Source organism: Bidens hawaiensis, unplaced genomic scaffold (genome assembly GCF_021521415.1).
Source record: "Bidens hawaiensis isolate Kalapana, Puna unplaced genomic scaffold, B.hawaiensis_p1.1 tig00010251_1, whole genome shotgun sequence".
Lineage (NCBI taxonomy): Eukaryota > Viridiplantae > Streptophyta > Magnoliopsida > Asterales > Asteraceae > Bidens > Bidens hawaiensis.
The window spans coordinates 339,879-411,967 of record NW_027491776.1 but is presented as its reverse complement, the minus strand read 5'-3'; the positions used below and the strand labels follow the sequence as shown (position 1 = coordinate 411,967).

At 37.5% G+C, this 72,089-nt stretch overlaps 2 protein-coding genes and 1 pseudogene across 3 annotated transcripts; all 3 read right to left on the bottom strand.

The window, feature by feature from the left end:
• Positions 1–1,330: 1,330 nt before the first annotated feature.
• LOC143534582 (agamous-like MADS-box protein FUL-L) lies at positions 1,331–11,149 on the bottom strand. The gene is made up of 8 exons (XM_077029040.1): positions 10,955–11,149; positions 6,578–6,656; positions 5,440–5,504; positions 2,662–2,761; positions 2,535–2,576; positions 2,010–2,051; positions 1,554–1,663; positions 1,331–1,474 (listed from the first exon to the last, which is right to left on the bottom strand). Exons 1-8 carry the CDS (start codon positions 11,137–11,139, stop codon positions 1,360–1,362), a joined length of 738 nt encoding a protein of 245 aa, XP_076885155.1. The 5' UTR covers positions 11,140–11,149; the 3' UTR covers positions 1,331–1,359.
• A 28,005-nt stretch (positions 11,150–39,154) lies between these two features.
• LOC143534627 (MYB-like transcription factor EOBII pseudogene) lies at positions 39,155–39,975 on the bottom strand (annotated as a pseudogene). The gene is made up of 3 exons (XR_013135580.1): positions 39,806–39,975; positions 39,599–39,728; positions 39,155–39,515 (listed from the first exon to the last, which is right to left on the bottom strand). The product of XR_013135580.1 is annotated as an MYB-like transcription factor EOBII pseudogene (transcript).
• Positions 39,976–42,841: 2,866 nt separating this feature from the next.
• Positions 42,842–47,269, bottom strand: LOC143534581 (cytochrome P450 85A1-like). The gene is made up of 9 exons (XM_077029039.1): positions 47,056–47,269; positions 46,066–46,387; positions 45,374–45,523; positions 45,035–45,280; positions 44,454–44,540; positions 44,243–44,321; positions 43,375–43,481; positions 43,154–43,278; positions 42,842–43,061 (listed from the first exon to the last, which is right to left on the bottom strand). Exons 1-9 carry the CDS (start codon positions 47,244–47,246, stop codon positions 42,968–42,970), a joined length of 1,401 nt encoding a protein of 466 aa, XP_076885154.1. The 5' UTR covers positions 47,247–47,269; the 3' UTR covers positions 42,842–42,967.
• Positions 47,270–72,089: the final 24,820 nt, after the last annotated feature.

Here is a 72,089-nt window from a genome sequence, read left to right as displayed (position 1 = left end):
ACTTGTTAAATATGTATAAAAGAAACCTTTAAATTTTCAATTAGATAGAAAGTTAATTGTAAAAATAATTTAAAAAAAAAACATGATCTAATTGGAACACTCATGAGTCATGAATTTAGTACCATTTTCCTTAAAAACAAAATAATAGAAAACGAAACATAACCAGCAGGTCCAGTACCTTTTTTTGAGCCAAATTGGAGGATTGTTTCATTGTATTGCTACTGGGCCATGGATTACTTTCATGTTTTTAGCCCAATTACTCTGTCTTGGTTTGAGTACAAGGCTCACCATATTGGTTAGAGCCTTAGAGGTGTACAAAACCGGTTTTTAACCCGAACCGGGTTAGTCAACGACTGGTCAAAACCGGTTTGACTCAAACCGGTTTAGAAGCAAGATAGACCGCCCAGGTCCAGGTCGGTTCGGTATGATTTAAACCGGTTTTTCTCAAGCCGGTTCGGTTTTAAAACCAATTTGATAGATCTTAAAGGGAACTGGTCCTGGAACTGACAGTTTGGATCGGTCTGGGAACTGGTTTGAGAGAAACCGGTTTTGTGCACCTCTAATATTGACCTCCACCATTACAAGATGAATATAAACTTTCGACTTATTTTTTTAAAGTTTATTATTTTTAAGTTTTGTTATTTAAGCCTTGTTCGTTGTTTAATTCCCAAAATTGAGGGAGAATAAATGGTATGCATGTATTGGTATCATAGTCCGCAAGGGACCACTTAGAGTTCGAATATTCAAATCCTTTTAAACACTCATATAAGAAGTTTACTTATAGGAGTAGCGTTAAAAATTTGTATAAAGATAACATCTTGGGTTGGCGTCCCACAAATCAGGGAGAATCTAACATATGCTGAGGGGGAGCCCGCTTTACCCTCAGCTTTCTTGACGAAGTACGCTTTAGGTTTGTTTTATGTATCAGCTATCCCTAAACAAAGGTTTTTAGTCTACGTTACCCCTTAACTTTTCTTTTAGATCCGCAACTACTATTTTTTTTAACCAGCACATCATTTATTTTTGTCCAAGTGGCTCGTTTTAGTGTTTGGGGTCAAGCCAAACGAGCGATCAACAAGCGAGCTTACCTTTGCTCTTGCTCGTCTCGTTTACAAACTAATCCGACCCGATCAACTCATTTACATTCAAGCCAAAATCAAACGAGCATTTTCCAAGCTTTTTTTTTTTATCAAATATCAAGCGAGCTTCGAGTAATAATTAATAGAAACTCATTGATAACCAATTAACCATGTATATGTAGCAGTGATCAATGAAGATACAATATTATAACAGGAATCCAAAGTACATAACTGATTACTCATTTATGCCACTTTATAAACACACTTGAATGCCCTCATCTTATTGATTAATGTGGCGATACAGCCATGGCGGCATCATCGCAGCAGATACGTTATGCATTCGACTCGAATGATCACCATCATCGCTTACAACTGTTGCTCCTTGAAATGATCCACTACAATTATTCAAACCCCATCAAGTCCTGCTTAATATGCATGAGAAACAAAAAGAAAAGAGAGTGTATGTGTATCTACCTCCCGAGTGCAAGAGGAGCTGAGCGCGGTGGTTGAGTTGGTGGCGGTGGTGGCTGAGTTAACAGAAGTCCTACATTTTGTTGTTCTGTGGTCTTTTCATTCTCCTTCAACTATTTCCACATTTAAAAAATACGTTTTTACATTTGCAACAAGACCATGCGTTTTAGGGCATTATACAGACGGATAAAACCCTTACACCACCCCTGGGGCATTATAGGGAGCGAAGGGGTATGGGCATTTCTACAATAACGTCCATATGTGTCTTGAAAAGACAATTATTAAAAGGGAGCATTAAGGGGCATTATCCATTACATGTATTGTTTTACACAAATGAGTGACAGAAAACGCCCCTTAAGAGCCATTAACAACACATAAAAAAAAACCCTTAATGATCAAAGTTAAAAGGATGGAACAATATTAATTTACTGCAGACAAACTAAGATTTGTGAGGTATACCTTCTTGTTGAGTGCATTGTTTTGTTCTAGAAGGGCTCTCTCCTGCCACAAAAATATTTAAAAAAGAAAAAAGTAAGTAGATTCATCAACTGGAGACTTGCTTTCTACATAACATAAATTTTGCAACTAAAAAGGGTTTCTTTAGAAAAATAAGCTAAAAGTTTATGATGTTTTTCCGTCTCTTATTGATCATGTAAAGAAATGAAAAGCTCATAAGAATGTTGGGTTCGAGGCCTTTTGAGCCGATTGGTTGAGAAATGAAAGTAGTAGGGTGCAAGGCAACATTACTCTCTCTCTCTCTATATATATATATATCGTATGCTCTTGTAATTAAAATTATCACTCAAACAAAGAACGTCTAGTTGTCATCATTGGACATAGGTCAGTTTAAACTGAACCACATAAATCCCTCTCCCTGTGTTATTTTATTGCTTTCGTGTTCACACGATGTGTGTTTAATCTTAACATATAAGGTATCTTATATTGTTTAAGATCGATAAACTATGCATTTATAGGATTACGTACCTTTTTATGAAGTTCCGAGATGGACTCATGCATGACTTGGTTCTGCATATAAAATGAGGGTTTATTGACTAACACGAGACCGGGAAAAAGCTAAGAAACAAACATATATAAACGATGAAGTGAATACCTTTCTTGTTCGTATTCGTTTGAGAGTGGTATCAAGTTGTTGTTCAACGCTTTGAAGCTCTCTAAGGCTCAAAGGCTCAAGGTCTTCCCCACCATAGTGCCTAAAATGAACATATTTATAAAATCTAAGACGACCCCAAAACTGTTTTTATAAAAAAATAATTGATGCATAAACTTTTAAGGAAAATTCATGGTAACCCTAAGGGTATGTTTGGTTGGAGATAATGGAATGAAAGGGGAATGGAATGGAAGAAGGCATGGAATGGACAAAGGAATGAAATGGATCATTTCATTCCTTTGTCTTGTTTGGTTAACCTATGAGAATGAAATGAATTATTACTTTATGTTATTTGGTATCCTAAAATATTGTATAATTGAAATAGAAATAATAAAAACATTCATAACTCAAAATAATTTTTTTTACAAAAAAAAACCCCACAATGGCAACGGTAGTGGTGATAGCTCTGGCGACGAAAATGGTGGTGGCAGTGGCGACGGTGTTGGTGGGGGTGGCGGTGGTCAAGCGATAGTAGCATTGGTAGTCATGATGGCGATGGTTGGGTGGTGGTGATGGTCAGGCGGCGGCGATGACAATGTTTTCGGTGGTTACAGCGACGATGGTGGCGACGGCAGTGGCGGTGGTTGCGCCGGTGGTAAGGTGGTGGTGGCGGTGGTGGTGATGGTGGCGGTGATGGCGATGATAGTGGTAGTTGTTGTTAGGTGGTGATGGTGTTGCTAAGAAAGTAGGGTGGAGGAGGAATGAAATGAAAAAAAAAACAGAGAAAGGGGTAGGAAGGAATGGTCTTGATGGAATGAGATTCCATATGTAATGGATGATTCCATTCCATTGAGCAACCAAACATCACTTTTTTCATTCATACGCATTAAATCATTCTATTCTCCTATCATTTATGCATACCAAACGCTACCTAAAGTTAAACTATATTAAGCAGTTTTCTTTATGAAACTTGGTTTAAAATCGTATCTAAAACAACAAAATATATAACAAAAGGTAAAAAACAATGATAATAATACACACAGAAAACACTATTTCTGAAAATTTTAATTAATATGATTGATGGGTGATTGATTGATAGGGAGGATAAATTAGGGGTGAGCGGAAAACCGAATTAACCGAAAAAAATTGTATCGAAAAAACCGAACCGAAGCATTAATCGATGGTTAATTTTTGTTTTTTTTTTTTGAAAAAATGAAATTTCGGTTTAGATTCGGTTATCCATTTTTAAAAAACCGAAACAAACCAAACCGATTGATGATGATAAATATTATCAAGATGATGAGGAATGGACTAAACTTTTAAAATAAATAAGACAATGAATGAAGATCGGGACTAAACTTTTAATACTTTTTAATTTTTAAACTCTATTTAGCAATTTTGTATTCGTATAGTTTCACATAACACGTATCAATTTTTGTTTTTTGAATTCAATACATATGTGGACTGTGGTACTTTAACACGTTCTTATGCAAGCTTAAAATATGCATTTTCATTTTTTAATTTTCTTTTTTTGCAATGTCAACGCATAATTGAAAAAAACCGAAAACAACCGAACCAAAACCGAAATTAACCGAAAACCAAAAAATAGAAAACCAAAAACCGAACGGTTTGCATATTCAAATAACCGATTAATTCGGTTTCGGTTTGGCTTTCGTCTGATAATCGAACCGAACCGTGCTCAGCCATAGGATAAACCAAATAAATAAATAAATTAAATTGTGGTATATTTTGAATTTTCTCTCAGATCATTCACATCCTATCCACTATAATTTATGAGGTTTTTTTTATAATGTAGGAAGTGGTTTAGGATGTTGTGAGTAGAATAAAGAGAAAATGCAGTGATTTTTTTGTATATTTGAAAAATTACTGTTCACCTCTTATAATTTTTTAATAGTTTTTGAAAGTATTTATGAATGAAGGAAAGAGAAAACGTAAGGATAAAAATATAAAAAAAATTATTTAAAAGAAAGAAAGATTGTATCTATTTTTAGTGTAATTTAAATCCAATGCAACACATAACGCATTCATGTTGGATAGTTGGAGTCCTTACTTTGTTTTCTATCTTTAAATTTTAAAAATTTTATTTTATTCTTTTATCTATCTTCGTCTTTATTTTATTTTCAAAATTTTAGAAATTTTTACTATAATACATTGAATCTTTAAACATAGATATTCGTTATTGACATATTTAAAATTTACAGATTATAGATTATGTATTTCAGTATGTGTCGATCTCAAGCATCTTGATCTGTATTTTAAGCAACAAAGAAAATAAATAATATAATATATAGATAAAGACAGAAATTGAAATATGCTATATAACTATTTAGAGAAAAATTTAAATAAATGCGAGTTTTTAGATAGATAGAGATTTCAGTGGAAATGCTCTCACATACCTCTAAAATTTTTATGATTAATATATATAATCTCTAACATAATAAACGTACAGATAACTAGCTAGTTATTATTATTACATCGGTTTGTGTATTTCGGACTAGATCGAGTAATTACACTACAAAAGAGTATATTAATAATAATAATTACCCAAGTTAAAACAAAAATGTATAATAGTTACTTTGTTACTATAGTTATTTGCATGTTTCTTATGCTAAAAACTATTTGTATATGATCCAAACCCCAATTACATAGCCTTCTAAACATTATATTATTTCTTGAGATTGCATATATCCCATATCTAAAATCATATTTCAATAAAGTATTTGAATCCATAACGAAATGAGTTAAAAAAAGATTATGTACCTTATGTTCTTTTCTAGCACATCAATCTTTGTTCTCAGCTTGGAGGACTCAAGTGTCCAGCTTCCCTGCTCACAAAACCCAAAAATCAAGACCAATAAAAACAGACTTGCCACCTTTACAACAGTAGTCAACAGCCATAATTAAAGATTAAAAGGTATGCAATATTTTCTTTAAGTTTCTTATTGACAAACCTCAAGTCTTGAGTTTTGCAAATTACGTTGTTGAGTTTATATTAATACGTACGACTTTTAAAGATACACAGTTGGCTTTCTAAACTAGCGGTGTGCATGTTATAGAAATCAAACTGAAAAAAACTGAACTGAAAAACAAACCGATTGTTTGATTTATGCTTTTGTAAGAACCAAAGTTAAGGTTCGTTTTTCATTTTGTATGTAATAAAAATCAAAAAACCGAACCGAAATTTATAGGATTTTTTTTTTCATTTACTTTTTATTCTAAGTATTTTATAAGAACTTATATGTTACTTCGATATTTTAGCTGAATATATAATAATTAGTTAGTTATTAATTATCAAAATGATTTATGTCTAAACTCATTATTTTTGGTCAACTTTTTTGTTTGACTCAAATTTTAAGCTTAAATAGCAAAATCGAAAAACCCAAACCGAATGGTTTCAAAATCTAGAAACCGAAGTTTCGATTTTTAGTTCCGTTTTAGCCCAAACCCAAACCAAATCGAACCTTGCATATCCCTATTCTAGAATCTAGATAGTCGCATTCCAATGTCATATTCCAAGTAGAATCAAAATAATGTCATTATGAATTTGGATTATATTGTCCAAAAATTGTTTGTAATCTAGTATAGGTACCTTTTGACATTTGAACATGAAAAGATAGTTAAAAAAATGCTATTGGATTTAAATACTCTTAACTTTCACTCGTTGGCCGGAAACACTCTTAACTAACATGAAACATAGTAATTTTTTTTTTACGATGTATCATTTTTTTAAATGACTCAGGAGTGCCACAAAATAAGAAGAAAATTGAGAGTGGTAGTAAACATTTTGTTAGTTGGGACTTAGGAGTGTTCCCGGCCAACGGATAAAAGTTGAGAGTATTTAAATCCATTAACCCTTAAAAAAAAGTTAAATATGTAAGTATGTCTTGTATATATATACCTGTGTTTCTGCTTCAGGTCCAGTAAGCAGCTTTTCAGCATAGGAGTATCGTTCATACCTTTCAAGAATTGCCTCCATACTGTTACAAACAAACGAATGTCACTGTATTTCAATAAAGGATTATTAAACATTAAGGTATGTATTTCTTAAAAAATAAAATTATAAATGCTACATAATTAGTTAGGAAAATATGCAGTGCTAATCCTTGTATTTCAATACTTATTTTGTTGACATTTCATATATACATAATGTCTATAAATCAACAAAAAAATTTAGAACAAAATTACAAATAATTTATATCAACAAAGTAAGTATAAAATATCAGGAAAGACTAAACAATACTAGAAATATATCACTTTTTATTTGTAAGCTAGAAACTACAAAACAACTTTGACAAAATGCAACATTTATTTATTTTTTTTAAAAACATGAAGTTGCATCCTAATGTAACATTTTTGTTACATAATGCAACATTTTTCAAGATATAACTCTTTGGAAAGAGTCGCGTTAGGTAACAAAAATGTTATCAGATCTAATGCAACTTCATCTGATGTATCTGTTTTTGTAAAATAAAGGTTGTGGTAGGTTAATTTTTAGCAGTTAAATGATTATTTTGATAGGTATGTTTATTTTCTTTGTGATATGTTGAGTACCCGTAACATCACAACACACAACGTGGTACACACATGTATTCTTTTAGCTGTTTGATTTTTGGGAAAGGTGAGAAGCAGCCTTATCATTAACCAAATTCCCCGGACCCTCTTAATTAGGATCATAGAAGAGATTAAGATTCTTGGGGTTTCTTTTTGGATCCGGAATCGTGGGAAACTAGCTTTAATTACTTGACTGGGACGACTGGTGACGATTTAACCTCCTTTTTTTTTTTGTAACTTTGGTTTTCCGGTGGTGTATCCTGTTTGTTTATCTTTTGGTGCTTTTGGGTGTTCTACCTTGAGTTGTAAATATATATTTTGTTGGTCATTCAAATAGAAAAACTCATAAAAGGTTAAGGTTATTTTTAGGTAGACCATAACGTGTTGACGCCGACGCACAAAAACGACCTCTTAAGTCATAGTTTTTATATAGCTTTTATTAAAAACAAAAATCCCTTTTAAAAAATAAAAGAAAATTAAGCTCAATCTAACAAAATCTTGAAAATGTATTAACTGCTCTTTTTATCTACATTAACTCTAGTGGGATTGTTTAGACTAGCCAGTAACTAGTTTGTGAGTACTAGGTTCTTTGATGCATGCGTACGGAAAAATTCAGCTTTTGTACAGCATTTATATATATATATATATATAATATATATCGTTACACACATGATTTATTAATAACAAGAAAATAACTAGGAAACGTCAGAAAGTTCAACAAAATCTGGCTCTCTTCTGGTTCAACATCCACCATTATACAAGTTTTACAGCTAATGCTATTAAATGTAACTATTATCATTATTAGATTTATTATTCATATTAAGATATGAATTAGATTTCTGTATCTTAAATATTAACTAAAGTTTATCATTAGTTGGTTAAGTTTATTATTAAACCTTTCAATAAAATCTAACATCTAGTTTTATCTAATACATCAAAAGACTGTTTGGTAGTCTCTTAACAGTCATTAAGAGGTTGTCTCTTAATGGTTTATAGGTAGCCTCTTAATTGTTAAGAGACTATCTCTTAATGACTACCTCTTAACCATTCAGACTTAAAAGCTACCTCTAAACCATTAACCATTAGGAGGTTATAAAGTATTTAGAGGTAGCCTCTTAAAGACTGTTAAGAGGCTACCATACTTTTGATTTTTTTTATCACTATAGTTACTTGAGTAAAAAAGAGAGACTATTTTAAGGTTGGCTCACAATTAGGGGTGATTATTATTCAGGATCAAATTAGAGATCTTGGTTGGTAATAACAAAAGAAAAAAATTTAAAATCTTGTTGAAAACTTGAAATCATCCACATCTCTTAGGCTGAGGGGTGTGGGGGGCGCGAGAGGGGGCGCGAGTGGGGGCGCCATCCAATAATATTGTGACGTGTGGCAGAGAGAGAAGCTTGATAAGATGGGTGTTGGTAGTGGTGATAGCGCCCCGGGGCATGGTGTGGAGGGGCGCGAGAGGGGGCGCGAGCGGTTTATTTTTTTATTTTTTTATAAATGTATTAAAAAAACGTATTATTAAAAAAACAATAAATTATTTAAAAAAACACACATTTTTTTGAAAATTCATAATAAAAAAAACATACTAAAAATTAAACAAACAATAATATTTAATAATAACACTAATCTAATACAAGATCATCTGGTCTCCTCGCCCACAAATGTTCAACCAACTCATGTCGAAGCTCCCCGTGTATCTCACGGCTCTTGATATTTGCTATGTTATGAAGTTTTTGTTGATCACTGATTGTGGACGGTTGTGGCGGAATGTCACCTTGGTAGTTTTGGCATATAGCTTTGCCCTCGTCTTCTAACGTCATGTTGTGTAGGATAAGACACGTGTAGACGACGTCCATTATCCTCTCCCGAGTCCAATAACGTATCGGGTTCGCCAGAACATAATATTGTTTTTTTATAGCTCCAAAAGCTCTTTCGATATCTTTTCTAGCAGACTCTTGCTTCTTCGTAAAATACTTCCGTTTGTCGGCGATTGGATCTGTAAAAGCTTGAACTAACACAGCCCATTCGTTGTAAATACCATCGACCAGATAGTACCCGTACTTGAAGAGTTCTCCATTTGCAACAAAAGATTGAGGTGGTTCAACCCCGTCGATAAGGTCGTTGATCAAATGTGACTGATCGATAACATTAAGGTCGTTATTTGACCCAGCAACACCAAAAAAAGCATGCCAGAACCAAAGATCCTGTGACACCGCCGCCTCAAGTATGAGGGTCGGCCCTTCATGATCACCACGGTGGAACTGACCTCGCCAGGCCGTTGGACACATAGCCCATCCAACATGCGTACAATCGATGCTACCTAGCATCCCAGGAAAACCATGTTTTTCTGCGTGCACCTCATATATGCGTTGGATGTCATACGTTGTAGGTTTACGCAGATATCTCCGAGCGTAAGTCGATATGACTCCTACGTACAATATATATTAGAAAATGTAATAAATATTTAGTAAAAAGTAAAATTAATGTTTTTTACCTTGGCAGAAAAAATGAAGGGATTCACGTGCAACCCTTTTCGACATCTGTAAATACTCATCCAAAGCGTCCGACGAGATGCCGTACGCTAATTGACGGATAGCAGCCGTGCATTTTTGAAGAGGTGTAAAACCGGGAAGACCCCTAGCATCCTCCCTTTGTTGAAAAAAGGGATACCGTGCCTCTAAATCACTCGCTATACGCGTGAACAATTGCCTGCTCATTCGAAAACGAGTTCGAAAATCCGACTCCGCGTATACCGGTTGAGGGCTAAAATAATGCCTCATCAAAGTTTCGTTAGCACCCGATCGATCACGATCACGAGGTGGTGCTCTAACCCTCGGGAGTCGGGGTTGATGGGCTTGATTTTGCAAGAGATTGACCACGGCTGCGGTCAAAACTCCCCCTACTTGAAGAAGCAAATCATCCTCTTCTGAGGAGTCGGAATCAGACGAGTACGACGACATTATTTTTAAAGGTTTCGAAGATAGGGTGATTTTGGGTTTTGTGTGTGGTATGTGATATTGGTTTTGGTTGTAGTATGTGAGAATGGTTGGAGTTTGATATGTGAGAATGGTTGGTGTTTGATATGTATTGTGATATATATAGATGATTTTATTAAAAAAAAAATATTTTTTTATTAATTATTTAAGCCTCCCAACGGCTCTTTCCTTTTCCCACAGCCCATAACGAGCGCTACCTCCCTTGCGCCTGCCTCGTTTTCCGCTCTCGCGCCCCTCTCGCGCCCCACTCGCGCCCCGGTGGTGTGGCTCTCGCGCCCCGGGGCGCTATCGAACGCCTTCTCGCGCCCCTCCTAGCGCTCCGCACCCCTCGGCCTTATAGAATATAAAGACTTTGGTAGTACAATGCTACTAGTTTGTAGTATTAGATCTTGTTAGTGATGCTTTTCATGTCAATACTGATGGTACCTTCATAAGAAATCAGGTACATATGGAAAGAAAACACCCCCAAAAACAAGATTGATGGAACAGAAAGTTGGACTTTATTAAAATAGATAAGATTTGAACTATAAGTATAAATTGAAGCATGCAAAAGAAAGATTTAAAAAAAGCAAATTTATAAACTTGTGTTGTACTTAAAGAACCACACACACACACACACACCCTAAAGTAGTGATTTTGAGGTGAGGTTTCTGACTTTGAGTAAAATTGTTTTTAAGTAGTAAACAAACAAGAATCAAAAAGTTTTATTACATAAAAGATGTGACCTTGAGTGAGTGGAGTACTCAAAGAGTTTTCCTTTTGTAGAGAAAACAATAAGAGCGACATCAGCCTCACATAACACAGAGATCTCATGAGCTTTCTTCAAGAAGCCTGTTCTTCTCTTGGAAAATGTCACTTGTCTGCTAATCTTGTTCTCAATCCTCTTCAACTGCACCCTCCCTCTTCCCATCTTCTTATTCAAAACCCTAAAAGCAAGAACAAGATATACATGATGATACTTATATATATATATACACACACACATATATATGGTTAGTTTCATTACAGAACTCCTAAAACTTAAGAACTTTGAGAACTCTTAACAGTGAACAATTTTTTTGAAATTTTGTATATTTATAAAACCTTTTGTAAATAATTAAGAGTTCTATAATATATATATATATATATATATGACCCTAAAAGAACAAACAAGATTTGATCATTTGAAGGCTAACTTACCTTTTGGAGGTCACTTGTTCTTGATCTGTTAACTAGTTGTTGTTGTTTTGTTCTTGGGTTTAGTACTACAGAAAACCCTAAAGAGAAAGAACAAGAATAGAAAAAGAGCAGAAGAATGTTTTAGTTTCTATTTTGGTGTATATCCATAATTTGATGAAGAAATCTGTTATTTGTGTTTGGAGGAAGATTGCATAATTTGGGTGAGAGAAAGAGAGATAAAGTAGAGTGTGTGGTTGGTACACTATCTTCAAAACCGGAGTGGTTTTGAAAGGATGAAGAATGCATAATAAATAGAGAGAGAGAGAGAGAGAGAGAGTGGAGTGTGTGGTCAGTATGCAATCTTACAAAACAAGGTTTGGTTATCTTAAAACTAGAGTGGTTTTTTAAGGATGTGTTGTCAAGTTGTGATTGGTTTCTTGCCTTCTTGCCATTGTTGTCTGCCATTGGGAAGCATGTATTTAGGTTCTTTCCTTGAGTATTCTGATTTTTAAGGATGGGTTTCAATAACTAACATCCAAATCCAAGGTATCAGGATATGTAATATTTTTTTTTGTTTTTGAACAACAAAAACTACCTTATTAACCAACAAACGTTATAGCGAGAAGCTAACTAACTGGGAATAAAACTTCCCAGGAGGAACAGACGAAAAAAAAAAAAAGCACAAGAAAAACAATCCCAAAGAAAGCATTCCCGCCTAGACATCAAACGCACACCATTTCTCCCAGGGGCGGACCTAGCCCTTCATTAGGGGTAGCCTCCACTACCCCTCAACTTTTCGTCGATAGCGTAAAAAATTATTTTTTTGGTACGTTTTCGTATTTCGCTACCCCTGAAAAAATATGACGTTACCCCTATTTGTTTGAAGTTTAACCAATTTAAAAGTTCAACCAAAGAAAAGCCCAAACCAATTAAAACTTATTAACCATTTTCAAAAATAATACTCGTTGTTTGGAAATTGGAAACTAGCTAGACATCAAATAATGTTGCACCAAACACCACCACTCGATACCATTTTGAGGTTGAAGTTTTTAATATGGTTTTGGATATGCAAATTCAATAACATGAAAATAAATTCAGTGAGGTCTCAACTAGTTTGTTAAAAAATATGTCTAGTTTAAATCCTTGCAATTCATTTTTTATGTTTGATATATCTAAGATAGTGTCATTTTATGAGATGCTTCTGAATGATTTTAGTAATAAAGAAAGATGGTGTATTTCGGGTGATGATCTTATGACCTTTTATCACACTTTAAAGGAAGATGCTAAATTTGTAAAAATTGGTGTAATGTGTGACCTTGCTCGTGTAATTGTGGAAACAGTAAAGCACACCACTTTTCTTTGGTTTATTGAATATTGAAGATAGCGTTGGTTTTACCGGTTGCAACCGCAACCGTTGAAAGATGTTTTTCTAAAATGAAGCTTATCAAGACGGATTTGTGCAACCGAATGGATGATGAGTATTTAAGCAATGCTTTAATTTGTGCGGTCGAAAGAGAAACATTTGATAAAGTAAAAGAAAAAGATGTAATGTCTCGATTTCAAGCTTTCAAAACCGAATATGAGAAATTTGAACCCTATGTGTTTAAATTTATTTATTATCATGTTTCTATTTTAGTTTTGTTTACATCAAGGGTGGCTATGAGGCAGGGCGGGTGGTTGACCGATTCCAGCCCGACACCCCGATAGGCTTGAATTTTTATTTTTTAAATATATATATATATATATATATATATTAAAAAATATGTATTTTTAATGTTTAACCCAATTACTCAACTAATTTAAGGGACAATTTTTTTTCGCCTTTGATCTAAAAAATTTTCACGATTCTCGGAGACGACCCTGATTTACATTGTGTGAAATACAGTAAAAAAATATTTTTTTTAACGTTACCCCTAAAATTGATGTCTAGATCCGCCACTGATTTCTCCCATTAGACCTCCCCCAAATTTGATCTATTTCGAGTCCACGATAAGCCCAAAGCTTTTATGTTGCTAATCGTGGCACTAAGATTCGTCGGCTTCCCATCGAACATCAATGCATTTCGTGTACTCCAAAGACACCACATTGTTGTCAAACAAACCGCATGAAAAGCTTTCGCCTTTTCTATATTAAATCCCGTAAACGCGAACATGTAATTTCCTTGCCAAAATATAATATAGATTATGTAAATTATTATATTGATTTATAAATACATGTGTTATAATTATTACTTTTACTGAAATCTAAGGTATTGAGATAACCGTAACAAATATCTTGCCACTAGTGGTCGCTCATTCAACATTTAAACGTTAGTGATCACTCATTTTATATGTTTTATTAAACGGGTAGTGATAAGCCATTTTAAACTTTTCAGTGTAAAGGTAATAATAAGATTTCTTCCCGCTAACTTGGATAGTGTTCAATGCTATCTTCAAATCTTAGTAGAATTCTACTTCATTATGAGTGAATGGAAATTTGTCATGTGCTCTTTTCAGATCTCTTGTATTTCGAAGACTAGGTTTTGTTTGATACAATCACTAAAGTATATGAACAGTATTTTGATTTTGAATGTTTAGCAGATAGTTCAAAGTATTAACATTTAAAACTCGACATTAATAACTAACGTTAATTCAAAGCACACAATTCAAACATAATTTATATAAAAGTAAATTAACACAGAAAAAATAAAATAAAAATAATTGTGCATGTGGATATGGGGTCCTTGCCCTATAACAAACCATAAAAAAAATATAATCAAAGAAAGAAAAGAGAAGAAGTAAAAGGAAGAACGGAAAATATAAAGAAAAATTTCATCCCACATTGGTGGAGGAAAAAAAATGGAAGGCTTTCACCATGGTATAAATAGGATTTCTAACTCTTGTCACACCTCGACCAAAGGCGGCGGAACATGCCGAGGTGTAACGATTGTCCATAAGCACATGACACTAATTAAAGTGACAGTATTTAATAAACTCATTTCATTTCACAACATCGAAAATGTCACATAACAATTATCCATAAAATAACCATAAACAAGATATCACAAAATATGGCAAATTGATATTGTTCATTTTTACTAATATCCTAAGGTCTTTGATGTCGTTTTCTTCACAATCATAAATCAACCAAGATGCAAACCTGCAACATTTCATAAAATAAAGTTTGTTAACACAAAGGTCGGTGAGCAATTCATAAGTTTAATCATATTAGTTTAAAATAAAGATAACCACAAAACTTGCATACGAAACGATAAATAAAAGTGGTAATTTTGATAAATAGATATCGCTAAACACATTAGCGATACCTAGCTATAAGGGGATGCCAAATAGTCTAGGATTTTATAGTTATCGTTAATTTCATTACGTTAACGACACCTTGCTATAAGGGGATGCCAAATAGTCTAGGATTTTATAGTTCCACCAACCAAAAGCGATAAACACATAGGCATATAAGCATAGAACACCAAATCGAGCAATTATTTAGGTAAAGTATACAACTACGTTTGTGGTTTAAGATTCAAATATAAAGCATTTTGTTGAATAAGTATGAAATGTCACCCCAAAATAAAAAGATGGAAAATGGGGTATGAAGTACTCACCTTTAAGTAGTAAACTTGAAAGATGATAATTTGGAGATTTGTCGGAACAACGAGTTTAACGCACAATGCCTAAAAAGAAAAGAAGTCTTGAATTTAGAAAGGTTGTCTTGAAGGTCTTTAAACAAAATAAATGTTGAGAAATGTAAATAATTAAAGTTCAAGGTTTAAAATATGACTATTTAAGAATTTATAATAATAACCCTTTAAAAATGTAAGTTTGCTCGAAACCGGGTTAAAGTATCTAACCTTAATATTTACTCAACCTATGTTAAGTAATAAGGTGGGTAAAATGCAAGAATGCAAATCCCTTTGGAATAAAGATACTAAAACGGGTTTTTTTTTATCGAGTGTTCGGGTTGTCGGTTCGGGTCTTGATAAATGGTCAAACCCAAAGTCAACTTTCCAAAATATTAAATGTTATGAGATAACTCAATAAAATTTAATAAGACTTAACCAAGTATGTAGTTCCATTGTTTTAGAACTAACAACGCACGTTAAGCGAGTGTTCGGTTTTGTCGGTCCAAACTTTGTTATGAGATCAAGTTGGATCCAACATTTCCAAGTACTTAAGAAAATATTTAAAAATCAATTTGTAACTATTTTTAAAGAAATATACAAGTCTTGATGGCTAAAAAAACACACTTGTGTGTCTTAAGCGAGCAAGAATCGGTTTGGTTCGGTTTCCATCTTACAACAAGTTCATAGATGGTTTCCACATGTCCAAACACTAAATAACTTGTATAATAATGTACAAATAAAAAAATACCAAAAGTTAACAATAAGGTCTTTAAACAAAAGTTCGGTTTTCGGTTCGGATCGTGTTTCGGGTTAAGACCGAGGTAAGATTCTACAAACCCATAACCATAGAATTTGTAAAAATGATTTTAGAAACTTAGATCTAACACTAAGTATGTTTAAATAAACAAAACTAGTAACAAAGTTCGGTTTACGGTTTAGAGCTATTTACGGTTAAACCGAAGCATAGACTCTTAAAAACCCATAACCATGGAACTTGTAAACATGACCAATAAACTAAAATAAGCAAGATTAATATGTATGAACAAGTTATATAGATGTATATATATCAAGGACACGAAGTCCTCCATGAAGCCTTGCCTTATGGGGTCCGAAACCTCACCGGCCGGAATCGGAGAAGTAACTACCAAAGGTAAACAAGGGGTGTATATTATATATATGTTGCACAACTATAAACAAGTATTAATAAGACTACATAAACTAATTAAGATGAAAGACCAAAATCCTTCAAGAACACTTAAGAAGATAACCTTGAATCTTTGATGTTTGAGAGAGTTTTTTTTTTTTTGGAGTTGCAGCAAGGGAAAATGAAGAGGAAAGGTGGTGTATATATAGGGTAATGTTTGTGGTCAAATATGGGTGTGAGATACAAGAGTTTTCATGCAAAATGGATCAAGACAAAAACACAAAACAACAAAAAAATAAATAAATAATAAATAAATAAAAATAAAAATAGGATGTTTTCAAGACCCAACAAGTGTGAAACAATATTGTAACATAAATCCATCATTTTGATTATAACATAAGCTTCGGTTTACAAATCGGGTCGGTTTACATAATAAACAAATACAAAAACGAATACAAACAAGACCCGAAATTGACGAATGTCACAACTCTTGTCCCACATTGCTAGATTACAAAATTTGTAAACTCTTTATAAAGAAGAGAGTTCACATGATAATATTCTTATGTGCCAAATCACACCCAGTAGTCCTAGCGAAGGGTGCAAAGCACCCGACGAGCACGCACATGGGCGCAATGTGGCGCTTTGATGGCGCACTTTGCACTTGTCGAGCCACACAGTATTGACACGTCACCTGACACGTGTCGAGCCACGCGGCATAGCTAGGGCTGACTCGACAACCCTACTAATTTCAAGTATAAATAGGGAGGCGTCTTAGACTGCACAAATCGTTCAAAAACTTTTGATCTCTCTCTAAAATTTTCTTATATAAGGCTAGTATTATACCAAGTAATTGCAACGGTTCCTCTCCGATCGAAAGGAACTTTTATAACACGAATCCAAAAGCTCTACCTAACCAAGGTATGACATTGTGCTATTGTGTAAAGTTTCATGTCTCGTGATTATCGTTATGATTATGGGTTTATACTAATAGAGATATACTACATTGTGTTTAATCTAGGTGCTTAACACCAGAAGGCTTGTTAAATATAAACTTGCAAGGCGAGACATTCGAGTTTTTGCACAGCTCATATTTGCTTGAGAAAACTGATTTTCCAATGCTGTCACGACGCTTTTCTAAATCCATTAAACTCATGACAGATAGTCCAAATATTTTCAAACGATTTTAAATACATTACAGTGATTAAGTCTCTGTAAACTTACGGGATGGTTACTACTGGTATTGTGGGGTTTTGTATACAAGGCTTGCCTACTGAGCTATTTACACGTTACTTATTGGACAAGTGTTAGCTAATAAGTAATATGACCACAGTTGTCACACCCCAACCTAAGGCGGAAATGCCGGGGCGTGATCTGATTGCTCACAGCTCGAAGATACTATCATAATATAAATGACAATATCTAATTAATTATTTTGTTCAAATAATACACACAATAATCAAATACAACAAAACAATTCAAATAAATAAATACAATCATTTAAATTCAAACTTGTCTTCAATATAACCCTAAGGTCTTTCTAAGTGTCCATCCTTCAACTCAGACAACCTGCATATGCGTAGAAAATTGAGTTTTGTCAAAAAACATGTTGAGTGACTTTATCACCAAATTTTGACACAAAAAATAATGTTAATATAATAAATAAGCAAAACATAATAAATGCGGTAATGAAATCAAACCATAAGCAAATAGATTGTCGATTAAACCATTACCAAACGAATCGGGCGCCGGTAAATCAACCATGAGCAAATAAATAGAATAAGACCGTTGCCAAGCGAATTGGGCGGTGGTCAATAGAATGAGAACCCTCTCCAAGGGGATATGTCAAACGATTACATACAAAGACAAATAAGCACATAAGTAGATTTGATTAATCACACACAATTACACGTTTGCTATTTGTTGATATGTATGTATAGATATGTATATATATATAGTATGATGATACGCATATGTCCCCAAAACGTTTTAGAAAACTGAGTAAAATAGGGAAATGATAAAACTCACCTTAGTTTAAAGGCAAACAAGTATAATTAAGAATAAACAAGTAAACGGATAAGCGAGTCGTCCAATACGCGTCAAACGAGATAACTGATCAGAACCTGAAACTTTGTGATATGAAACTATAAATAAAAACGAACTTAATGCCGCTGGAATCAATCCAAACGGATGAGTAGAACTCTAGTTATGTTGAATTAAACGTTTAAGCAAGCTGGTACTGACCAGAATCCGAACAGCGAGTCGGAAGTCGGGTTTTGGTCAGTAGCCATAAAATTTCGTTACAAGAATAAAAGTCTTTTGGACCGAACATTGAATCCGACCAGAAGTATGAGAAAACTTTAAGTTAAACTAGTTGACTATTATGTCCTTTAATGAGTTTTAAACGATTTGACCAGTCAACACCCTTCAACCACCGAAATTGATTGAAGGTTATTGAGTAGGGAATATATATGAATAATTTCTATGTTTACAACTTACCCGGAAAGTGAAAGAATCAACAGAAACAATGAGTCAAAGGTCCATACGTATGCAAAGTCAACCGGTTGTGAACGTATCTTCAACCAATAAGTAAAAACCGAAGAGTTTGAGGAGGGTCAGAGGTGGGTGATGGCTGAGAGTAGTGTTTTAGGGTTTAGGGATGATTTGTGATAAAGAAATAATGATATGTTTATATAGGATACACTAAATCAATTTAAATATGACAACTTACTCGTTTAAGAACCGAATGGGCCTTTAATGATTAAATCAATGTTATAAGCTATAAATTTCGTTCTTGATCAAGGGGTTATGTATATGGACACGTATTTTAGTTTTATTAGTTTTCTTGGAACTTAATTTACCCGATTTATGCCTAAAATAAGTGATTTGCATGCTAAAAACGAATTAGGAAACAAAATAATCAATTAATAACAAAATCGAACCAATTAATAATAAAAATTCGTTTTTAATATTTAAGGTAAGAAAATGGACATGTTATAATATTATATAACTTATCTTGGGGCATATGTTTCGAGATTTGGGTCAAAAATAGTCCCTGTAATTTTATAAATGCGATTTTTAGCCGTTTTAACTGATTTTAAGGGTTTTTAAGAACTATTTGGCATAAATGAAAGTTATGAAATTATAAAATAAGTTAAACCAAGTTAAATATCAATAAATACAAGTTTTAAATAGTTCAAAAGATCAGAATTACACTCTCGAATCGGTTTAAACAAATACGAAAAATCCGAAATGTTACAACAGTCACATATACGATCGAGTGACAAGTACCTTTCGGTAATTTGTAAGCAGGCAGATGTAAAAACATCTTAATGCTGTAACTGTAAAATGTGTCATTTATAAATGAGTGTATTTACCAGTATTTCCTGCTAATCAAATATTTTTAAACATGTTTCAGGTGACCTGTTAGAGATAAAAGAATGATGCATGTGGGCTTCCAGCTTAAATAAGTGGCTTGTCACCCGAATAAAGAAACGTATTTTGTAAATTAGGGTTTATCCCTATAAAACTTATGTTTGTATAAAAATGGGTTTTATCCCAATTTATGATATAAGAATTATGGTGTTTTTATAACTCTGATTAATTTTTCTAACTACGGTTCTGATGAAATATTTCGCTACAAATTATTTTAATAAATATCGATACCACCACTCAACGTTCACAGCTCCCCTCCTGGGATATAGGGGTCGGGTCTGTGACATGCCCAAAGTCTTCCATACTCTTAAATAGGTCTCCTACTTTGAATTTACAATCAGAGGGGTGTTTCTCAACTCTTAAGGAAACCCGACCACTTTCTCCTTGAAGCTCTTACGTATATGATAAACTATGCGATTGAAAAAGGTACACTCCATGGCATTAAAACTCCAAATATTGGAGAGTAGAATGGAAATATTCTCTATAAGAACCCGTTGTTCCATTTTTTTTTCTTGGCTTACAAATAAATGATCACAGATCTAATCTTTTTAGCAACCTTTTTTTTGGTGGGGGTTGGGTTGTTAGATTCGGTTAATTAGTAATATGGCTTATGAGTTGGGTTGCAGCCCGACACAACTACCGTTTACTTATTCTGGTCTAATGGTGGGGGCTAATATGAACCATATAGCTAAATTGAAGAATCACGTTGTCTCAAATCTGAATTTGAGAAACATGATTAAAGGAATTATTGGGGGTTGGCTGGATATCCGTTTCTGGATAAATTCATGGTTGCTCAAAGACGGTTTTCCCAAATCTATTTAATAATGCTTTTAAAAAGAATTGTGGGGTTGCACAATGTTATGATACTCAACAACATATTTGATGGAAAAGAAGAATTTTAAACGCAATAAAAGCATTCAACCGAGTTGGCAGACTTAGTAAGCCTTTGTAGTTAGAGATGGCAATAAGTCAGGTTCTGGCAAGATATTGCTAATCCCATATCTATACCTGGTTGTAAAATTTAGTCTCATACCCGAACATTACCCGTCGGGTGTTGGGTATACCTACTAGTTGGTTAAAAAAATTCCGTTAGGATTTCCATGTATATTTTTTACCATTATAATTATCACATATATTTTTTATTTATATTTGAACTATTACAAATTAAAATTTGACACATTACATACATATAAACATTATCATAAATAAATAATATTACCACAATTTTTATATAACTTTATGTATAAACTTGATAATATGTAAAATATAAATAATATTTATTAAATACATATCTTAAATTATAAATAAAAAATTTTCTTATAATTAGCCTTAAAAAATGAGGTGTTATTAGGCAATGGTTAAGAATAAATAAAACTAAAAAAAAGGAAAAATAAAATTTAAAATGAAAAATTTTCGGGCTTATATTTCGGGTAATCGTGTATGTGTTTTCAGGTAATCGGGTCGGGTATCATACCCGGTTCGTACCCGCAAAAATTTTTCAAAACTAATCCCATACCTGGTAGAATACCCGTCGGGCTTCGGGCATACCCGTCCGAGATGCTTCGGGTTTCGGGTATACCTGTTGGGATCAGGTTATTTTGCCATCCCTATTTGTAATCAGGTGATGCTCTCAAATCAAAAAGACAAATGAGTTTGGCTTGAAGATTCATTTGGGAGTTTCTTGGTCGCATCCATGAAGAATGCTATATTCAACACAATTGGATCAAATGCATCATTTATTATGGCATGGAATAATTGTGTCCCCAAAAAAAGTTAATATTTTCGTTTGGCGGGCAAAGATAGGTCGTATAGCCAATCGAGAATACCTCGCTTTTAGAAAAATTTTAGTGGATTCGGTTTCTTGTCATTTTTGTGAGGAATTCGCTGAAAACGCAACTCATTTACTCGCATCTTGTTTGATTGCAAATCGGGTTTGGCAGGCTATAAGTTCATGGGTAAAAATTTGTGAAATTTATTATTTTCCGGAGACCTTTTATCGATTAACAAATCAAATCCTTTGTGCAACAAAAAGAAAAAACTTCTGCAAGGTATTATCGTTATGACTTGTTGGAATTTTTGAAAGGCAATAAAATGAAGCTAATTTTGAAAACAATGCGACTTCGGTTACAAAGATAGTGGAAGATATCAAATCCTTGACATTTTTTATGAACAAAAAATAGATCTTTCATGCACTAAAATGAAATGATTGATGCAATTTTTCTTTTTAATTTTGTTCTCGTATTAGCTTTTTGCTAGCATACCGTTTTTAATGAAAGTTTTTGCTCTAAAAAAGAAATTATTTATAAAGCAGACGATAATGATTTTGAAGATCATTATCTTCAAAAACTCATGTGAAGCTAAGTGGTATGAATTTCAATGAATTCAAATATAAAGCTTATTGCCTTCAATATTTGTGCACCATTCCAAATTTGAAGATCAATGTTTTCCATAATATTCAACTTTATATTATACCAATAGATTTTATCCCCCGTATTACGGGGTTTTGCATTATTCGTTTCTAACATATATATATATATATGTATAGGAGAAGTATAGTTTGAAAACCCTCTTTAGTTGAGAAAACCCGTAAAAACCCTATGTAACATCTTTTTTTTTTGTTACATGTGATATATGTTGTTACATTTAATACAAAACATCGAAAACATAAAAAAAATGTTTTGCTATTTTTTTTACATTTTTTTAGTAATTTTTATATATGTTTTCAGGAGAGAGAAAATGTAAATAAACTTTTATATTTTTTATTAACTTTAATTGTGAACCACAAGATTTAATATTTAATTAAAAACATGTGGTTGAGAATGAGTTTCTAAAGTTTTCACAACTCAAGTGGGTTTTTATTCTAACCTAACTATATATATATATATATATATATATATATATATATATATGGATTTTAATTTAATTTATTGCAAGAAAGTTAATAATTAATATACTTGAGGTTTGATGATAAAATGGTTTCACAAATAAATGATATGTTTAATCCGATTTAAAAACCATCTGGGTTTGGTGGTATCTATTACCCTTTTATTTTATTTATTATAAAATTGTTTCTTAATTATAAATAATATCTTTTTTAAATAAAATAGAATATTAATTTTTAGTATATCTCTATTTTATAAGATTTTTATATCAAATATTTGATGAGATTAATTTTTAATGTAATGAGATGTTATAACCCGTTCAAGAGCTATCTGAGTTTGACGAGACCTTTACCCGTGAATTCGGGTCAAATGCGTGAGAAGCCTTCATTTACAAATAAAGCAATCTGATGGTTTGAGAGAATAGTTGTTTTACATTTTTTGTTTTTTAATATTTTTTTTTGGATTTTAATTTTCTTTATTGTAAGAAAGTTAATAATATACTTAGGGTTTAATGATGAAAGGGTTTCATAAATAAATGATATGTTACAACCCGTTTAAAAGCTATTTGGATTTGGTGACCCATGACCCTCTTATGTTTTTTACTATAAAATTGTTTATTAATTATAAATAATATCTTTTTCTTTTTAAATTGGATATTAAATTTTAGTATATCCCTATTTTATAGGATTTTCATATCAAATAATTGGAAAGATTAATTTTTAATTTAATGAGATATTATAATTTGTTTAAGAGCTATTTAGTTTTGATAAGACTCATACCCATGAATTTGGGTTAAATCAATGAGAAGTATCCATTTAAAAATCAAACAATCTGGTGGCTTCCATAAAAGGGGGAGCGACCACATCGCGAAACGTAGGATTTTAGGGTTTTTATTTATATATATTATAGATATAGATTTTCATGAAAACAACTTAACCAGTCATTTATAAATTATCACGTGACATTCGTTATATGGACACATATGACATAAATAACATTTTAATTACCAAGGTATCCCAAAATTTAAGTATATTGTCAAAAACAACATTTACAACTCATGACCTTTACGATAAATGTTTATGTTGCTGTTAATTAAAAGTATAAACTATATCTTAGACTTGATCGTTTATTAATTGTCGTGATAAATAATGTTTAGAAATAATATCTTTTTATAAACCTACAATATCTTAGACTTGATCAATTAATTGTTGTGATAAATAATATTTAGAAATAATCTCTATTTATAAACTTACCAATATTGGATCAAATTACGAGAAAACTAACTTAAAAGACTCTAAGGGTGCGTTCGTTTCACAGAATGGAATGAAATTGGAATTGGAATTTGTATAGGATTTGAAAATGAAAGGAACTGGATTTGGAATCTGAACAATCCAATAGGAATTGGAATTTGAAGGAATTGAAATCCAATACAATTCTTGATGTGTTCCTTTGACACATGAATTGAAATCGTTTTTTTAACGAGAATAACAGCGGAAACATTTTAGTTGTTTTTTAGATTTTTTGTTTTTTATTTATAGTTTTGCGTTATGATTTTTTTAATTATTTTTTTTTGAATTTTTTTAGGGTTTTCTATTAAGATCAAAAACCCTCAAAAAAATATTCAAAAATAATAATAAAAAATTCGTAACTCAAAATATAAATCGAAAACAAAAAAAGTGAAAAAACTAAATTGTTTTATTCGTTGCTCTTGTAAAAAGAAAATCTTGAGAAAAGATTCCAACGAATTCACTTAAAATCCTTTATATTTTGGAAGGATTTAGATCCCTTTATTTAAAGGAATTTAAAGGATTTGAATTCCAATTCTAATTCATTGACAACCGAACACACTAAAATGGAATTAAGATTCCAATTCAATAAAACGAACGTGCCATGTCATTGGATTTTAATTCCAATTCCTTTGAATTCCTACGAATTCTGTGAACAAACGCGCCTTAAGTTTGTAAATACAACAACTAAGTATCCGTACTTTACCCAAGATTAGTCTAGCAGATGTAACATGGATGTTTTGTTATGTTATCTATAAATTTATAGGGTTGACATGATAATACTACAAATTTTATCTATAAATTTATAGGGTTGACATGATAATACTACAAATTTTGAAGATCATTATCTTTAAATCTTTAAGAACTCAGGTGAACTATATAGTCATATGAATTTCATTGACTTTAATTATAACGATTATCGCCTTCGATAATCTTATAAGATTTGCTATCTTAATTTTGAAGACAGATGTTTTCAAAATCTCATGCGATGTTTATTAACTTTAAGTATAAAGTCTTAGTTTTCAACTTTATTTTATTTCATAAATGAAGAGGTAACTCATTACTCAGTCCAATCACCTTAGCCGGAGGAGATTCTCTCCCTCTACAATGAGATCCGACTTCATTCTAAATGTGGGGTGAATTTAGGTCTCAACAATAATAATTCTCTCACGAACACAAATTAACCAACCATTTTAAACTTTTACACATCCCTCTATAATGAAACTGGCTCCATTTTAAACACGAGGTGAATCTATGTCTCAACATTAAGAATTCTCATGAACACAAATTAACCAACTAGTTTAAACTTTCATACATCATTCATATAAACAGTCACCTATAGCATTAAGGCAAAACAGCATACTCCCAACATTAATGTAAAAAAGTCTAAAACACTATGGCTTTAATCACGATCGCGTCTCAAAAATTGAGTATTTTTTTTTCAATAAGAACATTTAAAACTCATGACATTAACAAAAAAGATTTGTGTTGATAAATTTTCTTATGCTATGTTATTTATGAATAAAGTTACACGATAACAATAATAATTTTTATTATCATTATCTTCAAGAACTCTCAAGTGTTAATAATAAAAATCTATATTTACTTTACACTTATAAAAATTTAGATCCGCAATCCATATTTATGAGTAGGGATATCGTATCACTAGACAGGTCATGAGTAGCTCAAGTGAACTTGATTGTCATATAGATTTCGTTGACTTTGATTATACAATTTATTGCATTTAATATTCTTATTAGATTCACTCTCTCAATTTTGAAGGATGTTTTCAAAAATTCTTTATGATGCTTCTTAACTTCAAGTATAATGCCTTTGTTGGCAACTTTTGTTACACAAATAATTAGCATTAAGTCAAAACACATAATCCAAAGTCCAAACATTATATAAAAGTCTAAAAATATATATATTGTCAAAAAGAACATTTGAAACTCATGGCATCAATAATAAATGATAAAACTTTTCATGCTATGTTATTTATTAATAAAGTTGACCTAATGCAATTGGCCTTCTGGTCAAATGACATGAAAGTGATAGTTAAGACTTGGGAATCTTGAGGTCTTAGGTTTTAAACTGGTCTCAAGAGGTTATCTTACAGCAGTGTGTTTCTTCCATGAAGGTGTTCTTAAGTGAGTCAAACCTGGAACGTCAAAATCAGTGTGGAGTATGGACGGTTGACATCCCGTCTCAGAAGGACCTACTCGGATATTAGTGATAGTTCCAAACAGTGTTAGAAAAAATAACAAGTTGGCCGGTGATAATATTATCAAGGTCGTCATTTCTAATAACTCATGTGAAGTTGTAGTCATTAATTTAATTGACTTCAATTGTAAACTTTTAACTATAAAACCTAGTTTTCAACTTTATTTTATACTATAAGAAGTCCCATAAACACAATTTAACCAGTCATTTTAAGTATAACTAACATTAAGTCAAAGCACATAAATCAAACATTGTATAATAAAAGTCTAAAACACAATAAAAACCTATATTGATAACTTTTTATGTTATGTTATTTATTAATAAAATTGGACTAAAATGGAATGGTTTCAAATAAAATACGTGTAGGTGTAATCTTTCCTCACCTAAAGATAAAGAATTCATATTACGAAAATTTGTAACTTTAGATGATTTATAGAAAATTGGTGTGTTCTATGCAATTACTTTAGTTCAAAATCGTAAAGTAAAAATAATTAGTTTATATTACTTCAGTTATTTGTACGTTAAATATATGAGCAAATTTGTTTTTCTCTTCATGAGATTTATAAAGAGACATGAAACATAAACAAATAAAAACTTATAATTCTAATCTTATAGTTTGTATAAATTAAAATTTTGAGAATAAGATACTACAGTATTAAGAACTCTCTAATACCTTTGAGATAAATAATTTTTCTGATGCTAACATTAGAGATCATGTCCCTAAAATAATATGCAATGTTAATACTACACAAAGGTGTGTAATGCTAAAAGTATATAAGGGTGTGAATATGTGCAAATAAGAGATGTTAGAACAAATATATAAAAAGGAAATAAGCAATACAAAAGGCAAACAAATGCTTAACCTTTAGATTTTAACCCCAAGCAACAAATAAACTTCATATTACAAAAGTAAACTATAAAAACAAAAGGATAAATAAATAAATAAACAACCAAATTTTTTCCTAAATATACTTTTTTTTTATCGTGACAACAGTTACCAGTAAACTCAAAGAACCAATCAATCTTGACATGACATGTTTAGGATCATAGGTTTAGGCTACATTGCCCGGATACTGTTTAATGAATGTCCTACAAGAACCGAAATGAAGAAACACTAAGTGACCCCGGTAGATTACGGATAATCTGGAGGTTAAGTAATGTTTCCCACGAGGATGAGGTCCAGCAGAGAAGGTTGTTCTTCAGGTGACCTGCAAAACAGACACCGTAAGCTCGTCACTGAGAGGGGGGGGGGGGTTCCTCCTTGTGACCACCCTCCGGCGTGAGAATCAGACTAGATTGCTCTGAATATAAGTGTATATTAAGAGATCGCTAGATAAGATAACGAGATATCAGATGATGTCCTTACCATTCCAAGGTGTTGGAGTATTTATAGCCGAAGGTAGGTTTCCTAGAAGGTACAGCCGGTTGAATAGTATTCCTGTTCTACCAACAGTGGGTTACGCACGAGCCATGCTGGTTGGTGGATAGGCTGCGGCCGACAGTGACAAGGTCGGCTGTATACTGTTCCTTTACTGCCGGCTATGCACTGTTCCACCAACTGTAGGCTGCGCACGTCCCACAGTAAGGGTTGGTGAGTAGGCAGCGGCTAATAGTGAAACAGTACTAGAGGGTGCTCCTCCTCGTACTGTTGTCGGTGAGCTGTCACCCTGTGATTGGTTCATGGGCTGCTCTGGTCAGATCGTCTGTTTTGCCCATACCTTGGTAAGTATAGTACAAAAGATCTTCCAGAAGCATACGGACTGGCTCATTTGGGCGGGAGTATTCCCGCCTTGCTCATTCCTTCAGGTGACAACTGTATTTGAGAGCTAAGTGCCTTGTGCGTGTAGCCTTGCTGCGCGGGTGGCCTTCCCTGATGGCCTGTATCCGCAGCTGCGGGAACAGGCAGAGTACTTCACCATTGGGAGGCATTTCCTGCGGGAACAGCTTGCGTACTGCGCGTAAGGACGTCACGTCTCTGAGCATGGTGGGTCCTGCGGATCCAGTTGGTTTCTGCGCAGACGTCTCTTTTCAAGGTGAGTCTTGCGGGTCCAACTGGGCTCTGCTGAGACCTACCTCTTCAAGTCCCCCCAGTCCAATGTTCTTCTCATGAATGTTTAATAAAGTGAGGTGAACTTTTGGACTTAAGCAAAGGGTTTTGAAAAGGGTTTAGTTTTAAGGTTTTCCATGGGGATTCTTCTCGCGGAAGTCCTTGTCACTTGCAGAAATTCCCGACTTTCCTGCTTGAACTTTGGGTATGATGCGGGTAGGTCTGTAACCTCCTCGCAAGTCAGGAGCGTTGAGTCCCACGTGTGGATTCTCCATGAGGTTTTGGTAGTTTTGAACATAGTGATCAATTATGTTAAAACCACCAATTCCATCCTGGAGCTTCAAACAATGTAGTTCTCGACGTTCCCGCTATGCGGGGATGTTATTCCCGTTTCCGCAAGCATTGTCCAGAAGATCCTTCTTGGTTTCAATTCCCTGCGGAGCGCTAGGTACGTGAAGGTTTTGCCTTAACACTGTACCCGCACTCGTCTTACGGTTACTTTACTTCCAAGGTGTTCCTGGCGTCAATTCCCTGCGGGTGCTAAGTATGTGAAGGGTTTTGCCTTAACACTGTACCCGCACCCGTCTTACAGTTACTTGGTTGCCAAGGTAAGGGGTATTTTCCCGCTTACTTTTGAATCTTTTTGAAATTTTTTGAAATTCGAAGAGTTGGTGAAAGGATAAGAACAGTCCAAACTGCTGAAACGTCGTGCGACGGTTTCTTCTGACTGTGTCAGGACGTGCAGGAAGTTATGGTGACGTGACAGTACCTGGTCATTCCAGACGCTTTTCAGGCGCGTGGGCGCGATTTTTCGGGCGCGTGGCCGCGAAATTAATGGTACGCGTCCTTTCAACAGCTGTTGCCAGCTTGCTTTTTGCCACGTGTCATAGTTTCATTGCACCTGCGATTTCTCTCTCTTCCGCATTAAATTCATCGCATTAATTGCGATTAGTATATAAAGGGGGAAGTTCATGCTCGAGTGCCAGTGTGCTCTGCCTGTCGATCTATATCAGTACATCGTCAGGAAGTTCATGCTCGAGTCTCTCGAGCCTGAGTTTCCTGAACCCCATCAGACGGTGTATGATGCCCCCAGAGGCAAGATCGGGGTATATGCTGCATTCTTTGTCTATGGGAATCTTAGGTTCCCATTGACAAAGTTTGTGTACCGTGTCCTAGAGAGGCACGGTGTACACCTGACCGAGGTGCACCCGATGGCGATCGCGAAGATTCGCCACTTTGAGTGGGTGTGCCGGATTCTGGGCATTGAGCCCTTCGTCGACCGCCTGATGACCTTCTACTCTTGGAGGTGCATCCAAGGGTGGTATACTCTGATAACCCGTATAAAGGGTTTGAAGATTTGCGCAACCGAGCGCAGTCTTCGTTCGTGGAAGCGGGAGTTCTTTTTCATCTCCGCTCGCGCCATCCCCCTTGCCATAAAATTTAAGAATGGGCAAGCTCTCCCCAGCCTTCACGCCTCCAACTACCAGGAGGCGGAATGGTTTTCAAAGATTTCCCGAGTCCAATCTCCGGTTTACCGGTTTGCGGAGTCCGGGATGGTGATGCTCGGGATGAGCCGGGTGTGGAAGGATGCGGATGCACAAAAGATCCCGATCGTCCTCGAATACGGTTTGAACTCTGTTCCTTACGATATGCTCTGTTTACTTTGTTTATATAGGTTTGTCTTCTAACTGCTTTTCTTTTATTTCAGAGGGGAACGACTTGCAGTCGCTCCTGTATCCGCGGGAGGCTGACAGTCCCGCTCGGATGGGTACTCGTGCTCTAGATGAGAACGAGTTACCCATCATAGAACAAACGGCGGATCGGTTCGTGGAGGTCTACCCGCTAGGCCACGAGATCCTGAGCGCCAGGCGGCCAGGTAAGGCGTTATTCAACCCTCGACCCCTCAATGCTGAAACCTCTGCTGGAATTCCTCTAATCTTATGTTCTGATGAGGAATCCGCAGATGGTCCTCCGTTGGTGCGGAAGAAGAAGGCTGCCGGCGGGAAGGGGAAGGAGAAGGTGGCCTCCACTGCCGATCCGGTGCCTCGGTCTGACTTAGAGGCCGAGAGCGAGGAGGTGGCGGGGAACCCCGGTGGTGATAAGACCACCGCTCCGGAGGCTGTGACGACTGTCACCTCCGGAGAGCCCAGGATGACAAAGGTGAGCGGCGTGAAGAGGCCGGCTCCATCGGGTTCATCCCCGCCTGTCCGCACTTTTAGGCTCAAGAAAACCCGTAAGTACAAACTTTATTTTTAACTTCATAGCTTTCCATCATTAATACTTTTCTTTGTGTAGGCGTGGATGTTGACGCATTCCAAGGTGGAGCGGGAAGGAGTACCTCCCCGCCCATGACGGTAGGCTTGGTCAGCCTACCTGAGGCGACGACCCAGGCGGCTGCGCCTTTGCCTGCTTCCGCTGGTTCAGTTGCTCACTCTGTTGAGCCAACTGTTCCAGCTGTGATGACATCACCGCCGGCTGTCAGTGCCATACTTACCGCATCTTTCACTGAGCCGGCGGTTACTTTTACTGCGGACTCAGCAGCGGCGACCGCGGCGGCCTTCACCATGCCTCCTCCGTTATCGGCAACGACGGCCGATCCGTCAGGTATGCATGGAGCTTCTCGCCAACCTCTGCCTCCTTCCCATCTACCTGACCTCTTGGACGGATTTCCCTTGGGTTCAGGTGATGGGTTTGGCGGCTATCGGCCTGTTATTGACCCTACAGGTGCGTAGGGTTCTTTTGGCCTATTTTATTTTATTTTATTTTTTATCATCTTTTCCTAACTGTTTTTTGTTTTTTGCAGTGTCGGATTCCAATGAAGTGTATGTTCCACGATGGAACATCCGCCGAGGAACAACCCTTCGCACACCTGTGGAGTGCGTGGAGTGGGCTCGTCACGCAGCTCCCAGTGGTGCGTTGGGGGAAGCCATGGCTAGCTACCAGGAGGGTAGGTTAACCAATGAGCTTCGGGTTCTCCTGGCCCGGATGCAGCCGCGCGTCGAGCTGCTTTGTCGTGAAAACGACAAGTTAAAAGCAGCTCGCATTCAAGAAGTAGCTCAGGCGCGGGCTGTCCGGGAGGAGAATAGGAGGCTCTCCGCCGCGGCTGCGGAGAAGGAGAAGGCGTTCAAGGCCCTTGAAGTTGAGGTTCAGGCCCGTCTCGAGGCCCGTTCCAAGGCTGCCCAAGCTGTTAACGAACAGCTTTGGCTGGCTAAGGAAACTGCTAGGAACGCAACTAAAAGGGCCACCAAGGCTGAAGCTGTTGCTGAGCCTCTACGCCTCGAGAATGAGGAACTTAAAGCTAAATTAGAGGCGCTCCAACAGGCTCATGATGCCTTGGCGATGGAGGACGCGAAGAAGCTCCAAGAGATCCTGGACTAGAGGGGCGTGCTTGACCACACTGAGCGGAAGCTAAAGGGCGTCGAAGATGCTGCTGCAAAGGAAGTGTTGCTTGCCAACCTCAATAAAAGTGAAGCCGAACGCGCCTGTAACCAAGCTCAAGCCGCCCTCCAAGAAGCTCTGGTTGCCAAGGAATGGCTTCTTCGAGAAGCGTTGTCTCAGGTAAGCTTTTCATGTTTTTACGCTTTTCTTTGTAAATAGAAAAGGTTTTAATACTTGTATTTTTTTTCTCTTTGTAGGTTGTGCATCGGGTCTTTACGGAGACGTCTTATGACGATACTATGAGCACAGCCCTCAACGCTTCTCATGAGGATGGGGAAAAGGCCGGCTTCCTGCTTGGTCTAGGGTTTGTTGAGAAAGGCATCCCGCCTTCCAACTTCCCTTTGTATGATGTGGATACTGAAGCTGTTTATGACCAAGCAGTGAATCAGTATGCCGCCTTCCCGCATCCAGTGGTGGAGAAGGTAAACGAAGTCGCTGCTGCTGATGATGGGCTAGCTATTCTTAAAGCTTTCCTTGAACCGCCACGCTCTATTGATGGTGCGGGTCCAAGTGGAAGTGGTCCTGAAGCATGATCCTGAAGATCCCTTTCCACCATTAGCGTAGATTTTTGTTTTTGTATAGCTTCTTTTGTATGCGGGTATGCACCCAGCAATCTTTGTAATATTTGAATTTGATGGAATAAAGATTGTGTTAATTCCTTGCCTTGTTTATTTTACGCATGTTTTGATCTAACTTAGCAATTTCTTTAGTACTTAGATAAGTTAACTTTTTAACGTGGCAAATTATAAGTTTGTTTCGCTTCCTCTTTCATGATTGTGCGGGTATGACCGTCACTTACATTTAGTAGGATGGCTTAACTTTACTTATATCTGACCTGCGTGGAAGTTTTCCTCATCTTTTCCTTTGAAATTTTCTAAGTGTTCAGAATAAGTTAACATTTGGACGTGGTAGATTATAGGTTAAAGTTTTGCCTCCTTGTTCGTGATTGTGCGGGTAAGACCGTCACTTGCACTTACAAGGATGGCTAAACTTTACTTACATCTGACCTGCGTGGAGGTTTTCCTTAAAACTTGAAATTTTTACCGTTGTGTTTATGCGGGTTTTGCCGCCTTCCACACGTAACGACTTACTTCTTCCCCTATTTATGCGGTGAATACCAGCACATCAGTGTGGGAAGTTCATAAGTATAAAGGTAAGGCTATCAACACATTGTGAAAGGAGAATCATTTCCATTAGAAGTGGCTCTAGGCCTTTTCTTTACAAGTTTGGAATTGATCTACATATAACATTTGCGTAATTGAGCTCCATTCCATGTTCTTGGGATGGGAGTGCCATCGAACCTTTCGAGCCGGTATGCGCCCTTTCCCATAACTTCTTTGATAATGTACGGCCCTTCCCAGACCGGGGCCAGCTTTCCTGGGCGTTCTTGGTTCGAAGCCTCGTTGTTATGCAGTATGTAGTCTCCTACATTGAAGTTGCAGAGTTTTACCCGCGTGTTGTAGTACTTTTGCATTTGTCACTTGTAATTCTCTTCACGCACTGCGGCTAAGTCTCTGCGTTCCTCGGTTAGCATAAGGTCTAACCGTCTTTCCGCATCATTGTCTTCTGGCTGAATCAAGACCCTTGGTGAGGGTAAACCAATTTCGACCGGGACCATGGCTTCAGTGCCATAAGTGAGACTGAACGGGGTTCTCCCGTACTGGCCTTCTTCAGCGTTCTGTTTGCCCAAAGGACGTGCGGAAGCTCGTCCACCCATCCGGATCTGTGTTCCAAGAGTCTTTTCTTTATGCCTTCGACGATGCTCTTATTTGCTCTTTCCACCTCACCATTACCTTGCGGGTGTGCCACTGAGGTAAAGGTGTGGGTGATTTGAAGTTCTTTCAGCCACTGTTGTAGCTTCTTGTCAGCAAAGTTGGTGCCGTTATCGCTCACCAAATTCTGTGGAAGTCCAAAACGACAAATAATAAATTCCCAAATAAATTTTTTGATATGTTTCGCGGTTGTTTGGGCTAAGCGTTTTGCTTCTATCCACTTGGTGAAGTAGTCGATGGCTACCACTAGGAACTGAACATTTCCTGCTGCTGTAGGAAATGGGCCTGTCACATCGATGGCCCACTTCTGAAATGGCCATGAAGAGGTGACTGGAACAAGTTCATTCTTCGGGCGGTGCGTGTTGGGTGCGTAGAGCTGACAAGACCTGCATTTTCTAATGTATGCCAGCGCATCCGTATGCATCCCCGGCCAAAAGTATCATGCGTTGTTTAGCTTAGCTACAACAGCGCGTGGACCTGCGTGTACTCCACAGATGCCTTCGTGTACTTCCCTTAGGAGGTAGTCAGCATCTTGGTTGTCCACGCATCTTAAGAGTGGGCCAAGAAAGTTACGTCTGTAAAGGATGTCATCGATGAGTTGATAATTCAATGCTTTACAGCGTGGTTTTCTTGCCTGTGTTTTTGACTCTGGTAGTGTACCAGCCGCGAGGTATTTTATTATTGGTGTCATCCACGTTTCTGTGCCGGTTTGGATGACACAAATTTCCTTGTGCGGGACCGAAGGTGCCTCGAGGAGTTCAATGCGGATGTCCTTTCCCAAGTGGGTGAAGGCTAATGATGCAAGCTTGCTTAACGCATCCGCAGATTTGTTTTCACTAGCTTGACGTGTATGACTTTGCAGTCGTTGAAATCGCGCATAAGGTGTGCGAGGTACAGGGCCATTGTGTCGTTCACGGCCGTGTACGTCCCGTTGATTTGATTGGCTACTAACATGGAATCCACGTGGGCTTCCAAGTGTTTCACTCCCATCTTACGCGCAATTCTCAGCCCAGCCAAGAATGCCTCATACTCGGCTTCGTTATTCATACTTGGAAAATCCAGTCGAATAGCGTAAGTGTATTCTTGGCCTGCTGGGTTGGTTAGTTTCAGCCCTGCGCCTGAACCCTCGTTACTGGCTGCTCCATCAGTGTAGAGTTGCCAGACATCATTGATGTCTTGTGCTGAAGAGGGTTGAGCCTCTTCCTGGCACTCTTTTTCCCGCGATGCAGGCACTTCCGCAATAAAGTCGGCCAAAACCTGGCCTTTTATGGCTGGTATTGGCTTATACTTTATCGCATACTCCCCAACTCAATTGCCCATTTGGCTAGGCGTCCCGATAACTCGGGTTTGCGTAGAACGTTTGCAAGTTTGAAGTTGGAGAGAATGGTGATTGGGTGACCCTGGAAATATCGTCTTAACCTGCGTGAAGCGTGTATAAGTGCTAAGACTAATTTTTCGAGGGTAGAGTACCGGGTTTCTACGTCTGTTAGGATACGGCTGACATAATAGATTGGCATCTGGATGCATTTTCGCTCTACTAGCAGGACTGCCCCGGTTGCTCTATCTGTTGCGGAAAGGTATAGGCTCTCCCGCTTTTGGTGCTGTGAGCGTTGGGAGTTCGATCAAGCGTGACCGAATCTCCTGAAAAGCTGCTTCCGCTTCTGGTGTCCAGCGGAAGTGCGTTTTCTTTAAACAGTTTCTCAACGTTGACACGAAAGGAAACGACTTATCCGCGTGGTTTGCCAAAAAGCGATTAAGTGCCACTAGTCGTCCATTCAGTGTCTGAGCCTGTTTGATGGTAGTAGGTGATTCCATTTTGATAATGGCTTCGACCTTCTCAGGGTTCGCTCTGAAGCCATCTTTAGTGACGATGACCCCCAAGAACTTCCCTTCTTCCATTCCAAAGGCACACTTGCCCGGGTTGAGTTTCATGTTTATCTTCCTAAGCGTGTTGAAAGTTTCTTCGATGTCTTTCAACATCGCTTCTGCGTCAGGGCTTTTGATGACCAAGTCATCCATGTAGACTTCCAAGTTCCTCCCAATTTGGGCATGAAACTGGTTGTCCATCAGCGTTGGTATGTGGACCCGGCATTCTTAAGTCCGAATGGCATCATTTGGTAACAAAATGTGCCATCGGGCGTCCGAAAAGCGGTTTTGTCCTGATCATCAACGGCCATGTGGATTTGATGGTACCCCTTATACGCATCCAGGAAGCATTTAAGGCGAAACGGTGCTAACGAATCCACCTTAAGATCAATTTCGGGTAACGGATAACAATCTTTGGGGCATGCTTTGTTTAAGTCCTTGAAATCTATGCACATGCGCCATTGTTTGTTATTCTTCGGTACCATAACGGGATTTGCAACCCATGTTTGATATCTACTAACGCGTACGATGCCTGCGTCAAGGAGTTCCTTGACTTGGGTTCTACACGCGTTAGTTTGTTCTGGCCCCATTACTCTGCGCTTTTGTACGACTGGCGTAACAGCCGGATCGCATTTGAGCTTATGCTCTGCCTTACTTCGGGGTACACCAGTCATGTCAGCTGGTGTCCACGCGAAGATGTCAGCGTTTTTCTGTAATAATCACTTGAGTAAGGTGCGTGTAGGATCAACAACTGTTGGGCCAATGGAAACGGCCTGGTCAGGGTATTTGCCGTTGAAGGCCCATCTTTCCGGTTCGGTGATGGTTGGTTTAGCCATCTTTGGTTTGGGTTTAGATGAGACAGATGCGATGCATACCTGGGGAATGCCGGTGATCATCGCTACACCCTCAGCTGTTGGCCATCCCATCATGCCGTGGACTGAAGATACCACGGCGTTGAATCTTGCCATCCCGTCTCTTCCGAAGAGAATGTCGTATGTGTGGTGTGGCTTCCTCATTACGACAAAATCCACGTCTTCTGTGCGTGAGTGATTCCCGTCCGTGAGAGTGACGGGGAAAGATAGGATACCCAGGGGGTGTTTGTGCTGCCGTCGAACCCTTCCATCGAGGCGTAGATCGTTTTCAGGCGTTCCTTGTCTTCGTCATCTAGCTTGTCGAAGAACTGCCTGTACATCACCGTTGACGAGGCGCCGTTGTCAGCAAGAGTGCGAGAAGTGATGTAGTGCCCCAGCTGGCTTTTGATGACGATAGGGCCTTCTTTGCTGGGTCCTCCTGGCACTCGCGGGAAGCGCACCTCAGCTTCCTTCCACGCGCATGGTTCTGTCGCTCGCCTTTTTCTTCCTCTCATCTTACCATGAACCATGTTGATGCTGATGTCAACGGGCTTTCGTCCGTTACCTCTGTACCGGTTATCATTCCTTCCTCCCTTCTTGATTGATGCCACAAGGTGTGCAAGTCTTCCATCCTTGACGAATGTTTCAACAATATCCTTCAAGGATGTACACTCTTCCGTACTATGACCTTTTGTCCCGTGGAAGTCACAGGATTTGCTCTGATCCGCATTAGGTCGCTGCCGGATCATTGGAGCTTTTGGCCATGGTAGTTTTTCGGTGGCAAATATCTCCGTGACGCTTTTGGTGAGTGGCGTCCACCGGTGCTTTCGGCTTGAAGGGTGTGTGTTATCTCTTCCGCCAACAAGAGGGTGAGAGCTGGATGAGGTGTCAAAGTTGACCCTTGACTGCCAAATACCTAGCTTCCTCTTTTTGTTCTGCCGGGCGATCTTAACATTGTTTTCTCTAGTCCTTTGCGTGTAGAGGTGTGTACTCTGGGGAAGATCCCTTCCGAGTTGCTTCTTCGTCTCGGCAAAGCGCTTGGCCGCCGTCATGATGGCATCCCATGTGGATGGCATGCCGTCCTTACCCGTCAATGTGCGGATAAGCTCTGGGTATTCGGCGCCCTGGATGAAAGCGGCGCGAACAAGATCTTCACTTATGTTGCCCAGACTTAGCTTTTTGGAGTTGAAGCGAGTGATGAAGTCTAGTAAAGATTCATCCTCCTCTCTAACGCAGTTGAGGATCGTCCACTGTTCTTCAGTATATTTCCTTTGTTGGCTGAACTTGTTCTGAAAGTCCGCCCAATCATAGATGTGGTGGACCGGTAAACGATCGAACCATGCTCTGGCCGCTCCGACCAGAGTCATCTGGAACATATAACACCACGTGGGTTCCGTCCAGTTACTGACGGTTGCCCCCGCAATGAATCTGTTCAAGTGGTCTTCTGGGTCGGATAGACCATCATAAGTGCCGATGTTGGACATTTGTTTGGAACTTCTCGGGGCGATTGCTTCCGCAATGTCCCTTGCAAACTTTGACTTTCCTGCATTTGCAGCAGTTGGTCTAAAGGTTTTGGAGAAGTCACGCGGGTTTCTCTCCGCATTCGTTGGTTTAAAGGCTTCTCCAAAATTCCTTGTCGGTTGGAAGTCCGTTTCCTTACGCTTCCCTTTTGCCTTATGGCGAGGGTTTGCGTCGGTATCGGATTCTTCCCGCTCATCGTCTGAGTACTCGCACTCACTGTTCATATTGAGATGTTGGCGAGTACTGCCGAATTCGTCAGCCTGTTGAAGTGAACGCAAGCGTTCATCCAACTCAGCTTGGAACTCTTTCTGACGTGCTTCGGCCCACGCCTTAACTTGATCTAGTGTTTGGCGAGGGACCCTCGTCCGTTTCTCCAACTGGGCATCAGTGAACCCCAGTGAAATATTGTTTACTGCACTTGTCCCGGCTTGGGTAATCGGGGTAGTGTTCGTAAAATTTGTATAACCGCCGGTGTTCTCAGTTGCTGGGGTTGTGGTCACCGGGGTTTCTTGGTCACTTACTGGCCTTGGGACCGGAGTAACGTTAACCATTTCTTCAGAAATTTTGAAAAAACTAAGAATTAGTTCTATCTTTTATGCACGGATGGCGCCAATGAAGAAACACTAAGTGACCCCGGCAGATTACGGATAATCTGGGGGTTAAGTAATGTTTCCCACGAGGATGAGGTCCAGCAGAGAAGGTTGTTCTTCAGGTGACCTGCAAAACAGACACCGTAAGCTCGTCACTGAGAAGGGGGGGGGTTCCTCCTTGTGACCACCCTCCGGCGTGAGAATCAGACTAGATTGCTCTGAATATAAGTGTATATTAAGAGATCGCTAGATAAGATAACGAGATATCAGATGATGTCCTTACCATTCCAAGGTGTTGGAGTATTTATAGCCGAAGGTAGGTTTCCTAGAAGGTACAGCCGGCTGAATAGTATTCCTGTTCTACCAACAGTGGGTTACGCACGAGCCATGCTGGTTGGTGGATAGGCTGCGACCGACAGTGACAAGGTCGGCTGTATACTGTTCCTTTACTGCCGGCTATGCACTGTTCCACCAACTGTAGGCTGCGCACGTCCCACAGTAAGGGTTGGTGAGTAGGCAGCGGCTAATAGTGAAACAGTACTAGAGGGTGCTCCTCCTCGTACTGTTGTCGGTGAGCTGTCACCTTGTGATTGGTTCATGGGCTGCTCTGGTCAGATCGTCTGTTTTGCCCATACCTTGGTAGGTATAGTACAAAAGATCTTCCAGAAGCATACGGACTGGCTCATTTGGGCGGGAGTATTCCCGCCTTGCTCATTCCTTCAGGTGACAACTGTATTTGAGAGCTAAGTGCCTTGTGCGTGTAGCCTTGCTGCGCGGGTGGCCTTCCCTGATGGCCTGTATCCGCAGCTGCGGGAACAGGCAGAGTACTTCACCATTGGGAGGCATTTCCTGCGGGAACAGCTTGCGTACTGCGCGTAAAGACGTCACGTCTCTGAGCATGGTGGATCCTGCGGATCCAGTTGGTTTCTGCGCAGACGTCTCTTTTTAAGGTGAGTCTTGCGGGTCCAACTGGGCTCTGCTAAGACCTACCTCTTCACGAAAGTAGTGAAGCGACTAATTAAAACGGTAAACTATAATGCTAGCAACACAATATATGTAACTCTTGATATATTATTTCAAAAGATTCAAACTTATGAACTACTTATTGTTCCATCGCACATTTGTTTGGATGGTCATTGTCCAGATTCGACAAAAACTCACTCCAGAAGCTGTCTTCCGACACAATATCCCACCAGGATGCACCATCTTTATCCACCAAAGAATGGTTATGCTGTTGTTGCTGCTCATTGCTTGCGCTTGAACTTTTGACATCAACTACATCATCTATTTTGCCTATGTTGTTATCCTCCTGTTGATAATATTGACCGAGCCTAAATGCAGCTTCAAGTTTTTGCTTTTTATGGTTTTGTGATGATGTTCCTTTCTTCTTAAAGTTGGTTCTCCAATAGTTCTTTATCTCATTATCGGTTCTCCCTGGCAAGTATCTAGCTATGGTAGACCATCTGTACAAATTGATTAATATAATTATTATAAAAACCGATAAAATGTATACAAACGCACATGAGCATAAAGAGAGATGCATTACTTGTTTCCCCATAAGGCATGAAGTTCAATGATCATGCCTTCTTCTTCAGGTGTTAATTGACCTTTCTTAAGACCAGGTCTTAGATAATTCACCCACCGTAACCTACAACTCTTCCCACTTCTTTTTAACCCTAAAAATAAATAAACATGAATATATTATTGGTTCTGAAATGAACATGCGACTGTATATATATAACATTAGTTCTACCTGAGCAACCAGCTACCGAACTCCATCTTCCTTCTCCATGTATTCTAACATATTCAATAAGCAAATCGTCCTCTTCGCGTGTCCAAGGTCCCTTCCTCCATTCTTGATCTAGTATTCTCCAACCCGTCATTCCCACCATTTTCTTTAACTTCTTTTAATATTCACTTGTTTTTATTTTTTATTTTTTTGGTATGCAAAAATTATACAACACAAATTTACATGTAAAACTGAAGCAACCCCTTTATATATTACCTCCAACAGTCAATTATTTGATATGGTGGTCTCACTTTCCCAATACTTTGCTCCAAATCTACAAGTAAACCTTTTTGTTTCAAATCTTGATATGCAATCTTACACCTTTATAAAGATATTTATCAAAGCAACCAATCGCGTGCGCACATGTGTCACGAACTAGTAACTATATACCCAAAAAGTTTGTTAGATTAGATCATAATTCTTCAGCTAGGCTTAACTCATGTTTCCATTAACAACTCCTCCAAAAGAAAGCACTAAGCCACTAACTTAAAACAATTCAAACAAAACAACTTGTGCCCAATAACGGTAAAACATATGTCATATGGTAATCTATGTGACCGATATGTTTCATGCTGTTTCGGGCAACTTAGCATTAGAATATGTTAAAGGCGATAAGTGGCTGGTGGACACGTGTGTGATTGTTCGATTATAAGTGTTGTTTAATGTGTTGATATGCCTATTTAGGCACTTATGATCAACACTAAGCCATTAACTAATAAAAAGATTTTGGATGTTGACATGCCAATGCCATTATAATATTATATATGACACTAACTGTAGTTGATGTTAATAGCATTTTGATTAATATTTAATTACAAGAAAGAATATGAAGTGAATTTGGTAATGTTTTTGTAGCCCTCAAAGTTCCCCTTCAAACTTGAATTGTGTTTAGAAAAGTTGGTAGTAACTGTTTGTAACAAATATCATGGTACCAAAAGGCCTTCTAGAAGTTATTATTAAAAATATTTGGCATTGTATTGCGAGTTGGTGTAAGGTGCCGGTGTTTTTTGTTTTTCCTACCTAAGACGTTTTTGAGCTACACAAACTCTACCGGTTACCCACGCAGAAAGTAAAGGTTTTTAATGCGGTTTGTCTAACCGTGATGTGGTGCCTTTGGAAGCAGGGCCGTATCCGAGCATCCATTAAAATTTTGGGCCTGAGACGAGTAAAAAAACGGGCCCATAAAATCGCGTTTTCAAACCTAAATTATGTAATAGATAATTTGACAATTTTACCGATAAGGTTGGCCGGTCTATGTGTGTGTAAGCTTCCATGTAACAAAATGCTTGTAGTGCCGGAATGAAAAAAATCTGCTTTGTTCTAGTTCATTTTCTTTCCCTGTTTTGTGCAGAAAAATATCTTATTTTAATTATTTTTTAAATATCATTTATTTTCTTATTCATTTTTCACATATACAAGCTAAAACTAGCCTTTCAAAAACTCATAACAAACAAATAATGATAAACATGTTACTAAAATGACATATAAAACAAAAATAAAAGTTTTTTTCCTATAAAAAATGAACACTAATTGTGAGAATTAAATCCATGACCTTTGTTTCCATAGTATAGAACACTTTTCATTCAACCAAATAATCATTTTGTAGGCTTTTGTGCTAAAACAAAATTATTTATGTCAGTTTAGCGACTTGCTAGTTCGGCATGTCTTTTCTAATAAAGTTTTTTGATTGGTCGTTTAAAAAAAAAGAATTATTATCATTATTATTTTTATAAAAGTTAAATGTTTGTTCTTAATGGGTTTTACAGATACGTATCATATCATCCATGAAATTAATGGGGAAAAAATTGCAACATTATCAATAATTCATCATCCATTTAGAAAGGGTTACCTAAACAAGGTTATTTATATTTAATTTATCACAAATGTCGTTGTAGTATAGTGGTAAGTATTCCCTCCTGTCACTCGGGTTACCCGAGTTCGATCCCCGGCAACGGCGTAATATATGTTTTTTAGTATAACTTTTTTGTGGGCCTGATTGGCCTGGACGCCTATAGCTTTTATGGGCCAAATTTTTGGGCGTTATAACTTTCTGCAAAATTCTGTTTTTTGAATGGGCTTCGACCCCTACAGCTTTTATGGGCTATATGTTTATACAATTCACGGGTTATGGGGAAATTTTTTGGGCTTTGTAGAATTGTATATATTTAAGATTTTAAAGGGCGGGAAGCAAACCAAACATTCGGCGGGAAGTTCGTTTATATTTGTTCGTTTAATAAATGAACAAACATGAACAAGAAATTCCGTTCGATTAATTAAACAAACGAACATTAACAAAGCGTTCATTCAATTGTGTTCATGAACGCTCATTCATGTTCGTTTGTATATGTTGTCCATGAATGTTTTTTGTATATTTATTTATTTTATCTAAACATTTTAAATTCTTTAATTTATCACGAACATAAAATCTCTTTGATAAGTGTTCGTGAACACTTTATTTCCTTAACAAACGAACATGAACAAGACATTGTTCATGTTCGTTTACATCCCTAAGATTTTATTACTAAACTAATTATGTTGATAATATTCTATTTGTATACATTAAATAAGTCGAGGTTTAATAAATTATGTAATTATCCGTATTTCACATGTTATATAATTTGTTAATAAACTCGATAAGTAAAAATCACATAATCAAACTTGCACTAATCACAATTAAATTAACTCGAGTTCATTTTGATCATAATTTGTTTTATTCAAAAACAAAACGAGTCTATATTTAGAATAACTCGTTTTGAAACAACAATTTCATGACTTTATATACCCGCTCAAGAGAACGAATAATTATCTCTTCTCATTCAAATGCCTTGAATATAAACAAATAATTCTGAAATAAGATGAATTGGATTTAGATATGTGTACCAACTTTAAAGTAAACCAATGTTTATAAATAATGGAATACACATTTCAATAAACAGAAGACATGACATAAATTTGCAAAATTTGCAAAAATTAATAATGACATTACTAATAAGTAAAAGAAAAAAACCCTACTTTGTTAGGAAAATAATTTTGTACAACCTCTAGCAATGTGTCAAAATCTACTACTATCAATCATTTGTACATGTACACTCTTAGATTTTATTATTATTATTATTATTATTATATTTATGCACATAAATCCGAAACCCTAATATGTAAACCATTTGGTGCTTCAACTCTTGGGAATTTCATAAGCTTGTCTCCTCCAACCTCTTCCCACCTATATTTTTATTCAAATACAAATTATTCATTTAACACTTATGACTTTAAAATAATAAATACATAATATCATTATTTAGAACCGGTAAGTACCTGTATTTAGTTACAAAGTAGTGAAGGAAAGTCGATATTTCTGCAATGCCGAGTTCTTTTCCAGGGCATTGTCTCGTCCCACCTCCAAATATAAAGAAATAGTTTTGTGTCTCCAAGCTTCGATCCTACAATTTACGAACCAAACACACAATTAGTATTTTGTAGTTGTCGCAGTTCTATAGTAATAAGTGTGCCCATAGATAAGTAAAAGGGAAGCCTACCAGCCATCTCCATGGGTTGAAGGTATATGGATCCGGGTACAAGCACGGATCATAGTTTATTTCTCTTGTGTATACATATATCCTCCATCCTTCTGGAATCACAAATCCTACAAAAAGATACAACCCGAGTTTTTAAAACCAAACTAAACGACGCAAGTTATTTTCTGACGATTTTAAATCACGAGCATTGAAAAACACCCATTCATGTGCTAACAAGAGGTTCTAGTTTTGGGTTTCTTATAAGTTATAAACTTTATGGGATAGTTGTGGTGTGATGGTAGAAAATAAACAACATTAAGATTTAATTATTGAATTAAAAAATAATAATAGAGGGGTCATGGTCTCAAGTAATCCAAGCTGGAAGAGTACTACACCATGTGGATTATGATGTGTGGTAGGGTCCATGGTTAGATGATGACACCATTTACAGCCCAAAGACCCCCTTAAAAAAAGCTTCCAAATCAATCACAAATTATATATTTTATCTTATTTTGTGCTTTCAATTATATTCCATTTCTTAAAGAATGCATACATATTATATTATATTATATATATATATATATATATATATATAAAGTTTATTTTATATTTTCTTCAAATACATAATTTTCATAGCTTATTATTCTTTATAAACTAAAAGATTACTAATTTATATTCATCAAAGATATAACTTGATTTATTAACAGTCCAGATTAAGCGCTTAACCGATCCTCTCTTCTAATAACCAAAATGTTTATAATCAAAATGATCACTAACAAGTTTGGTATTTACATGTAACTGAACTGAACCAGTTGATTCTTAGGTATATACTATATGTAAGTATATTTTTTAAATAATATAAAATAAATTAATTTATAAAAACACTCACCATTGAGTTCCATTTCCTTGGTAGTTTTCCTCAAAACACCATTAACAATAGTTGCCAATCTGGAGGTCTCAAAGATCACCTGCAACCACACCACATGATAATTTAAATTTATAAATATTATTTTAAATTCAATTAAATATTAAAACATTCTAAAAAGAATATCTACATAAATTCCCTAAATTTAATGAATTAATAAATAATCCAAACCTACCGCACGAGTGAACTTCATGGACTTGTAGTCATTCCAGTCAAGTGGGTCCTCTGCCATTTTTCTCTCTCTGATTCCTAAATGTTCTTTCTACAAGATTTATATAAGTATATTAAAAAAAATCAAAACTTTAATAAAAAATAAATAAAAATAATAATTTCTTCCCAAATTTCAAGAATCAAGATTATAAAATATTACAAAAAATCAAAACTTTAATAGAACAAAAAATAAATTTTTTTGTTCTTCCACAAGACTTATAAATTATATTAAAAAAATCAAAACTTTAATAAAAATAAATCAAAATAATAAAATTTTCCCAAATTTCAAGAATCAAGATTATAAAATATTTAAAAAAATCAAAACTTTAATACAAAAATTAATAAAAATAATTATTTTTCCCAATTTCAAGAATCAAGATTGTTAAAAAATATTTAAAAAATCAAACCTTTATACAAAAATTAACCAAGTTATAATTTTTCCCCAATTTCAAGAATCAAGATTGTCAAAAAATACTAAAAAATCAAAACTTTATTACACAAAAATTAAAAATAATAAAAAAATCAAGATTATTAAAAAAAACTTACTCTAAGTTCTTCAAGAACTCTTGGATGATCATGCAAATACTTAACAGCCATCATTGAAGTAGTGGAAACTGTTTCATACCCAGAATACAAAATTGTAATTATTTGATCAATTATCTCTTCATCACTTAATTTATATCTGTTTTCCACACCACCCATCAAAGAACTCAGCATATCTTCATGTGTTTCTTGAGACTTTCTTCTTTCATTAATCAACTCACCCAACATTCTCACCACATTCTTTCTTGCCTGCAATAAAGTTTCAAACTTTAACCTCAAAACCCTTTAAAGATTATTAAAAAATAAAAATAAAAATGACTAACTTTGATGCATATTTCAAACCTGTAATCCTCTATGGTAATTTGTGTTTGGAAGATTAATGGGAAGTGAAAGTGTTCCCAACACTAGTTTGAAGAACTCAGGCATGAATTCTTTGGATAATGAGCAAGATTCATCTCCAGAAATTTGTTTGAGTGATGATAAAAGGGCCATCTGTGATAATAATTTGAAAAAGATTGAGAAACAGAGTAAAACAGAGTGTAATAATAATTATTCGTGGATGTGCAAGAAATCGAAAAAACCGAAAAATCCTATCCGAAAAAACCGAACCAACACGTAAACTAATTTAAGGTTCGGTTTTGGTTTTGTATGCAAAAAAACAGCAGAAAAAACGAACCGAACCAAATTTTAAATTTTCATTTTTTTGTTTTTAGTAATTACTAAGAATTTAATAAATAGGATATAACTCAAATAGTTTTTACCAAATGTATAATAATCAACTAGTTAATAATTAACAAAATTATTTATATTTTTTTCATTATTTTTGCCTAACTTTTTTTCGGCCTAAAATTTTCCAGCGCAAAAGAAAAAAAAAAAACGAAACTGAACGATTTAAAAAATCCAAAAACCGAAGTTCTGGTTTTCGGTCAGGTTTTAGTCTAAAACAGCACCGAATTGAACCACGTACACACTTAGTAATAATAATAATAATAAAGAGTTGTACTTTATAGTACAATGAAAAGATGCAGACATACCTCCTTGGTTTTCTCTTGGATGTCAATGATTTGATTAGTCCAGTTATCAAGATGGGATCTCATGAAAAGATCAATTTTGGGGAGAATTTGTTGTCTTATTATTGATGGGCTAACAAGTGATAACAATGCACCTCTCATGTTTTTATGAGCAGGACCATGAACAGCTGCAATATTTGATTTTCCCAATATTTCAAGCATTGATTGAGGGTACCCTGGAAGTATCCCTTTGCCTTCATTCATTAGTATGAATCTATTCAGTTCTGGGTCCATTGAAACAACTGTTGGACACCCCAATATGTGAGATTTGAACACACTTCCATACCTGTGGTTTCAACAACACATAAAGGTTAAGCTCTTTTTTTTAATAAAATACTTAAATGGGAATGTTTGGAATGGAATGGTGTGTACTTGTGAGATGGGGTTGTGAGTAAGAAAAACTGAAAAAGGGTGTTTTTTTAGTGTCAAATCAACAACCACATGTGAAGAAGTTGCTAAAGTAATTATAGTGAAATGATGCATTTCTGAGTTGGGTTTTCCAAGAAAATCAAGAAAAAGTTTGCTGCTTATCAAAAAAGTGCATTTTTGAGATGGGTTTCTCAAGAAACCAAGAAAAAAGTTAGCTTTTTCATTTTCATCAAGAAACACAAGTGAAATTGTCAAATTACTAAAAAAGTAGCTTTTTTTCTTGATTTCTTGAGAACCCCATCTCAAAAATATTTTTGTCAGCCCGATTCACTTGTTAAACAGACGAACATAAACGATATTTCCATCGAACTGGACTTGTGACAGATGTCCGGTTCGATTACAGCGCTAGTAAGAAGGTCAATAAAAAAGTTGCCTTTATGTAACAGTATCATCAAGAACAAAGTGAAATGACTAAAACACCCAAAGACCAAAGTCCCAGAGTGAGTGACTTGGTGAAGAAATCAAGAAAAAGTTTTTTTTTTTTTTTTTTAGTAAAGCAGAAATAAAAAAAGTTAGGAGCAGCACCTCGCTCTCTGGTTTTTCATGAAACTGGGGCCTTGTTTGAGGAAGTCAGTGGTCTCACCAAAAAGTGGCCAACCCATGGTACCAGGGGGCAGACCATTCTTTCTATACTTCATCTCATTCCATCTCAAAAGGGCAGTGCTCAACAGGCAAAGTCCCAAAACAACACCAATAATCACTACCAAAACAGCCATGGATGAGGCTCTCCTTTTCAACCTTGTGTTGACAATTGTTGTGTATTTATAAAGTGAGAGATATAAGCAGAAGAGAGAGGTTGGCTCAGGGAGTTTGCTGATCAAGAATGTGTATATATAGGCCCTGGTGGGTGTGGGATGAATGAATGGATGGATGGGGGGAGGTGCCATGTGTTGAGTTAAAGGGTGACTTACTGTCCCAAAAAAAGTAATTTTACTCCCTTGTTACAGTTACTAGTTGTTCTGTTCTACTATGGTCATAATTCATTTGTAATACATCTTTATACTTTTATTATTGTTAATGTGTATTAATAATTGAAAACAAAAGGTTGATATTATTTATTGGTTGAGGGTAGTTAGCTGTGAATGTCCTCAATAACATTTATAACTTTCATTTTAATTGGTAAGATTTAACTATATGGTTGGTTACTCTTGTTTACAGTTTTTTTTACGTTTGTTCCCTGATGTTTAGTAAGTACATAATTGATCCCGATAGTTGGCAAGTACTTACAAATGAGCCTGATACTTGCATTTTCATAACATGGATGGTCCTTAGTAGGGGTGCAAACGAGCCTAACTGTTCGTGAGCTCCTCGAGATCGGCTCGTTAAAAAGCTCAATCGAGCCCAGCTTAATCGAGCTTGAGCCCAAGCTCGAGCCTAAAAGTAAGCTCGTTTAATAAACGAGCCCGAGCCCGAGCTTCACTTATCGAGCTCGAGCCGGCTCGCGAGCAAACGAGCCTTTCATTTACATAATTTTTTAAAATATATATTTAATCTTTATTAATTAATATATATAATGTTATGAAAAATAATTAAAAATAACTAAATAATATATATTATTTTATACATAAAATTATAGTAGAAAAAATATATAAAAATAATTATAATTATATAAAAAATAATTGATATATAGTAAACGACCCGAGCCCGAGCCGAACTCGAGCTCTGTACAAGTTAAACGAGCCGAACTCAAGTCTAGTCGAGCTCGGACTCGGCTCGTTTGCACCCCTAGTCCTTAGCATCTAATTTTGTTAAATATTCCTGTAAAGTCTAAATGAATTACCAAACTATCATCGGTATAGAAAATAAATGCATAAGTACTCTAAATCCCAATCAATCCTGCGCTGCCCCCCTCACTTTTACTCTGAACGACCCTGTACTAGCATAAGAGTTGGCGGCACGTCACTAAACTACCCTAATATATTATTACCGATTCAATCGGCTTTTGATTATCGTTATGACTTCATGCATGTCGTTATCGCGAGCATTAATTTGTCTCACCATATTTTTCCATTTCGACCACACTTGGTGCTCTGTACTATCACTTGATCCTACCTCTGAATCACAATAGTTACAAACTCGTGGCCAAAAACCCGACATTCGTTGTTCCACAGGATCCAAGTATTCGGAAACATAGACCCAAGCCTTTGCTAACGCTATCTCTTCCTCATGGGTTCATCTAATCATCTTCGTGACCCTACCCTAATTATCGGTTGGGGATTTGGTTACGCCATATAAAGTGATGGTTTGGAGAGAAATTAATAAAATGGTTCGTAGAATAATGTGTATAAAAGTAGTGGAAACTGGAAAGTGTTACTTATAAGTGTATAAAATAAAAAATAAAAAATAATGGTAAAAAATAGAGCCGCTTGACACACACCCCAAGACCCCTCCTCTTCTCTTCAACGGTGGATACTACCCTAAGCCACTACCCTAAAGTAGTTTTTTGAGGCTGGCGGTGATGTTCCCCGTGGGGATACTACCCTTGGAGGGTGCTAGAGCTCCACACTCTCCACCTTAAGAGGAGAGTGAGTTCTCTCGTTTTCTCCACTTTCCACTCCACGCCACGTCAGTTTTTTTTTCCACATTTTCCTGTTTTTTCTTCCTATTTTCCCCAAAATATCTTGGTGTCATACCACATTTTTCCTTTCTTTTTTCAAAGGCCAAAACCACTCAACTTGGAACCGGGAGAAACCGGTGTGTGGTCCACAAACTCCATGGAAAAAAAAAACCTGGATCCCGGGGTGGTCTTTACAGTCGGCCCTGGTGTTTCCTCGTGCATTTCTAGCTCCCCCTATGTCCCCTCTAACAGGTATGTACTGGAAAAGTAACTTCACATGCTTATAATAAACAACAGATTAATTTTTATCCCAATCACAAGATCATTTAAAAAGACCTAAATGAAAGTTAGAGCGAGATTTAGTTACTTTTTTCTAAAGTGGGATTGCAATTGGCAATGAAAATAAGAATTAAAAGTATCATTACTTGATAAAATTATTTATAACGATCAATAAGTTAAAATTTAATTTATGAATATCCAATTTTCACAAATAAACTATTTTTAACTATTATTCTCGTCATTCTAGAGGCCCAAACTAATGAGTTAGCCCATTAGAGATTCAATAAGGTTAAGCGTTGGTCATTTTATTTTTTAATGTGCTCTTTATATTAAAGTTTGCATAGTGGTTTTTGTACTAGTAGGATAATGAATGGGATGACCTAGAGGCGACGGATGCCAATGCCATGAACGCATTTAGACCGATGAATGATATGCTGTTCATGGTAACGGGTAAACTCAGAGCGTTGTGTGTGGCCTTTTTGTTTTTAACTAATTTATGAGGAAAAAAATTTGTGTTATGTTTATGACTTTTCGATACTATTGGGTTAAAATTGTAACATCTCGGATTTTTCGAAACTGTATTCGTTGCGTATAACCCAACCCGGAAATATTTTGGATCACTATTATTAAACAAATAATTATAAATATTTAAGTTTCTAATAATTCACTTGAAGCCCTTGTACTTTAAATAGTGTTTAAATCTTATTTATATTATCAAAAGTTTATAAAAATGCTCAAAAACCAGAATACAGGGACTAAATGTGACAACGTGTGAAACTTTTCCCCCATACCCTCCAGAGCGCCGCGCGACGGCTAGCCTACCTGCTGGCCTCGCAGCGCGGTGGCCCCACTGCACCCAATCTTGGTTCGTCTTCGTTCGTTAACTCGTTTAAGGTATAAAATCGTTTATTTTAGGCATATTAGAGAGAATTAAGGACCAAGTAATCATAATATAACTAAAATACAACTCTTAATTCGTTTTCCCTTGTCCAAGATCAGATCTTTATGAATCTTTTGGTGATTCTTTCCTTAAAACGTATTTACTTGCTTAAACGGGCCAAAAAGCCCATAATTAGTTCGTTTTAGCTATTCCTATATAAACACATCATAATTCCCTTCTGTAAACTTTAATCTAACCCTAAAGAACATCCTCCAGCCGTCCCTTACTTCTGTTCATCCTCCAACCCTTCGGTTTTTGCATATTCGTTAAAGATTCAAGACTTGTTCGTTGACTTTGCAAACTCAAGGACCTTTGACTTCCATTTCTCATCAATCCTTTCACTTTCCGGGTAAGTTGTAAACTGTAAAATCGTTCATACATATTCCATAGTCAATAACCTTCAATAAATTTCGGTGGTTGAAGGGTGTTGACTGGTCAATTGCTTTAAAACCCGTTAAAGGGCAAAACAATCAACACGTTTGACTTTGCGTTTTCTCATGCTTCTGATCGGATTCAACGTTTGGTCCAGAAGACTTTTATTCTCGTAACGTGATTTTAAAGCTACTGCCCAAAACCCGACTTCCGACTCGCTGTTCGGATTCTGGTCAGTACCAGCTCGCTTAAACGTTTAATTCAACATAACTAGAGTTCTACTCATCCGTTTGGATTGATTCCAGCGGCATTAAGTTCGTTTTTATTTATAGTTTCATATCACAAAGTTTCAGGTTCTGATCATTTATCTTGTTTGACGCGTATTGGACGACTCGCTTATCCGTTTACTCGTTTATTCTTAATTATACTCGCTTGCCTTTAATCTAAGGTGAGTTTTATCATTCCCCTATTTTACTCGATTTTCATAAACGTTTTGGGGACATATGCGTATATCATACTATACATACATATCAAAAATAGCAAACGTGTAATTGTGTGTGATTAATCAAATCTACTTGTTATGTACTTATATGTTATTGTATTTATTCGTTTGACATATCCCTTTGGAGAGGGTTCTCATTCTATTGACCACCGCCCGATTCGCTTGGCAACGGTCCTATTCTATTTATATGCTTATAGTTGATTTACCGGCGCCCGATTCGCTTGGCGATGGTTTAATCGACAACTTGCTTGCTTATGGTTTGATTTCATTACTGCATTTATTATGTTTTGCTTATTTATCATATTAACATTATTTTGTTGTCAAAACTTGGTGGTAAACTCACTCAACATGTTTGTTGACAAAAACTCCATTTTCTACGCATATGCAGGTTGTTTGAAGTTGAAATATGGACACTTAGAAAGACCTTAGGATTATAATGAAGACATACATGGAATTAGACTTGTTGTATTTACTTACTTGAATCGTTTGGTTGTATTTGATTGTTGTGTGTACTATTTGAACAAAGTAATTAATTAGATATTGTAATTTATATTTATGATAGTATCTTCAAGCTGTAAACAATCGGATCACGCCCCGACATTTCCGCCTTAGATTGGGGTGTGACAAAAATCATCTCTTTTGATGAGTATACGGTGTTAATAATGATCATGGTTGATGATGGAAGTTAAACACACAAGTTCGTTATGTGAATTAGAGAAATTTGACATAGTCGGTGTAAATTCGGGTTTTGTTTAATCATGTTTACGAATTCGAAGTGTAAAGGAATTGAGGATTGTATGAGAAAATTTGGGTGTTACATGGCTACTATAATCATTTATGATATAAAATTAATAATAATAGCTTTTAAACTTCTATAATCATATAAAGTATTTTATTATTGTTTTTAAAGTAAGATCCAAATCTAAATTATACCTAGAAGGCTAGAAATATAGTCATTTTAGCATATAGAGAGGTGTTTGTACGTTGCAACGGAAAACACAACACTTAAATGCTGTTTACAAGTCGAGTCGGGGCAAGCTTGAGCTCGATCAAAACTTTATACAAAGTTGGCTCAGGTCGGGTCAAAATTAAAATCGAGTTGGAATCTTAAACTCGAGTTTGAGTCAATTAAAAATCGAGTTGACTCGCTTGATCCAATTTGGCTTAACTTACAACTTAATTTATGATAATGGCCAAACATATACCTTATCATGCCAAACAACAAAAGGTAAAACTTTCCTTGGCCAAAAGGCTAAGTTTGTAAGTTACACAATTTATTAATCTTGACATGTGTTCGTCTTATATTTATAGAGTATGTGGACGATAGAACAAATGAAGGGACTCTTCTATAGCAATTTATTTCATTCATAGTTAGCTTTCTCATGATGTGTCGATAGGAAAAATGAAAAAATTCCTAAATATTTAGAGAGAGGAAAAATGAAAAAATTCCTAAATATTTAGAGATTTAAAGGGTTCTAAAAGCTTTAAAGGGTGGTGCTTGTGTTTTAATACTTGCAATTACTAAAACTTATAAATTTATGTAAAATTATTTTTCCATCCTCATATGCATTATACTGTGTGTATATATGTGTAAATTCATAGGGGGTGATGTTATGCAGAAAGCTTTTGGAATGCATGGAACATAGGGCTGACAATTTCTGACACACACCTATGAACACAACACGAAACACCATCGAGTTAATGACTTGTTTACATTTTTTTTAATTTTCAAATAAAATAAATGCCCTACAAGTGGATGTTATGATTTGCTTTTAGACTTTTATGGGATTTTGTTTCAAATATGTTAAAGATTATGTATCATTTAAGAGTTCTATAAACTTTTGTTTCACTACGATGTGATATTTATCGTATCATGTTTTTTAGCCCTATTGATAAACAAGATAAATCATTTTTGTTCCTATAACATGGTTAAAATGCAATATTTATTCATTTCTTATAGTATTCTAAAAAATAAATAAAGAAATTCGTTTATTAATAGAGTCTACACATATGTATACTATGTATATCATATGTAGGTATATTTCTACACAACATATACATGTGTAGATAAATGTTTAAAAGTGAGAAAAAAACATATGAATAAAGTAGTTTAATGGTTATATATATTATATATTTATGAGTGGAAAAAGTAGGAAAGAGATAAATAATAAACAAAAAGGACTTTTAGTCTAATGGTATTTTAGTGGTGGGATAAGACTTAATGACCATATGGTCCTGGGTTCAAATCTCACAAGATGGGGTTTTTCTCAAGTATTGAGTTTCCTCCTGAATTGGTGGCTTGGTGGTGGATATGATCGCGTGGTACCATTGATGGCACGATGATACTCAAGTGGTCCGTGAGTAATCCAATTAGTCGTTAAAAAATAAAGAGAGAAATAATAAAAAAACTTTATTTGATATATGAAGATAGATATGAGAGCATTCACATTCTCGTTGTAAATGAATGAAAGAAAAAAATGTAATGATTATCAGTATGTTTGAAAAATTCATGTTTCACCCTATAAATTTTTTAATATATTTTAAAAATGGTGTGAGTGGAGGAGAGAGAAAATGTATGATAAAAATATTAAAAAAATATTATTTAATTGAAAATTAGAGAGAAAATGTAATATTTTATTGTAATTTTAGGTTTGAAGATAGGGAAATAAACGTGAATGATACGAGGAATCAAATATGGGAGATTCTTTAATAGTTAACAAACTTTAGTGATATAGTTGTTTATTTAGTTAAATTATAAGGACGCTGATAAGATATTTCAACGTCAATGTCGATAAGCCACTTCCAAGGCCCTATGTTGTGGTGTTAGGGGCGCTAAAGTGTGATTAAACTTGAGTAAGGAATATATCTTTTTGGAGTTTTAGAATCTAGAAGAGAGAGTCTTTTTTATAGAATCTAGAAGAGAGTCTTTTTTTTATTTGGCCCACTTTGGCCGGAAGAAATGAAACTTTCACGTCTGATTATAAGGTGGCATGTGAAGCGTTGTGATGTTACTACCCACAACACATATCCTTATATCAGCTTTTTGTTTATGTAAAACTTATTTATTTATTTAATGCAACCTATATATATGTTTTTTAAATAACGTTTGAAACTATCCTCAGTAGTCAACATCCCAAGTGGATTTTTCTGATACGTGATGTCGACTGTTTATACTGATTTTCACATTTCAGTCCTGACTTACTCAGAAACGCCATCAAGATACAAACTCACCACTGTAAGAAAATTTTTTTTAAGTCAAGTTCCGAATTTAAGACCATAAGGGTGTGTTTTGGATTGCTTATATAAATGAAAAAGGACTTTTTGTTAAAAGGACTTATTTAACTTATTAATATTTTAAAAGAAGTTTTTAAAAAATGTTTGAATTAGCTTATGTGTTAGGAAAACTAAAAAGACTAAAAATGACACTCTTTTTTAAAAGAAGTGTAATGGGTTTTGAGGGTTATATGGGTGTAATAGATAAATCAAACCTATTAAGCTAATAAGTTACATACTTCTAACTTTTCAAAACCCCTTTACTTTGTATTTTCCATAAGTTAAAATCCATAAGGACTTATGGGTTGCCAAACACCTTATGCACCTTATTAACTTTTCAAAAAGTTTATAAAGTTATAAGTTGATGAAAATAAGGGATCCCAAACACCCCCTAAGTCTTAACCATCAAATTCGTGTAATATGTGTACATATTTTTTTAGTAGCGTTTAGAATTACTTCCAATATTTAAGTTAGTTTTCCTGAGACGGAATGTTAACCATCAATACTGATTTTGACGTTCCATGCTTAACTCACCCAGTAACACTTTTAAGGATGAAACCCATCACTATGGTAAGCCCAATTGAGTCAGGTTTTAAACTTAATAACTCAAGAATCTCAAACCTTAACCATCATTCCCATGTCACTGAACCGATATGCATGCAGTAGGATTGTTTCTTGGGATACTACCCTCACCCTAACACCTCCCATCTATATGAGAGGGAGGTTTGCAGGTAAATTAATTGGAGGATAAAGACTTGTAAGGGTAGAAGTTTGAAATTTGTGATGAAGTTATTCCATATTTCCATGTGTTGTCTTTCTGATCCTTTTTGACTTATGGTCTCCTCGTTCTTCTATGTATTGTCCTATTGGACCCTTTATGCACCCATACGTTTTCTAATTTATCACATACAAGTTGTAAAAGTTCTAAAAAATATGCACAATTATGTACAACTACTAACAAAATATAGAATATAGTTTGTTACGGTGAATTGTTTTTGAAAATATAAACACACATGTAGGGAAAACATGAAAATTAACGGTGAGTTGTAAAAATTTTAAAAAATGTGCACAATTATGGGCAATCAAATAACACACGTTTTACTATCCACTAACAAAATATAGTTTGCGCGTTGCAGTGAGTTGTTTTAGAAAATATAAACATGCATATAAGGAAAAATGAAAATTGACCGTGAATAGTAAAAATTCTAAAAAATGTGCACAATTATGTACAATCAAATAACACACGTTTTATTGTCTACTAACAAAATATAGTTTGCACGTTACGATAAGTTGTTTTTGAAAATATAAGCACTCATGTAGGGAAAACATGAAAATTGACGGTGAGTTGTAAAAATTTTTAAAAATGTGCACAATTATGTACAATCAAATAACACACGCTTTACTATCTACTAACAGAGTATAGTTTGTGCGTTACGGTGAGTTGTTTTTGAAAATATAAGCACACATGTATGGAAAACATGAAAATTGGCGATGAGTTGTAAAAAATTTTTAAAATGTGCACAATTATGTACAATCAAATCACACACGTTTTACTATCTACTAATAAAATATAGTTTGCGTGTTTCGGTGAGTTGTTTTTGAAAATATAAACACGCAAGTAGGGAAAACAAGAAAATTGGCGTTGAGTTGTAAAAATTTTTAAAAATGTGCACCATTATGTACAATCAAATCGGTGGTGGCCCAACCATTTATGTGGTCTAAAGCGAAGTAAAAATCAGAGGCCTTTTGCATTGTTTTCGTTTGATTAGTAGTTATAAAATTATTCAATATATCTGATCCATTAACAAAATTTGATTGTTAGCTACACAACACAATCCAAGTTGTATTTTTTAACGCCAAACTGCAAAATATAAGTAATTTGTTGATAAAAGTTACAGCTTGTTTTGTTCCATAACTTTAATATAAAATTATCTTAATTTGTACACAGTTATGTAAGTAATAAAAAAAATATCTCATTATAATGCAAATGCTTGAAAGAAAACTACGCATAACACAAGAAACAAAAGAAAAAAAATGCATATCACATAGGAAAAAAAATAAAAGGTAACCACCACAAGACACAAAATAATTAATCCCAGAATCAGTACTAAAACTTGAAAGTAGAGTTCACAAGACACAAAAATAATTAATCCCAGAATCAGTACTAAAACTTGAAAGTAGAGTTGAAATTTGAAAATTAATTAAATTAGATAATTTTTTGGGCCTAAAGGGCCCTCTGTACTAGGGATGCAAATGAGATGAGCTACTCGCAAGCTACTCGAGATTGGCTCGTTAAAAAGATCGATCGAGCCGAGCCTAATCGAGCCCGAGCCTAAAAGCAACTCGTTTAATAAACGAGCCCGAGCCGAGCCGGCTCGCGAGTCTAAACGAGCCTACCATTTATATAATTTTTTAAAATATATATATTTAATAATTATTAATTAATATATATAATATTATGAAAATATAAATAAAAATAACTAAATAATATATATTAGTTTATACATAAAATAATAATAGAAAAAAATATATAATAATAATCATCATTATATAAAAAATAGTTGATATATAGTAAACGAGCCGAGCCCAAGCCGAGCTCGAGCTTGAAAATCTACTCACGAGCCGAGCTCGAGCTCTGTGTAGTTAAACGGGCCGAGCCCGAGCTCCTAGTCGAGCTCGGGCTCGGCCCGTTTGCACCCTTACTCTGTATTGCAAATTAATGCAAAAAAGAAAAAATAAAAAACGTTGTGCCTGGGTTTCGGGCCTGGGCATTCATGATCTCAGCCTAGCACTCTTACCACTACACAGAAACAAGGATTTATGTAAAACAAATTAAGCTTCAAATAATATACAATATGCATATATTTTTCTTTTCTTTTCTTTTTTTAAACGAGGCCTAATAATTTAAAGGCCTAAAGCCCTAGCTTTACTCGCTTACACCCCTAAATCAAATAACACATGTTTTACCATCTACTAACAAAATATAGTTTGCGTGTAATGGTGAGTAGTTTTTGAAAATATAAACACACATGTAAGAAAAACATGAAAATTGACATTATTTGAAAAACTCATGTTAGGACATGTAAAACCGAACTTTAATAAGGCAAAAAATGTAATAAATATACAGAGAAACTTAAACTTTTTTAAGTAAGTATATTTAAGATAAAACATTATAGCAAGTCTTTTTTTTTTTTTTTTTTTTGTGTGTGTGTGTGAGAGAGAGAGAGAGAGAGAGAGTTAGAGTTAGAGTTATGGTGCTAAAAAACCAACTTTATTTTGAATACATCACTTTTTTCAACAAAAACTATATCAGTCGATCGAGAAAAAAAATTCAACACGGATGTATAGTGAATACTCGTACTGGTTCTAATAACACAGATACCGAGACTGATGTTGTTTGGTTGGAATCGGTGTCATTTATCACGATACAGGTATTATATGGACACCCATATAGCTTACGATACCAAAAAAATGGTATTCTTTTAACTCCATGGACACCCATATAGTTTGTGGTTTGCTTGATGAGAGCTTTGTAACAAACCAAGGCGTGTCCAAAATACAGTTAATACGAATGATATAGCCGTACTCAAATGGGTGTGTTTATAATGAAAACCTTTGAGAAACGAGTTGTAATGTGCCCCACATAGGAGGGTGGAACATTACAAACGTATATAAGTGGGATCCTTTCTTGGATATTGTTACCTTGGTGATAAGAAATAAGTTGGACCGTAAAGGTTGCGAAGCAGCCTCATGCACAAGCCCACGTTGTGACTATGAATTTAATGACGTACTTTGCACTTCACAACACACGTATGTCTCTAGTTCAAATAATCAAAATGTTGTTTTAGAAACACATGTGAAGAAACACCAGTCGAACCCCGACAGATTACGAGTAACCTGAGGGTTAGATAGACGTTTCCCACGAGGGGTTAATTCCGGCAATATGGTTCTTCCGATAACCTGCAAAACAGACACCGTGAGCTCGTCACTAAGAAAGAGGGGGGGTTCCTCCTTGTGACCACCCTCCGGCGTGAGAATCAGTCTATATTACTCTTTGAATATAAAAGTATATTAAGAATACTAGAGCAGTTATCAGGTAAATTATACAAGATATTAGATGCTGAAATGACAATACCATTTGGTGTCTTTTATAGCCGAAGGTGGGTTTCCAAGGAGGTTTAGCCGGCCTATTACTCTGCCAACTGTGGCCTACACGCGTGCCCTGCTGGTAATTGGTGGATAGGTAGCGGCTGATAGTGACCAGGCGTGCTGTTCACTTTTCCTTTTCCACCAACTACAGGCTAGGCACGTGGTATGGCAGGAGTTGGTGAGCAGACGGCGGCTATTGGTCACAGTGCTGTGGCGTGCTGTCTGCCATGCTGCTGTCAGTGAGCTGTCGTATCCTTGGTCAGATCTTTTGTCAATACCTCGTCAGGTATCACACAAAAGATCCTCCATTATTATACGGACTGGCTCATTTAGGCGGGAGTTTTCCCCCTCCCGCCTTTATGCGGGAATGTTCCCGACTTTGCTCATTCCTTCTTCAGGTGACTACTGAATTATTATGAGTGTTAAGCCTTATGCGTGTAGCCATGCTGCGCGGGTGGCCAGTCCCTGATGGCGGGTCTCCGCACCTGCGGGAACAGGCGGGTACTTGGAAACCATAAGGAGGCATTTCCTGCGGGACCAGCTTGCGTACCGCATGTGAGGTCGTCACAACTCTGAGCGTGGTGGGTCCTGCGGGTTTGGTAGGTCACGGCGCAGACGTCCTTATGGTGAAGTCTGCGGGTTCAACTGCGCAGACGTCCGTTTAAGGAGTCTTGCGTGTTCAACTGCGCAGACGTCTCCTTTTAAGGTGAGTCTTGCGGGTCCTAACCACCTCTGCTGGGACCTACCTCTTCAAGTCCCCCCAGTCCAATGTTCTTCTCATGAATGTTTAATAAAGTGAGGTGAACTTTTGGATTTAAGCAAGGGGTTTTTGAAAAGGGTTTAGTTTTATGGGTTTTCCGCGGGAAGTCTTACCCACGGGTTTCCCAATGTCACGCAGAATTTCCCAATGTTCTGCTTGATCTTTGGGATGATGCGGATAGGTCTGTAACCTCCCCGCAAGTCAGGAGCGTTTAGAACCCTTTGTGTAGATTCTTCATGAGGTCTTGGTGGTTTTGAACATAGTGATCAATCATGTTATAACCACCAACTCCATCCTGAAGTTTCAAACAATCTAGTTCTTGACGTTCCCGCTATGCGGGGATGTTATTCCCGTTTCTGCAAGCATGGCCCATAAGATCCTTCTTGGTTTCAATTCCTGTGGAGTGCTCAGTATGCGAAGGGTTTTGCCTTGACGCTGTACCCGCACTTCGTCTTAATAGTTACTTTACTCCCAAGGTATCCCTGGCGTCAAATCCCTGCAGGTGCTAGGTACGTGAAGGGTTTTGCCTTGACACTGTATCCGCGCCTGTCTTATGGTTGCCGAGGTGTTCCTGGCTTTTAATCCCCTGCGGGCGCTAGGTATGTGAAGGGTTTTGCCTTAACACTGTACCCGCGCCCGACTTACAATTGGGTGCCGAGGTATGACTTTTTACGGGGGTTAGGTATGTGAAGGGTTTTGCCTTAACACTGTACATGTGCCCGTTTGGGTGGATTGCCAAGATATTCTCGGCTTCACTTCCCTGTGGGTGTTAGGTATGTGAAGGGTTTTGCCTTAACACTGTACCCGTACCCAACCTTATAGTCGGGTTTTTTCGGTTTCCGTTCCCTGCGGGTGCTAGGTATGTGAAGGGTTTTGCCTTTACACTATACCCGCACCCGGCTTCATAGTTGGGTTTTCTTGGCTTCTGTTCCCTGCGGGTGCTAGGTATGTGAAGGGTTTTGCCTTAACACTGTACCCGCAGCCGACTTACGGTCAACTGGATAGCCGGGGTAAGGGGTTTTTCTCGCTTACTTTTCGAATCTTTTTGAATCTTTGAAATTTGAATTGGTGAAAGGATAAGAACAGTCGTCGTGCGACGGTTTCTTCTGACTGTGTCAGGACGTGCTGGAAGTTATGGCGACGTGACATTATATGGTCATTCCAGACGCTTTTTACGGCGCGTGGGGGCGATTTTTCGGGCGCGTGGCCGCAAAATTAATGGCACTCGTCCTTTCAACAGCTGTTGCCAGCTTGCCTGGTGCCACATGTCACGGTTTCATTGCACCTTCAATTTCTCTCTCCTCCGCATTAAATTCATCGCATTAATTGCGATCACTATATAAAGGGGAAGAGGGTCCTTTGTAATTCACACCTTCACTTCTTCTCTTCATCTCTAAGGCGATTTCTGGTGAATACTCCTTTATTCAGTTGAGCATTCCTCCGAAATCGTTTCTTCTTCCTCTGCAATATGTCTTCCCATGACGCTGAAGCTGTAGTCGACGATAAGAGTGCTGCTGGCGAGTGCCAGTGTGCTCTACCTGTCGATCTGTACCAGTACGTCGTCAGGAAATTCATGCTTGAGTCTCTTGAGCCTGAGTTTCCTGAACCCCAGCAGACTGTGTACGATGCCCCCAGCGGCAAGATCGGGGTATATGCTGCATTCTTCGTTTATGGGAACCTTAGGTTCCCATTGACAAAGTTTGTGTACCGTGTCCTGGAGAGGCACGGTGTGCACCTGACCGAGGTGCATCCGATGGCGATTGCCAAGATTCGGCATTTCGAGTGGGTGTGCCGGATTCTGGGCATTGAGCCCTATGTGGACCGCCTGATGACCTTCTATACTTGGAGGTGCATCCAGGGGTGGTACACCCTGACAACCCGGATCAAGGGTTTGAAGATTTGCGCAACCGAGCGCAGTCTCCGTTCGTGGAAGCGGGAGTTCTTCTACATTTCTGCCCGCGACATCCCTATTGCCATGAAGTTTAAAAATGGCCAAGCAATTCCGAGCCTTCACGCCACCAACTACCAGGAGGCGGAATGGTTTTCGAAGATATCCCGGGTCCAATCTCCGGTTTACCGGTTTGCGGAGTCCGGGATGGTGATGCTGGGGATGAGCCGGGTGTGGAAGGAGGCGTCTCGGGTTCCCATCCTTCTCGAATATGGTTTGAACTCTATTCCTTATGGTATGTCTTGTCTTTCTTGCTGATACGAGTTTGTCTTCTAACTGTTTTTTTTTTTTTTTTTTTTTTCAGAGGGGAACGATTTGGAGTCGCTCCTATACCCGCGGGAAGCTGACGGTCCCGCGCGGATGGGTACTCGTGCTCTAGACGAGAACGAGTTGCCCATCCTGGAACAAACGGCGGATCGGTTTGTGGAGGTCTATCCGCTGGGCCACGAGATCCTGAGCCACCGGCGGCCAGGTAAGGCGTTATTCTATCCTCCACCCCTCAATGCTGTACCTGCTGCTGGAATTCTTGACATCCCGTCTTCTTCTGAGGAATCCGCAGATGGTCCTCCGTTGGTGCGGAAGAAGAAGGCTGCCGGCGGAAAAGGGAAGGAGAAGGCGGCCTCCACAGCCGATCCAGTGCTCCTATCTGACACTGAGTCAGATAGTGAAGAGGTGGCGGGGAACCCCGGTGGTGAGAAGACCACTGCTCCGGAGGCTACGACTGTTACCTCCGGAGAACAAATGACGACGACGGTGGCCGGCATCAAGAGACCGGCTCCATCGGGTTCGTCCCCGCCCGTCTGTACGTTCAGGCTCAAGAAAACCCGTAAGTACAAACATCCTTCTTATCTTTGTAGATTTATCATACTTCATGAATTTATTGAAACACTTATCTTCTTGTGCAGGCGTGGATGCTGACGCATTCCAGGGTGGAGCGCAGAGGAGTACCTCTCCGCCAATGACGGTAGGCTCGGTCAGCCTACCCGAGGCGTCGACCCAGGCGCCTGCGCCTGCTTCCGCTGGATCAGTTGCTCACTCCTTTGAGCCGACTGTTTCAGCTGAGATGACGTCACCGCCGGCGGTGAGTGCGATTTTTACAGCATCTTTCACCGAGCCGGCGGTTACAATTGTTGCGGATTCCGCGGCGGCGACCACGGCGGCCGCTACTATGCCTCCGCCACCGGCAACGACGGCCGGCCCATCAGGTACGCGCGGGGCTTCTCGCCAATCTTTGTCACCTTCCCATCTGCCCGACCTTTTGGATGGATTTCCCTTAGGTTCAGGCGATGGGTTTGGTGGCTATCGGCCTGTGATCGACCCTACAGGTGCGTAGGGTTCTTTTGGCCTTTCTTATATATCTCTTCATCTTTTTCCTAACTGCTTTGTTTCTTTTGCAGTGTCGGATTCCAATGAAGTGTATGTTCCGCGATGGAACATCCGCCGAGGAACAACCCTTCGTACCCCTGTGGAGTGCGTGGAATGGGCTCGCCACGCTGCTCCCCATGGTGCGTTGGGGGAAGCCATGGCTAGCTACCAGGAGGGTAGGCTAACCAATGAGCTTCGGGTTCTCCAGGCCCGGATGCAGCCGCGTGTCGAGCTGCTTTGTCATGAAAACGACAAGTTGAAAGCAGCTCGCGCCAAGGAAGTATCTCAAGCGCGGGCTCTTCGGGAGGAGAACCAACAGCTGTCCGCAGCTGCTGCGGAGAAGGAGAAGGCCTTCAAAGCCCTCGAGGTTGAGGTTCAAGCGCGACTCGAGGCCCGCTCCAAGGCTGCCCAAGCTGTTAATGAACAGCTTCGGCTGGCTAAGGAGACTGCGAGGAACGCAACCGAGAGGGCCACCAAGGCTGAAGCCGTTGCTGAGCCTTTACGCGTGGAGAATGAGGAGCTCAAGGCCAAATTAGAGGCTCTCCAACGTGCTCATGATGCCTTGGCGATGGAAGATGCCAAGAAGCTCCAGGAGATCTTGGACCAGAGGGGCGTGCTTGACCATACCGAGCGGAAGCTTAAGGGCGTCGAAGAGGCTGCCGCAAAGGAAGTGCTACTTGCCAACCTTAACAAAAGCGAAGCCGAACGCGCCTGCACCCAAGCTCAAGCCGCCCTTCAAGAAGCTCTGGTTGCCAAGGAATGGCTTCTTCGAGAAGCGTTGTCTCAGGTATGTTTAGCTTTACGTCTTCACGCTTTCCTTTGTACATAGAAAAGGTTTTGACACTTAAATATTTCTTTGTAGGTTGTGCATCGGGTCTTCTCAGAGGCTACTTACGATGATGCCATGAGCGCAGCCCTCAACGCTTCTCATGAGGATGGGGAAAAGGCCGGCTTCCTGCTTGGTCTAGGGTTCGTTGAGAAAGGCATCCCGCCTTCCAACTTCCCTTTGTTCGATGTGGACACCGAAGCTGCATATGACCAAGCGGTGAACCAATATGCCGCTTTCCCGCATCCGGTGGTGGAGAAGGTGAACGAAGCCGCTGCCGCTGATGATGGACTTGCTATCCTCAGAGCTTTTCTTGAACCGCCACGCCCTACTGATGGGGCGGGTCCAAGTGGAAGTGGTCCTAAAGTTTGATTCTGAAGATCCCTTCCCGCTGCTAGGATAGACTAGATTTTGTTTTCTTGTAGGCGGGTAGTTACCCGGCCAATCTTGTAATATATCTTTTGAGAAATACAAATCTTTTCTGCGGATAAGACTGTTATTTCCTTCTTTGGGTTCATTGCTTTATAAACCTTATATGACGTGCATACTTAGTTTAAATTAGCAATTTTCCAAGTGTTTAGAATAGGTTAACCTTGAACGTGGTTGACAATAGGTTGAAGTTTTGCTTCCCCCTTTGTGATTGTGCGGATAGGACCGTCACTTGCACTTGGTAGGATGGCTAAACTTTACCTGTCTGACCTGCGCATAGGTTTTTCCTTATCCTTTCAGAATGACTTTTAACCGTTCGACGCGCGTTTGTTAATGGGTTAGTGTTCAGCTTTCGCTACCAGGATTCATGCGGATAGACCGGCACTTTCACATAGTGGGATGGCTCACCTTTTCCCCTTTAACTGACCTGCGTGAAGGTTTGATGCCTTTGGGTTTATGCGGGTTTTGCCGCCTTCCCCACGCAACGATTCTTCACTTGACGCGGTGACTACCGGCATTAGTGTTCGAATCGACCGTTCAACGCGCGGTTGTTAATAGGTTAGTGTTCAACTTCCTCTACCAGGATTCATGCGGATATACCGGCACTTTCACATAGTGGGATGGCTGAACTTTCCCCTTTAACTGACCTGCGTGAAGGTTTGATGCTTTTGGGTTTATGCGGGTTTTGCCGCCTTTCCCACGCAACGATTCTTCACTTGATGCGGCGGATACCGGCATTTCCATGTGTAAAGTTCATAAAATATAAATGTAAAATCATCAGCTTCAATTTGAAGGAGAATCGTTTCCATTAGAAGTCGCTCTAGGCCTTTTTTCTTTACAAATTTGGAATTGATCTACATAGAAACTGTGTAATTGAGCTCCCATTAGACGTGGCTTGGATGGGAGCACCATCGAGCCGACATGTATCTTGTTCGGGATCTCGTTGTTTACGCAGTATGTAGTCTCCATTGAAGCTGCGATTTTATTCATGCGTTTCCCCAGCTGGGGTTCACGCATCAGCCTGCTCGACGCTCACTTCGCCACAAGGTGCGCGAGTGTCCCGTCCTTGACAAATGCTTCGACCAAGTCCTTTACGTCTAAGCATTCTTCAGTGTTGTGACCTTTAGTTTTGTGGAAATCACAATACTTTCTCCGATCAGCATTGTGGCGATGTCGGATATATGGAGCCTTTGGCCACGGGAGCTCCTCCGTGGCGAATATCTCGGTCACACTCTTTGTGAGTGGCGTCCACCTGGAGTTCTTCTCCGGTTTCACGTTATCCCTTCCGCCCAACCGATGTTGCAAGCTGGACGGGGTGTCAAAGTTTACCCTTGACTGCCAAATGCCCAGCTTCCGTTTTTTGTTTAATCGGGCGGTAAGGACGTTGTTTTCCCTCGTTTTCTGGGTGTAGAGGTTCGTACTCTGCGGAAGATCTCTACCCAGTTGCCTCTCAGTTTCCGCAAAGCGTTTAGCTGCGGTCATGATGGCATCCCATGTGGATGGCATGCCATCTTTGCCCGTTAGAGTGCGGATGAGTTCCGGGTCGTTTGCGCCTTGGATGAAAGCGACGCGAACGAGATCTTCGCTAACGTTGCCCAGGCTTAGCTTCTTTGAGTTGAAGCTAGTGATGAAGTCAGGCAAAGATTCTTCCTCCTCTCGGACGCACTTGAGGATTGTCCACTGTTCCTCAGTGTACTTTCTTTGCTGACTAAAGTGTTGGCTGAACTTCTGTTGGAAGTCCGCCCAATCGTAGATGTGGTGGACCGGTAGACGGTCGAACCACGCTCTGGCTGCTCCGACCAGCGTCATTTGGAACATATAACACCACGTAGGTTCCGTCCAGTTACTGACGGTCGCCCCCGCTATGAATCTGTTCAAGTGATCGTCAGGGTCGGAAATACCATCATACGTGCCTATGTTGGACATTTGTTTGGCACTTCTTGGGGCGATTGCTTCCGCAATGTCCCTCGCGAATTTGGACGTTCCCGCCCTTGCCGCAGTTGGCGTAAATGTTTTGGAGAAGTCCCGTGGGCTGTTACCTATGTTTATTGGACTGAATGCTTCTCCAAAACGCCTTCTCGGTTGGGAATCCGTTTCTTTACGCTTCCCTTTCGCCTTATGGCGAGGGTTCGCGTCTTCCTCGGATTCCTCCGAATCATCGTCGTATTCGAATTCTTCCACTTGTTGGAGTGAACGTAAACGTTCATCCAACTCAGCTTGAAACTCTCTTTGACGTGCTTCGGCCCATGCTTTAACCTCATCGAGTGTTTGGCAGGGGAGCCTCGTCTGTTGATTTTCTAACTGGGTATCGGTGAATCCCAGTGTCTGATTATTTACTCCACTTGCCCCGGCTTGGGTAGCAGGGGTAGTGTTCGTAAAGTTTGTGTACTCGGTATTCCCCCTTATAGCTGGGGTTGTAGTTACCGGAGTCTCTTGGTTACTTGGTTTCGGGACCGGAGTATCCTTAACCATCTTTCCAGAAGTTTTGAAAAAACTGGAGAAAAATAAAGTTCTAGCTTTATGCACGGATGGCGCCAATGAAGAAACACCAGTCGAACCCCGACAGATTACGAGTAACCTGAGGGTTAGATAGACGTTTCCCACGAGGGGTTAATTCCGGCAAGATGGTTCTTCCGATAACCTGCAAAACAGACACCGTGAGCTCGTCACTAAGAAAGGGGGGGGGGTTCCTCCTTGTGACCACCCTCCGGCGTGAGAATCAGTCTATATTACTCTTTGAATATAAAAGTATATTAAGACTACTAGAGCAGTTATCAGGTAAATTATACAAGATATTAGATGCTGAAATGACAATACCATTTGGTGTCTTTTATAGCCGAAGGTGGGTTTCCAAGGAGGTTTAGCCGGCCTATTACTCTGCCAACTGTGGCCTACACGCGTGCCCTGCTGGTAATTGGTGGATAGGTAGCGGCTGATAGTGACCAGGCGTGCTGTTCACTTTTCCTTTTCCACCAACTACAGGCTAGGCACGTGGTATGGCAGGAGTTGGTGAGCAGACGGCGGCTATTGGTCACAGTGCTGTGGCGTGCTGTCTGCCATGCTGCTGTCAGTGAACTGTCGTATCCTTGGTCAGATCTTTTGTCCATACCTCGTCAGGTATCACACAAAAGATCCTCCATTATTATACGGACTGGCTCATTTAGGCGGGAGTTTTCCCCCTCCCGCCTTTATGCGGGAATGTTCCCGACTTTGCTCATTCCTTCTTCAGGTGACTACTGAATTATTATGAGTGTTAAGCCTTATGCGTGTAGCCATGCTGCGCGGGTGGCCAGTCCCTGATGGCGGGTCTCCGCACCTGCGGGAACAGGCGGGTACTTGGAAACCATAGGGAGGCATTTCCTGCGGGACCAGCTTGCGTACCGCATGTGAGGTCGTCACAACTCTGAGCGTGGTGGGTCCTGCGGGTTTGGTAGGTCGCGGCGCAGACGTCCTTATGGTGAAGTCTGCGGGTTCAACTGCGCAGACGTCCGTTTAAGGAGTCTTGCGTGTTCAACTGCGCAGACGTCTCCTTTTAAGGTGAGTCTTGCGGGTCCTAACCACCTCTGCTGGGACCTACCTCTTCAACATGTAGGTTTCAGTGGTCCGTCACTCAAAGGTATAAGAACACGTTTCAACTGACTTCACGCACACCAAGAGGTCGTATAGTTATGTTAGCGGCTGAGTCTAGTAGCACTTGCATGCCTAACTACAAATTCGTAAGAAAATAAGCTTACCTGAGCTGAGAGAGGCTAAAAGTTAGTTGAGAACACACCAAAATCAAATAATGTTTTCCAACAACAAAAGACATACTCTTATCTAGTGATATTTAGGCTTGGCGGTCATCTCCAATAGTATAACTTATCAACTGCATATGCTGTTGTATCCTGAAAATCACATAAAAGATATATAATAAACTAAACGGATCAGGTATTCGGGTAAACACTTGTGGCGTCAACGGTTTTGTTTCTACTCATTCTTTGTATTTTCTTTTTTTTCCACAGCTGTAATCCGTATTACAAGTTACATTTTACTGTATTTGTTTTTCTTTCATATTGTATTTTGTATCTAAAATTTGATATATGCTCCAACAATTAAAAAATAATATTTTAATTTGGAATCATGTGGACAATTAAATTTAATTTTGGGGTAAACTGCGATTTTCGTCCATGTGGTTTGTCCAAATCTGTGGTTTTAGTCATATAGTTTTAAATTTGCGATTTCCGTCCCTTTGGTTCACTTCACGTGCAATTAAACCCGAACTAACTAATTCCGTTAGGTCTGCTCGTTAAACCCATTAGCGTGCCATTCACATGAGGGGCCGTTTTGTCATTTTCTCTCCGAGTAAACCCCAGCCCTAATTCGCAAGCCCCCTCACGTGAGGGGTTGGAGTGTATTGGGCGGGGGGGGGGGGGGGGGAGGGGGGGCAAAACTGCACCTCATGTAAAGGAAAGGTTGATGGGTTTAACGACTAGACTTAACGGGATTAGTGAATTCGGGTTTAATTGCAAGTGAGATGAACCACAGTGACAAAAATCGCAAATTTGAAACTATTGGAATAAAACCGCATATTTGGATAAACCATATGGACGAAAATTGCAGTTCACTCTTAATTTTGATTTTTGGATTCAAATCTTCTATACTAATGTTTTATGCCCATCTTCACTCCAGTTTCATGGAGTGTTTTCAACTAACAAAAGAAATCATATCTTTCACTTGAAAATCTAAACAATGACACATTTTTAACAAGTTTACAAAGTCACTTTAGACACTTAATACATCACATTTTTGTCAAATGCTGTTAAGGAATATTATGCACGTATTAGTCTAAAACGTTATAACAGTTGATTGAAAATATACATGACTACAAAATTGTCAATATCAAAACAATTATTGTGATTGGAAACTAATCATTTGTAAACTTCATCCCCATTTGTATAAGCTTTGGACAGTTTTAGGCCAAGATATGGATGACAATTGTACAAGCTTTGGACAATTTTATGCCACTACATGGATGCCAAATAGAAAAATGTCACTATTCACTTCAATTATAACATTCATTTTGATCATTATAACTTTCATTTTCATGTACATTTATTGATATTGTATGGAAGGGTCCATTTTTAGATGGTATCCGTACTTATAAGATATAACCTTCACTCGTTACACATATGACATATCCACAATATCTTTTTCGTATGTGAACTCGTGTGCATCCTTAGGGGGTTTTTATTTACACATATCCACAATTTCATTTTCATATGTGAACTCGTGTGCAATTCATGGTAAATTTTATGGCACGCTTGTAGATCGATTGTCCTACAATTGAATATAAATATATAGTATTATAATTATATGGCGTATATTTTCCACATTTAGTTTGTATTTGTATCTAATTAATAACAATTAAGCAATATTCACGAACTATCATCTTATTTACACACCTGACTTCCTTCATTTTTATTTTTATTTTTTTATAATTCATTCACTCTATCGCATTTCACATGATCATTGCATATATTAATGAGTTTGCAAGTTGAAACCCTCTACTGCTTACGTGGCACGCTCTTATTCACATTCCACACAGTGATTATCGCCGACAGAGGCTTTGTCAAAGTTACACCTAGTTTTATCGACCCTTCGCTTCTTAAGATCATATTGGCTCATCATTACATATTGAAGTTATACGGAAATATACATTTAAATGTTGATTACCGATCAAATCAATTTGACTAAGAAAATTGTTATATTTGGATTCTTGTACAACAACTTTTGATGCTAGTAGTCTAATTACACTTCATGAAAACGAACACAAAAATCCAATATTTTCCGAACACGGGATGAATAAGAAATATAATAAATTTAAAGTTTGAAAACCAATTATGAGAAATTGAGTTTCATTAATCATTTAGATTATGTGTTGTGGTTGGAAAAGAGGAAAGGAGAGAAGGGGGGGGGGGGGGACCTCTTGGCCGGCCATATCACCACTTATATATGGCGCGAACACCATTTCGGAGGATTGAAAGTGGGCGTAGTGGGTTAATTGTGGAAGGGTTGGATGAGAGCGGAGTTATGGAGGGTGGCCGGTGTAGAGGGGGCTAATGCATCCGACGCTAGCCCACAACCATTGGTGACCGACCTTAGTAACAATATATATTCATATCTTGGTTAACTAACATCCCTTCATTAAATATAATTAAGGGATAATCAGTCAGTGCTCTTGTCTACGTGACAAATTGTTCTTAAATCTATGTGAGAGTTGCTTGATGACAAGGAAGTTACCATTTTCAAATTAGCATATGGATCATTAGTGAGAATCTTCTATAAAAAAAAATAACTTTCAATAAATATTAAGTGAACGACTTCTCTAGTTTACCTCTAAGTTGTCACTAAGATAGTAGTTTGAAACTTTAAATTAAAATAGGAACCTTGATAGAAATAATGAAAGATACATTTCAATTATCATTTTTAATTACGTAGAAGATAAAATCATTAAAAGGGTCCACCATTTGCCCGTACATATGGTGTACAAACATGGAAATCCTATCTTTGCATTAATTGATAGCCAACGTATGTTGTTTTATAATTATGAAAAGCTTCGGTACAGTATGCGTACCGAAGTGCATCACACGAGTGGCTTGAATGATCGAATTACACTGTTTAACATGGGGCCGTGCTAGAAAACTCCAAGTTAGATTGTAAGCAAGTTTGGTTGGTCTTGAAATTTCAAATTGATATCTTTAAGCCATCATCTTGTTTTCTTTTGGCTTCTTTTTGTTGTTGATGGTGATGGTGATGGTGATGGTGATGGTGATGGTGATGGTGATGGTGATGGTGATGGATTGTCTTGAAGTGGCACAAAAGATAAGAAGAGATGGTGACCTAAAGAAAAGTGTGAATCAGTGAGAGATCCATAGAAAGGGATTTGACACAAAAAGTTGCAATTCCCATTTTGGTATCAAGAGAATGCATCAATCTCACTTGACCAATTGAGGAGAAACCTATTCCATTCCATCACAATTGCCATCTTTGTTGTTACTTCCAAGATAATATCTTTGTGGGATTTACTTGGGTGTGTTTTTTCTTTAAATGACTAAAAAAATTACATTCATTGAACAATGTAAGTACAACTTTTAATGCACCCCATACAAGTAACATATCTTGGTACATTATTGAATTGTGCATGTTTATAAAAGGGGGTAGTTGTACTTGTGATTACTATTGAAACCGAAAGTATCAAGCCTAACTTACAAAATTTAATTGAGTTAGGTTAAGTTTGTTTTGTAAGTACAAGTTTATTTTTTTAAGATGGGATTAAGGATTTGACTAATGGCATTACTAAATATTAGTTTCGTTGTTAAAAAAAGTTCCATTCAGATAACCATCATAGTAGATTTACAATTAATTTTCACTATATTTCGCTTGGATGGATGATTATGAGCAAAATGGAGAAACAAACATGTGTTCCTTGTGAGCAAAATCAAGTGAAAATCCAATAGAAGTTTATGATAACTACGCAAGTATGATTACTTTTGATAATGAAAACAAAAGTTAATATTGTCACTGTTGAATTATCCTTAGGGCTCGTTCGTTTCACGGACTTTTTTTAAAGGATTTGGAATTGGAATTGGAATTGGAATTGGATTTGGAATTGGAATGGAATGGAATGGAATGTTTGAGAATCCCTTTCATGTGTTTGTTTGGTTAATATGTATTGGAATTAGAATCTTCTTCATTCTCGGGTTTTTTTTAAGAACGAGGACAACGAAGGAAACGTTTTAGTTTTTTTACATTTTTCGTTTTTGATTTATATTTTGAGTTATGATTTTTTTATTAATTTTTTTGAATTTTTTATGGAGGGGTTTTTATTTTCCATAACAATCCTTTAAAATAGGTTGGATTTTGAAATCCCATGAAATGTAGGATTTGATGGGATTTAGTTTCCATTCCCATTCTTTAATTTAATGAAACGAACATATCAATTCATGGGATTTAAAATCCGATTCCTTAGAATTCCTTTCAAATTCTTGAAACGAACATGACCTTATTGATTATTATTGACCTGTAATTAATAATTGAATTCTTATTGTCTTCATTACAATAGTAGTAATAATAATAGATTATCGAAGAAACACAAATTGCTTTTGTGATTTTGAAAAATC

Coding starts and splice junctions, on each gene's coding strand:
- LOC143534582 (XM_077029040.1), bottom strand. CDS start 11,139: ATGGGAAGAGGGAGGGTGCAGTTGAAGAGGATTGAGAACAAGATTAGC. Junction 6,657..10,954: donor GAGTACTCCACTCACTCAAG/GTCACATCTTTT, acceptor TGTTTGTAACAG/TATGGAGGCAATTCTTGAAA. Junction 1,475..1,553: donor GCTCCTCTTGCACTCGGGAG/GTAGATACACAT, acceptor GAATAATTGTAG/TGGATCATTTCAAGGAGCAA.
- LOC143534581 (XM_077029039.1), bottom strand. CDS start 47,246: ATGGCTGTTTTGGTAGTGATTATTGGTGTTGTTTTGGGACTTTGCCTG. Junction 44,322..44,453: donor CCATGAAGTTCACTCGTGCG/GTAGGTTTGGAT, acceptor GTGTGGTTGCAG/GTGATCTTTGAGACCTCCAG. Junction 43,482..44,242: donor CAAGGAAATGGAACTCAATG/GTGAGTGTTTTT, acceptor ATCTTTTTGTAG/GATTTGTGATTCCAGAAGGA.